Genomic DNA, 72089 nt, shown 5'->3' with positions numbered 1-72089 from the left:
TGGCTTTCCTTAGTTGTAGGCATCCAAGTCATATTGATATGAATATGTATATAAAACTTTTGGAACTCTCTAAGTATGAGTTTTATTTGAAGCATCCTAGGGCTGACTCATGACCTTCTACAGTAAAGCATCTCATTGGGCTTAAAACAAAGTTTGCTACATTTTTGAAAATCATGAATGGGTAATGAGATCACCAGTTAATAAATACTTCTGGAAGGGAGTCATTATTGACACTTCAACTACTAGTTTACATCCTTCTTAAAACCTAAAAATAGGGAGTTCCCATCGTGACTCATTGGTTAACGAACCCTACTAGCATCCATGAGGATGTGGGTTCAACACCTGGCTTTGCTCAAAGAGTTAAGGATCTGACACTGCTGTGAGCCATGTGTAGGTGTGAGATGCGGATCAGATCTGATGTTACTGTGGCTGTGGCCAGAGGCCACAGCTCTGATTGGGCCCCTAGCCTGGGAACCTTCAAATGCCACAGATGCAGCCAAAAGAAGACCAAAAAAAAGTTAAAAATAACACTAATTCTTTTTTTATAGTCGTTTCCCCAATAAAGTAAAGTATTTTTTTTCTACTGTACAGCATAGTGACCCAGTTACACATATATGTATACATTATTTTTTCTCCCATTATCATGCTCCATCAAAGTAAATAGACATAGTTCTTGGTGCTAAAGAGCAGGATCTCCTTGCTAATCCATTCCAAAGGCAAACGTTTACATCCATTAACCCCAAGCTCCCAATCCATCCCAATCCCTCCCCTTTACCCTTGGCAACCACATGTCTATTCTCCAAGACCATGATTTTCTTTTCTGTGGAAAGCTTCCTTTGTGCCATATATTAGATTCCAGATATAAGTGATATCTTATGGTATTTTTCTTTGTCTGATTTACTTCACTCAGGATGAGAGTCTCTATTTCCATCCATGTTGCTGCAAATGACATTGTTTTGTTGTTGTTTATGGCTGAGTAGTATTTCATTGTGTATATATACCACTTCTTCCTAATCCAATCATCTGTCAATGGACATTTGGATTGTTTCCATGTCTTGGCTGTTGTGAATAGTGCTACAATGGACATGATGGAGCATGTGTCTTTTTCAAGGAAGGTTTTGTATGATATATGCCCAAGAGTAGGATTGCTGAGTCATATGGTAGTTCTGTGTATAGCTTTCTAAGGTACCTCCATACTGTTTCTATAGTGGTTGTACCACCCATTCCCACGAAGATTTCAGAAGGTTCGCTTTTATCCACACCCCCAGCAATTGTTATTTGTGGATTATTAATGATGGCCGTTCTGCCTGGTATGAGATAGTATCTCATGGTTATTTTGATTTGCAGCTCTCTAATAATCAGGGACATTGAGCATTGTTTCAAGTGTTTATTGGCCATCTGTATATCTTCTTTAGAGAAATGTTTCTTCATGTCCTTTACCCATATTTCCCTTGGGTTGTTGGCTTTATTGCTGTTGAGTTGTGCAAGTTGTTTGCATATTTTATAGATTAGGCCCTTGTCAGTTGCATTGCTTGAAACTATTTTCTCCCATTCTGTAAGGTGTCTTTGTTTTCTTTTGGGTTGCTTTGCTGTGCAAAACCTTGTAAGTTTTATGAGGTCCTATTGGTTTATTTTTCTTTTATTTCTGTTGTTTTGGGAGACTGACCTGAAAAAACTTTTAAGGTTGATGTTAGAGAATGTTTTGCCTATTTTCTCTTACAGGAGTTTGATAGTATCTTGTCTTATATTTAAATCTTTCAGCCAATTTGTGTTTATTTTGGTGCGTGGTATGAGGGTGTGTTCTAGTTTCATTGATTTGCATGCAGCTGTCCAGGTTTCCCAGCAATGCTTGCTGAAAAGACTGTCTTTTTCCCATTTTATGTTCTTGCCTCCTTTGTCAAAGGTTAATTGACTAAAGGTATCAGGGTTTATTTCTGGGTTCTCTGTTTCATTGGTCTATATGTATATTTTGGTACCAGTACCACACTTGTTTGATAACTGTGGCTTTGTAATATTGCCTGGAGTCTGGGAGAAGCCTCTGCTTAAAAAAAAATCAAGAACAAGGCAATTACCCTAAAGAGTTAAGGGGTCCCAAGAAACTCATCACCCTACCCCTGCTCAGATCCCAAATAAAACATCTTATATACATTAAACTACCAAAATGCAAAGACTTACAAATAATTTTTAATTCACCATGAATGATCTTAATGTCAACATCATACTAACCTTAGTTGACATGGGTGACCTGTTTTAATTGAAGCTTAAATTTATGAATTGGGGGGTGGGTTTGACAGGACATTTCAAGAGATGAAGAAGTTGGGTAATGTTAATACAGTGGGGAGGATTCTGGTTGGATGGGACCCAGTCTCATTTCCTTGTCTGCTTGGGCCTGTGGGAATAGCCTAAGTCTAGCCCAGATAGGGCTCAAACATGTAATTCACAGTTGTGGTTTATGATTTGTTGGGGGTCAGAATGAGTAATGAAGTGAGCTGATTGGGCCAGTTTGAGCAGCAAGTCCAGGATATCAGAGGGGTCATGGATGGCCGGGTAATCTCATACCTTAGCCTCCCTCATGTCCATGAACTCTGTCATCAGGAGCCTGAGACTCTGCCAGGAGACTCCCTCCTGTAAAAGCTGACCATGAGGAGGAGATTATATCGTATAGACATTTCAGAGGACATAAGATAGGTAGAGGTCAATGGCTTTGGGAGACTCTCAGTGGCCCATAATTTGGGACAGTCAATGTCAATTGAATGAGAGTAGTAGATAAGGAGATGAGAGCCCCATCTCTGATTATATGGGAAAGCTCTCCTCACACAAGCAAGGACCCCTAGAGAGACTACATGGAAGGGAGACCTTGGGAGAACACAAGTTCAAGTCCTGTTTCAGATCGTATACAAATGGAATCCTCAATTACTGGGACACAGCAAACAGCTTGAAATTATACACACATGTACTTTCTACTGTTGAAGCCTGGGAGGTTTTGATTCTTTGAAAGATGCTCAGTAATTATTTATGGAGAAATATAGGAATTAAGAAACATTTTAAGATATACTGAGTCTGAGAAACAAACTGCATTTTGGAGGGGTTTGAGGAAGCCAGTGGACTCGTCCATCCAGAGGGATATGAGGAAGTCAAAATGATATGGTCTTTATTTTTAAACAATATTTAAAAAAAATATATATATATAGTTGATTTACAATGTTCCTTCAATTTCTGCTGTACAGCAAAGTGACCCAGTCATACACACACACATTATTTTTTCTCATACTTCTTCCATTATGTTCTATCCCAAGAGATGAGATTGGACGTGGTTACTTGTGCTGTGCAGTAGGACTCCATGCTTACCCATTCCAAATGCAATGGTTTGTATCTACCAACCTCAAACTTCCCACACCCTCCCCACCTCCCATGGCAAACCCAAGTCTGCTCTCCATGACTGTGATCAACAATAACATTTTTTAATGTTTCTAACATTCCTTAGATGCCCATAGATAATTTTTTTCTATCTCTGCAATTAATTTAAGATGCTGGTGTCTCTTTAGCTCTGAAGCCAAACCTGAAGGCAAATAAGGAAAATGGTGCTTTGTTCACACCTACAGGTAACAAAAACTGATCTTTGTATTGAATACTTATGAGCAGTAGGGTGAAGAGGCAACATAAGGAACTCAACCATTCTTATTGACGAGATTGTGGAAAGTCATGGCACTTTGAGTAACCAGCATGGAAATCTGAACTTTGAATTTCAATCTTCTTATGGGAAACTCTTCACCTATTCTACATCTCCTGGAATATGATATCCTGTCTTTCTTTCTTTTGTCTTAACCTCTGCTTATTTCTATAAACAAGAGAGATGACCTCTAATTTTTTAAAACGGACAAATTAACAATATGCAATGAAAGTGTTATGAAAGCTGGGCCCATACCTTGCTCAGTGTTCTATCCCTAGCACTTATAGCAGCTCTCATCACCTAGGAAGCATCAGGTGTTTAGTTATCTAGTAAAGGAATCTCAGAGAAAAAAATAATATTTTTAGGGCTATACATATGGCATATGGAGGTTCCCAGGATAGGGGTCCAATCAGAGTTAGAGCTGCTGGCCTATGCCACAGCTACAGTAATGCCAGATTCAAGCCACATCTGTGACCTGCGCCATAGCTCATGGGAACGCTGGATCCTCAACCCACTGAGAGAGGTCAGGGGTCAAACCCAAATCCTCATGGATCCTAGTTGAGTTCATTAACCACTGAGCCATGACAAGACCTCCTCAGAGAAAATGTTTTATATTTCTGAGCAGAGGAGGTATGCAGAGTAACAACAGTATTGATATAATAGCTCTCATCTATTGAAAATGTACTAGTAGAAGCCACTCTACTAGATGCATTTCATAGTTAATCTCAGTTAATTCTCCAGATCCCCCATTTAGATAGAGGTTATATGCACCATCTTATAGATGAGAAGCTAAGGCTCAGAATGGTTAGGTAACAGGATTATATTTTCATGACTAGTGTGTGGCAGACCCCAATCTGGAGCCAAGTTTGTCTGATTATAAGCCTCTGTCTTTTCAAAGAAAGTTTCTCTCGGTCTATATAAGAAGAAAGAATTCTCCTATGACTAAGGAGCCTCCTAAGGGTGCCCTTCATGTCCTTGTTCCATAGGCTGTAGATAAAGGGGTTCAACATGGGGGTCACCACTGTATACATTACAGCTGCTACAAAGTCTTTCCCTTCAGAAGCAACAGAGGGAAGGCACAAGTAGGCACTGAAGAGGATCCCATAGAACACAGAGATGACACAGAGATGGGAACTGAAGGTGTAAAAGACTGCCCCCACACCAGGAGTTTGGACTCTCAGCATGGCAGATACAATGTGTATGTAGGAGATGACAATGCACAGAAAGTGGACAGTGAGCTCTGTGCTCCTAAGGCAAAAACCATCAATTTGTTGATGTGGGTATCAGAACAGGACAGCCTCAGGACAGGAATTATGTCACAGAAAAAGTGGGATTTTTCCCCAACAACACAGGAGTACAGCTGAGCCATGAGGAGGGTGTGAGTGAGGGCAACAATGTGGGTGAAGACCCAGCATGAGGCAAGCAGCAGGGCATAACTCACAGACTCATTATTGTGGAGTAGCAGATAGAGTGGCAGATGGCCATGTAGCTGTCATATGCCATCACTGCTAGAAAGAAGCTGTCCAGGTCACCAAACATCAGAAAGAAATACATTTTGTGAGATGTTATGACACTGAAATGTGTACAATTACCAGCATCTTGGTTACTGTGGAGGATGTTAAACTCAGGTTGACAAAGGGCAGGTTGGCCAAAAAGAAGTACATGGGCATTGGAGGTGGGAGTCAGAGCCGATGGCCAGGATGATGAGTAGGTTCCCAGTCAAAGTGACAAGATACATGCTCAGGAAGATTTCAAAAAATAACTGCTGTTGCTGGTGACCCATATAAGACTTGAAGAAAAATTCAGAGTTGCTGGATTGGTTTTCTAAGGATCTGCAGCATCGGGGAGGTAGGAAGGACATTTAGAATGTGAGATTTCTTCTAGAATTCTACATGTGCTGCCTCCCAAATCTTCCAACGCTCAAATCTCCCTTTAAATTCATTTTAATCCCCAGTCCTGACTTCACCTCTGAGCTGATGCTATTTCCTTCCTTTCTCTTTATTATGAATATTATAGCTTTTTATTTACTCTCTTTCCATCTGGTCAACCTTTAATATGGAGGCATTCCCCCAAGTTGTCTTTGCATGTTCACCTCTGGTATTACCAAGACATGGACTTGGTCCATAGCCCTAATCAGTCTCATCCTCACAGCACCATGGAGACACAAGTGGACAGAGATGTGTGATACCCTTCATTCTCTCCATAGCCCCCAGTCCATACAAAATTCATTTTAAAACCTTCACCATATCTCATTTTAGAGTGAAGGGCATATGAAGGACTCATATACATTTATTTCCTCATCTTTTCTTCTGAATTAGATGTTCTGAGTCCCCCCCACTTTTGAGTTTTTGTCATGGACATAATCATCTTATACCTAATATTTACTAGCTACTTGTTGTATGATAGGCACTCAACTAAGCATTGCTTACAGGCTGTCTATTTTAATCCTTAAAAGAACTAGGAGTAGAGAGAATTAGGCTTAAGATTGTATATTGAAGTAAATTGAGGCTGAGGTTAATTAAATCACTTGCATCCACAGCTTGTAAATATTTCAGAGAGAATTCAAACTCATAGCATTGGAAGGCAGAAATTGCATCACCAATCAATACAGAGAGAAGGTGATTTTCTATCACCAGATTTACATTTTATTTCTCAATATTCCCATTTTGCATCTTTCATCTCCCTGCCTTCCTCTCTTGGATACTCATCTTTTATAGAAGAACAATGAGGTTCAAGAACTAGATAGAAGCTGTAACTTCATAAGGTCTAGAGATCCCAAAACATTGGTCATAATGATAACAAATTGAAATGCTTTTTAAAAATACAGACTCCTCAGACTTACTCAGGTTTTATGGATTAACCATTCTAGGGTACCCAATTTAAGTATTGAGTATTATTTAAAAGCTAAAATGAAATCATCCCCCAAGTATTTCAATGCTTAGTAGACATTAAGAATAAATTTTAGTTTAACGCTTCCATTTGATTCACAGATGAATAAGCTAAGATTTAGAAGTGAAGTGATTGGAATTCATTTATGCTATGCTTTAGAGGAAGACATGGAACAAGACCCAGTGTATCCAGGCTCTCCAACTAGTGCTTTTTTTTAAAGCCACACTCATGACATATGGAAGTTCCCAGGTTAGAGGTCAAATTGGAGCTACAGCTTCTGGCCTATGCCAAAGCCACAGCAATGTGGATCTGAGCTGCGTCCACAGCTCATGGAAGTGCTGTATCCCAGACCCACTAAGCAAGGCCAGGGATTGAACCCGCATCCTCACAGATATTAGTCAGATTTGTTTCCACTGAACCACAATAGGAGCTCCCAGTTATCTTTTTAAATTATATTTTTGTTATCAGTATCTTGCAGATCTAAATATTTGTCAAATCCTGATTTTTATTTTATTTTATTTTATTTTTTTGTCTTTTTGCCACTTCTTGGGCTGCTCCCATGGCATATGGAGGTTCCCAGGCTAGGGCTCTAATTGGAGCTGTAGCTGCCAGCCTACGCCAGAACCACAGCAATGTGGGATCTGAGCCACGTCTGCAACCTACACCACAGCTCACAACAACACCGGATAGTTAACCCACTGAGCAAGGCCAGGGATCGAACACACAACTCATGGTTCCTAGTCGGATTCGTTAACCACTGCACCATGATGGGAACTCCAAATCCTGATTTTTATTGAAATTCCACAACTAAAGAAAAGTTTGCCTACATAGGATAGAAGATTTACTGAAACATTGAGTTCCTATTTGAAATTAATACTTCAACCGTTAGCAGGAGGAAAATCTCAACACTGTTACATGTTTTTCTACCCTGAACCCTACCATAATTCAGAAACATTTCTCAGAACTATATAATTTCTTCCAAGAGATCATAAAAACGCAAGTTATTTTTCCCTTCATCATTCCATGGAGAATATAATGCCTCACAAATATTAGTCTCTTCTGACTGGGTACATTCTAATAACCATGTCCTACAGGATAATAGACACTTAAGACCAAATGATTGTGTACTTCATCAAGAGAAGAGTGACACAGATCATCAGATGATTCTGTTATTTCCTAAAATAATATCCTGCCATCAGTGACAAAGTCTACTCACTCCCATTGAGCCTCTCGAGGGCACTGTAAGTTATTTTAAGGCAGAGCTGCTTCTCTTTCATTACCTCTGCCAGCATGTGCTGCCTTGATCAGACTATTCCTGTAACAGCCCCTCAGTCTATGGCACCAGTTAACATCAGAAAGTTTCACAGATCCTCAGAAAAAGGTTCAGAATTCTCTATCATAAGCTCAGCTTTTAACCTTTTGTCATTTTTTTTCCACTCAAGGGCCTTGTGTTATTTTTATCTTGCCATATCCATTGTGTTTTTCCTTTCCCTGAGTTTCTCATCCTTATTCCTGACAATAACCTCAGAAAACCCTCATCTTAGAGACAACAATGAGCTGCTCCAGAGACTCAGGGAAACCTCTGCCTGTCAGACCAGGGTAATGAGATGAGATCCCTTTACTTACTACTTTTGCTTCTTCACCTGCTGCATCTGCAAACAGGTAAGAGATGGCCTGGACATGATGGAGAGATTATTCCAAAGGCAGGAGTTGCTAGCTCATAATTTTTGTCTCAAGTTTCTCGTCTTACTGCTGCCCTCGTTGCTGGATAGAAGGTACTGTCTATGTCCTTAACTCAGGAAGAAGGAGGGAAGGGCTCAGGTTCTTCCTGGCAACCATTGTAAAGGGGTTACACGGAATCAGGTTCAGGGTCAAGATTAATGCATACAGATGGCATGTAGGCAGAAGCATAGGTCAGATTGCTAAACTGCTGTTAAATACACATGTAGGGTGTGGAAGGGAGAGTGAGAAGCAGAGGCTAGGGTTCCTGAGGAAGATCCAAGGAGCTCATCAAAGGTCTGCAAAGCCAAGCCATAGCCAGGCCTGAAGGGGAAGTCAGAGTAATCAGAGTTACCTGTATCACCTGGAGCAAAGAAGACCAGAAAGAAGAGTGTTTAAGATTACCTGAGGCACATGGTCCTCTAACGCCACTCAACCTAGGTCTTCAGGAATTTTGAGGTATTTTATGTTCATATTTTGAAACCTGAACAAGAGACTCTGAACAGGGAACAGGATCATCAGGATAATAGCAGGAGGGGCTGATCAGGGCTTTCCTTTGGCCGCATATAGACGGGGCATCATGGAAAGGAGCTCCTGGATCCTTGTTAGAGCCAACAGTCATAATTGCCCAATTTCCTCTCTGCAGTTAATGTAACAGACCATATTAGCCAAGTTCTGGCCTCATTAAAACAAATCAGAAGCTTTACTTATTTCTTTTCTTAAATGGTAGCATTAAGGGTTGATGCTATTTGTACTGATTTGTAACTAAAGTCCATGACCAAAATGCACTATCTTTGTAAATAAATAGTCTCATAGCTGACCCCTTGCAACAAGATTCCTGTTGTTTTCTCCACAACCCCTCCAGCCTGCACTGCTGGTGGGAATGTAAACTGGTACAGCCACTATGGAGAACAGTTTGGAGATACCTTAGAAATCTATACATAGAACTTCCATATGACCACGCAATCCCACTCTTGGTCATCTATCCGGACAAAACTCTACTTAAAAGAGACACGTGCACCCACATGTTCATTGCACCACTATTCACAATAGCCAGGACATGAAGACAACACAAATGTCCATCGACAGATGACTGGATTCGGAAGATGTGGTATATATACACAATGGAATACTACTCAGCCTTCAAAAAGAATGACATAATGCCATTTACAGCAACATGGATGGAACTAGAGAATCTCATCCTGAGTGAAATGAGCCAGAAAGACAAAGACAAATACCATATGATATCACTTATAACTGGAATCTAATATCCAGCACAAATGAACATCTCCTCAGAAAAGAAAATCATGGACTTGGAGAAGAGACTTGTGGCTGCCTGATGGGAGGGGGAGGGAGTGGGAAGGATTGGGAGCTGGGGCTTATCAGACAGAACTTAGAATAGATTTACAAGGAGATCCTGCTGAGTAGCATTGAGAACTATGTCTAGATACTCATGTTGCAACAGAAAAAAGGGTGGGGGAAAATGTAATTGTAATGTATACATGTAAGGATAACTTGATCCCCTTGCTGTACAGTGGAAAAATAAAAAAAAAAGATTCCTGTCCTACGTTCCTCCTTTAAAGAAATTCAGAAACTTCCCATATCCACAGGTATAGTTTAGTGGAATATGACAGAATTTTCTTAAAGAATGCTTGAGCTTCTAGTTAAAAAGTTTATGTTAATGTCATGTATCTAATTTTACTGTCCCCAAAAGTTAACTTTTATCCATATCCCAACCAATCCCCCCTCCCACTCACAGTCTCCTGCAGCCAGAAACTTGTACTCTGCAATTGTAGGTTATGTTTGCCTTTTTCAGAGTCAAATAAATGGCATCTTAGAATATGTTCTCTTGTATCTGACTCCTTTTGTTCAGCACAAACAGTGTTTGAGATTCATCTGTGTTGTGGGATATATCAATAATTTATCCCTTTTTTATTACTGGGTAGTATTCTGTTGTACTAATATACTATAATTTGTTTCTGCTTCTACTAGTGATGGATATTTGGGCTGTAACTAGTTTTTGGCTATTATGCATAATGCAGTTATGAACATCTATGTATGAGTCTCTGGATGGATATATGCTTTACATGATAAATGTATGTTTTACTTTATAAGAAGCTTGCAAGAAGTTTTTTAAGTGGTCATACCATTTTACATCCCAACAGGAATATATGAGTTGCCCGTATTCTTGCTAGTACTTGGTATTGCCAGTTTCTTAAAAAATTAGCCATTCAAGGAGGAATGTATTAATATTACAAATTTGCATTGTCCTGATGATGAACAATGTGGAACATCTGGAACCTTGACTTTGGTATCTGGCCATTACCTTGTGAGAGAGCCTAGACTACTTGGAGAGATGATATATAGGTGTTCTAGCCAACAGGCCCAGATAAATTCCCAGCCAACATTCAGCATCAACCAAAAGATATTTGAGTGAGCATCCTAAAGTTGGTCCAGGCCAGAGTCTCCTATCCACCAAACTGACTAGGAGCAGGAATGAGCTATTCAAACCAAGCCCTACCCAAACTGGAGATGAGCAAAACACATGTAGTTGTTTAGAAGTCATTAATTTTGGGGTGGTTTGTTACACAAAGATAGATAATTGGAAAAGATTTGGGTTATTAAAACGGTAATTTTCTTTTTGTCAATTTTTTCTATCTTCATAAAATGAATTAACTGCTCCTTTTTGTCTATTTTCTATAGACAAAAAGTTAATTTTTTCTTTAAAACATTGAGAAAATTAAACACTGAAACTATATAAGCAAGAATTATATTTCTGGATAGGTGTTGAAATTAATTTAATAGATAAATATAAAGGAGTTCCTATCATGGCATGGCAGAAACAAATTTGACTAAAAATGATGAGGTGTGGGTTCAATCCCTGGCCTCACTCAGTGGGTTAAGGATCTGGCATTGCCATGAGCTGTGATGTAGGTTGCAGATGTAGATTGGATCCTGCACTGCTGTGGCTGTGATATAGGCTGGCAGCTGTATCTCTGGTTGTACACCTCGCCTGGGAACCTCCATATGCTGCAGGTGTGGTCCTAAAAAGCAAAATAAAATAAATACATAAATACTGTTTACCATTGAGGTATTATTGAGGAAAACAGGGGTGATGGAAATGTCCTAGATTTTTATCTGTACAATGACTACATGAATATATACATAATTAAATATTCATTACTTTTTGTTATTTGTGGTTTTCACAGCCCCTCTTTTTAAACATAAATACAAGGTCAAGGCTATTAGTAGCAACTTAAAGCTAATACATTTCAAAATTTTAGTAAAAGGGACAAATGTATCAAAAATAAAACTATATTAAAGCTCACAACTGTAAATATGAATAGCTTGATATCTACTAAAGAAATGGAATCCATTATCAGATATTCCCCCAATGGGACTGTCAACTCACAGAAGATTTCACTGACGTATTCTTCCAAACAGTTAAGGAAGAAATAACTGCAGTCTTATACAAACACTTCACCAGAACAGTAAAAGAGGAAACAGTTTGTAACTCTTTTTATAAGGCAAGCATACTCCTAATACCAAAATCTGAGAGTTATATGACGGGAAAAGAAAATCAAAGTCCAGTCCATAAAGTTTCAAAATTCCAAAGAGAACATTTGAAATTTAGATCAGGAGCAAGACGGCAGAAGAGTAAGAGGTCACACTCATCTTCTCCTACAAACACATCAAAAAACACATCTACGTGTAAAACAACTTACACAGAACATCAGCTGAATGATGGAAGAACTTAAACCTACAAAAAAGGGCAAGAAACTCTTGACATAACTGGATAGAATGAAAGAAGAGAAAGAAAAAAAGGAATCAGGATAGGTCTGGCATTCCCGTGAAGGAGAAAAGGGACCCACATCCTGGGAAGCCACCTAACTGATGAAAAGATCAGCCAAATCAGAGGGACCGCAAAGTCGCTGAGAAAAGTGCATCAGCTGGACTAAGAACAACAAAGCAGAATGAGAGCTTCAAAGATCATCTGTACCACCAGCCTGGACACCACAGCCTGAGATACTGGGGCAGGGGCTGGGCCCTGAGACTTAGGCTCTGGAGGTCAGTACCAGGTAGAGGACTGGGGCTGGCTGTGTGGGGACAGCACGAGGGGCTAAGGAGCAGAGAACCATGGGCAGGGGTATGGTATGCCACAGGCTGAGGAGGGGAATGACAGGGCAGAGGGAACCCAGGGGAAGGTCCCGACCATCAGGAGAGGCAAGTCACCATTGTTGGGGAGGGTGAGAGGAGGAGGGGCAGATGCCATAGGAAACTCCCTGCACCACTGTGTGCACATGCCCATGTGCTCTCAGAGTGCAAAGTGACTTTTGTGCAGGCTATGGGCAGACAGAAGCCTCTTACTCCATTAGGAGAGATTGGGCACTTCTTGTGTAGGTTACTGGAAGCCAAGATACCTCTTGTGTGGGCTAAGCGCATCGGGGGCTAAGTGTGATATAGTGCCTTTTGCACAATGTACAGGTGGCAGGGACAAAATGCTTCAGCATCTCAGAGTAAAGAGAGAGGCAAGAATTGCCACTACTGGGGCCTGTCAGTGGGCTCCACCTGCAAGCCCAGTCACCTCATTCATTGGCAAAAAAAAATAAAAAAGAGGGCGCTGCAATCAAGCATCATACACTATTGCTCTCACTCCCATGGAACATACCCGCCCTGCAGCAGCCACTGTCAAATGCTCTGAGTGGTGCCCAGGCACTTGGGCATTGTCCCTTCCTGAGACCCTACATCCAGGAGCAGATTGTGCAGCACCTTCTGTGTGGGCTAAGTGCACAGGGTGCTTCCTGTGTGGTCTACAGGTGACGGGAGCAAACCACCATAGTTATCTCTGATTATAAAAGTAGACATGGCCCACCACCACTGGGGATACCTAAACAAAAATCACTTGCTAGCCCTGACCACCTCAGAGGGCACCACAGAGGACAATGTGACAGAACACCACCTGTTTTTGCTCTCATTCCCCTGTGAGCATAACCACCTGCATTTGCCACTGCAAATGCTCTGGGCAGTGCCCAGATGCTTAATTACTATCAGTTCCCGGAAACTGCAACTAGGAGCAGCTTGTGCAGCAAATCTGTGGGGGCTAAGCAGAACAAGGTGCTTCTGGCATGGTCTACAGGAGGCAGTGACAAACCACCACAGTGATCTCTGGCTCCAGAGGTGGGAGTGGTTGTCACCACTAGGGATCCATGAACAGACACCACTTGCATACCATTCACCTCAATGGCACCAAAGAGGAGGGCATTGTGACCAAACACCGCCTATGGGTGCTCTCGCACCTTGGAACACACTGGCCCTGCTGCAAATGCTCCAGGAAGTACCCACATGGCTGATGTCCATCGCTTCCCAGGATCCTGAAAATAGGAGCAGCCTATATAGCACCTTCTATGTGGGCTAAGTGAGAAGAGATGCTTCATGACAGGTCTACAGGTGGTAGGGGGAAAGCCACCATATTATCACTGACACCAGAGGTGGTCATGGCCACTACCACCAGGGTCCCTGAACAGGCACCACCTGTGGTTACAGTCACCTCAGAGGGGGCATTGCAATCAAACACAGCTGTTTTTGCTCTCACTTCCCTGGGAACTCAAGCACACTGCTGCTGCTACTGCCAAATATTCTGATCACATTGCAGATCATCCTAGATGGCATTACCACTTCCCAGGGCCCTGCAACTAGGAGTAGCCTGTGCCATCTTATTCCAGCTCCTTGCTGCTGTTGGGAGCCCAACAACCAGGCACTGACTGCTGGCCCTACCCATGCCTCCTTCTCCCTGAAAACACACTGAGCATCCTGGGGATAACAAACTGCTCACATTGAAGAAACAAACAGCGAATGTTCAAACTCCCACACCAAAATAAATAGTAACCCCCCCCAAAATACAAAGGAGTACTCTTACATAGAAGTACCCTTACAATACTACAGTTTTGCTTCCCCAAACACACAAAAAGCAAAACATAAGCAGAAGAAAAAGCTCAGAAACCATTCCAAGTTAAAATAACAGGAGAATTCACCTAAAGCAGTCAAAAATAAAACAGACCTCTGCAGTCTGACAGACTCTGAGTTCAAAAGGAATATAGTAAAACTACTGAAGGAATTAAGAGAGGATATGAACATAATGCAGATTCCTTTGAAAGGAACTAGAAAATATAAGGAGGAGCCAAGAAAAACTAGAAAATTCATTTGCAGAGATGTAAACTGAGGTAAAGTAATAAAGAACAGAATGAATAATGCAGAGGAACGAAATAGTGATGTGGGAGATAAAATATTGGCAATCAACCAATCAGGACAGCAGACAGAAAACCAAACAAAAAAAATGAAAGCAATATGAGACCTATGGGATAATATAATGCAGGCCAATCTCACATAATAGGAATCCCAGAAGGAGAAGAAAAATAAAAGGACATTGAAAATATATTTGAAAAATTATGGTGAAAACTTTTCCACACCAAAGATGCTGATATCAAGATACTGGAAGCACAGAGGGCTCCAAACAAGTTGAACCCAAAGAGGCCCATACCAAGGCATATAATAAAAATGGCAAAAGTTAAAGAGAGGATTCTAAAGGCAGCAAGAGAAAAGCAAAACATTAATTATAAGGGATCTCTCATAAGGCTATGAGCTAATTTCTGTATGGAAACACTACAGGACAGAAGAGAGTGGTAAGATATATTTAAAGTGCTGAAAGGAAAAAAAAATGCAACCTAAACACTCTATCCAACAAGGATATCTTTTGAAACAGAAGGGGAAATAAAGAATTTGTCAACAAACAAAAACTAAAAGAGTACAGCAATACTAAACCCATTCTAATAGAAATACTGAAAGGGCTTCTCTAAATAATTTTTTTAAAAAAGGTAAGAATAAATAGGATGGAGGAAACTACAATTGGAAAGAAATCATTTAAGAAGCCATCATACAGAAGTAAAAATGAAGATGTTAAAATCAAAACCATACAATGTGGGGAGAGAAAGTAAGAAAATATAGATTCATTTTTCATTTTACTGTTGCATTTGAGCCGATTGACTATCAGGCTAAAGCAAGCAGTTATAGGAAGGGGTTAACATAATTAAAAACAGGGCAACCACAAATCAAAACTGAACATTACATTACAAAACTGAAAAGAAATCACTCAAGCAGAAAATAAATGGAAACCAGCCAAACAAAAAAAGCAGAAATCAGAAACATAGAATTAACTGGAAAACAAGGTTTAAAATGGCAGTAAATACATATCTATCAATAATCACCTTAAATGTCAATGGACTGAATGTCCATCAAAATACAGAGTGGCAGATTGGATAAAAGAGCAAAACCCTCAATCTGCTGTCTACAAGAAACTCACCTTAGGGCAAAAGACACATACAAATTGAAAGTAAGGGGATTGGAAAAGATATTTCATACCAATTGACAATACAAGAAAGCAGGAGTTGCAATATCATATCAGACAAAATAGACTTTAAAACAGGCCATACAGAAAGACAAAGAAGGACACTACATAATGGTTAAAGGATCCATTCAAGAAGAGAATATTACAATCATCAATATATATGCCCCTAATATAGGAGCACCCAGATACCTCCAATGGCTACTAACAGACGTAAAAGGAGAAAGTGATGGCAATACAATCATAGCAGGAGACTTTAACACTCCACTCACATCAATGTACAGATCCTCTAGATAGAAAATCAATAAGGCAACAGAGATCCTAAAAGTCACAATAGAAAAATTAGACATTGATATTTTCAAGACATTACATTAAAAAATCAGAATATACATTTTTTCAAGTGCACATAGAACATTCTCAAGAACTGATAACATACTGAGGCAAAAAACTAACCTCAGCAGATTTAAGAGTATAGAAATTATTTCAGGTATCTTCTCTGACCATAATGGCATGAAACTAGAAATCAAACACAGGAAATGAAAGAGAAAAAAATTGACTACATGGAGACTACACAATATGCTACTAAAATAATGAATGGTTCAATGAGTAAATCAAGAAGAAATTTAAAAAATACCTCAAGACAAATGATAATGAAGATGCAGCCACCAAATCTATGGGAAGCCACAAAAGCAGTTCTCAGACAGAAATTCATAGCGATACAGGTCTTTCTCAAAAAAGAAAAATCTCAAATCGACAACTTAACCCAACAAGTAAATGAAATATAAAAAGAAGAACAAACAAAACCTAAAGTCAGCAGAAGGAAGGAAATCATACAGATCAAAGAGGAAAACAATAAAATAGATACAAAAAAAAAACAACAGAAAAATAAAAAAAATGCTGGTTCATTGAAAAGGTAAACAAATTTGACAAACCTCTGGCTAAACACCAAGAAGAGAGAAAAAACCCAAATAAACAAAATAAGAAATGAAATATGAGATGTCACAATGGATACTACGGAAATACACACAAAAAACATGAGAGAATACTATGAACAATTGTATGCCAATGAATTTGACAACCTAAAAGTAATGGACAACTTTCTAGAGACTTAAGGCCTGCCAATACTTAATCAAGAAGAAATAGATCAACTGATCAGACCAATCACTAGAAATGAAATTGAATATGTCATGAAAACACTCTAAGACCACATGGCTTCACATGAATCCCACCAAACATAAAAAGAGGAACTTACACCATCCTCCTTAAACTTTTCCAAAAGGTTGAAGTAACACTCCCAAAGATATTCTACAAGGCCACCATCACCCTAATTCCAAAACCAGACAAAGATATTACCAAAAAATTATAGGCCAATATCTTTCATGAATATAGACTCAAAAATTCTCAGCAAAATTTTAACCAATGAATCCAAAAAAAAAAAATTAAAAAACCATACACCACAACCAGTTTGGGATTCATCCAAGCTTTGCAAGAATGGTTCAACATATGAAAATCAATCAACATCATACATCACATTAAAAAGAAGTCAAAAACCACGTGACCATCTCAATAGACACAGGAAAGGCTTTTGACTAAGTCCAACATCCATTCATGGGTCAAACTCTTACCAAAGTGGGTATAGAGGGAACATAGCTTAACGTAATCAAAGCCATTTATGACAAATGCACAGAAAATATAATACTCAAGTTACAAAAGCTGAAAGTATTCCCACTAGAATCTGGTACAAGTCAAGGATGCCCACACTCACCGCTGCTCTTCAATGTAGTACTGGAAGACCTAGGCACAGCAATCAGACCAACCAAAGAAATAAAAGGCATCCAAATAGGAAGAGAAGAGGTAAAACAGTCACTGTATTCACTGTATACTATATATAGAAAACCATAAGGACTCAACCCAAAAACTACTTGAACTGATGAACAAATTTAGCAAAATAGCAGGATATAAGATTAACATTCAGAAATCAGTCACATTTCTGTATACTAACAAGGGAATATAGAAATGGAATATAGCTATTTTGAGTTTATTTTCATGCATGGTGTGAGGGTGTGTTCTAGTTTCACTGATTTACAATAAGATATAACATATTTGGAATCTAATATATGGGACAAATGAACCATTTCACAGAAAAGAAAATCATCCCTTAGAGAACAGGCTTGTGTTTGCCAGGGTGGGGGGAAGGAATGGAATGGATTGGGAGCTTGGAGTTACAAGATTCAAACTACAGCATTTGAATGGATTATCAATGAGATCCTGCTGTGTCTCACTGAGAACTATGTCTAGCCACTTATCATGGAGCATGATAATGGGAGAAAAAAGGATGTATACATGCATGTGTAACTGGGTCACCATGATGTAGCTTAGGGAAAAAAATTGTATTGGGAAATAACAATACATTTTTATTAAATAATAAAAAAGAATGAATACAAGAAATACAATAACTTTTAAAATTGCACAGCAAAAAATCAAATACCTGGAAATATACCTGACCAAGGAGGTGAATGATTTATGCCGACAACTACAAAACACTAATCTAAGAAAATAAAGAAGATGTAAAGAAATGCAAGGAAATTTCATGCTCCTGGTTTGGAAAAATTAATATTATAAAAATGTTCATACTACTCAATGCAATCATCAGATTCACTGCAATCCCTATCAAATTGCCCATGACATTTTATGCAGAACTAGAACAAACAATCCAAACATTTATATGGAAACATAAAAGACCCAGAATTGCCAAAGCAATTCTGAGGATCAAAAACCAAGCAGGAGGCATAACTCTCCCCAGCTTCCAACACTATTACAAAGCCACAGTTATCAAGACAGTGTGGTACTGGTACCAAAAGAGACATGCAGACAAATGGAACAGAATAGAGAACCCAGAAATAAACCCAGACACCTATGGCCCATCAACCTTTGACAAGAGGCAACAACATAAAATGGGAAAAGACATTCTTTTCAGCAAGTATCTCTGGGAAATGTGGACAGCTAGTTGCAAATCAATGAAACTAGAACACACCTTCATGCCATGCAAACAAAAAATAAACTCTAAATGGCACAAAAATTAATAAATATAAGACAAGACACCATGAAACTCCTGGAAAAGAACATAGGCAAAGCATTCTCTGACATAAAACTTGTGAATATTTCCTCAGGTCAGTCCCCCAAAGCAAAAAAAAAAAATGAACAAAAACAAACAAACAAAAAAACAAAAAACCCAGTGGGACCTAGTCAAACTGACAAGTTTTTCCACAGAAAAGGAAACCATAACGAAAACAAAAAGACAGCTTACAGCATGGGAGAAAATAGTTTAAAGGATGCAATAGACAAGGGCTTAATCTCTACAATATACAAACAAGTTATACAACTCAACAGCATAAAAGCCAACAACCCAATGGAAAAATGGGCAAAAGACGTGAAGAGACATTTCTACAAGGAAGATATACAGATGGCCAATAAGCACATGCAACAATGCTCAAGATCCCTGATTATTAGATAAATGCAAATCAAAACTACCATGAGATACCACCTCACACCAGTCAGAATGGCCATCATGAACAAGTCCACACATAACAAATGCTGGAGGGAGTGTGGAATAAAGGAACCCTTCAGCATTGTTGGTGGGAATGGAAGCTGGTACAACCACTATGGAGAATACTATGGAGGTACCTTTGAAAACTATATATAGGACTACCATATGACCCCACAATCCCACTCTTGGGCATATATCCAGACAAAACTTTCCTTAAAAAAGACACATGCACCCGCATGTTCACTTCAGCACTATTCACAATAACCAGGACATGGAGAAAACCTAAATGTCCATTGACAAATGCTTGGATTAGGAAGACGTGGTATATATACAGCCATAAAAGATGAAAATAGGGAGTTCCCGTCATGGCTCAGTGATTAACGAATCCGACTAGGAACCATGAGATTGCAGGTTCGATCCCTGGACTTGCTCAGTGGGTTAAGGATCTGGCATTGCCCTGACCTGTGGTGTAGGTTACAGACATGGCTCAGATCCTGCACTGCTGTAGCTCTGGCATAGGTCAGTGGCTCTAGCTCCGAATAGACCCCTAGCCTGGGAACCTCCATATGCCACAGAAGCAGCCCCAGAAAAGGCAAAAAGACCAAAAAAAAAAAAAAAAGAAAGAAAATTATGCCATTTGCAGCAGCATGGATGGAACTAGAGCCTCATACTGAGTGAAGTAAGTCAGAAAGAGCAAGACAAATACCATATCTCTCATATCTGGAATCTAATATATGTCACAAATGATCCTTTACACAGAAAAGAAAATAATGGACTTGGAGAATAGACTTGTGGTTGCCAAGAATGAGGGGGAGAGAGTGATTTGATTTGGCAGCTTGGGGTTAATATATGCAGACCATTGCCTTTGGAATGCATTAGCAATGAGTTCCTGCTGTAGCACTGGAGCTATGTCTAGTCACTTATGATAGAGCATGATAATATGAGAAAAAACTATGTTATACATGTAGGTGTAACTGGATCACCATGCTATATAGTAGAAAAATAAATTAATTTAAAAAATAAATAAAATTTCCATATGACAGCCCATCCATCAGAAGATATGGTGCCTTATGCCAGATTCAGAAAGTATTTCCCTGAAGCAGGGGAGTCTTAAAAATATTAACATCTTGTTAATATGACTTCAGCAGTCCACTCATGCCTAGTCCATCCAAAACCAGAAGCCTGGACATAATTATTGCAGAGATACATTGGTGGGTACTATCTCTGTGCCAGCATGGATTTATTTCTATTTCTTTTTCAAGAATGAAAATCACTAAGCACCTGCTAATCAGTGGGAAAGGATTCTGGGTCCTGGAAGCTACAGTTCATGCAAAATCCACATAATTTTTAGTCCATAAATGTATAAACCCATCACTTTGTCAGAAAGAGAAACACAAAAAGATGAGCACACTTGAAATGTATTTTTCATTTTTTCTGTGAGGCCTTTAAAGAAGCTTGGAAATGAGAAGAAAACATGCCCTTTAGGAATAAAATAATGCCATTTACAGCAGCATTGATGGATATAGAGACAATCATACTAAAAGAAATGTCAGAAAGAGAAAATATGCCATATGATATCACTTATATGTGTAAACTAAAACGTGGCACAAAAGAACCTATTTACAAAACTAAGAGGCTCACTGACATAGAGAACATACTAATGGTTGCCCAGGGGGAAGGGAGGGAGGGGGATGGACCAGGAATTTGGGGTTAGTAGATGCAAACAGTTACATTGAGAATGGAAAAGCAATGAGATCTGACTCTACAGCGCAGGCAACTATATCCAATCTCTTGGGATAGAACGTGATGGAAGATTGTATAAGAAAAAGAATATATATATATATACATATAAATTTATATATATACACATACACACACACACACACATACACACACACACACATATATACATATATATACATACATATATATGTGTGTGTGTTTGTGACTGGGTCACTTTGCTGTACAGCACTAATTGGTGCCACAGTGTAAATCAAATGTAATAAAAATTGTTTAAAGTAAAACAAACAATATGTTACTGGTATAAAAACAGAAATATGGATCAATGGAACAGGATAGAAAGCCCATAAATAAGCACCTATGGCAAACTCATATATGTCAAAGGGACAAGAACATACTGTGGAAGAAAGTCTCTTCAAAAAGTAATGGTGGAAAAACTGGAAAGCTACATGTAAAAGAATGAAATTAGAACTCTAATACCATACACAAAAAATGAACTCAAAATGGATTTAAGACCTAAAAATAAGGCCAGATACTGTAAAACTCTAAAGGAAACAGAATGCTCTTTGACGTAAATCACAGGAACATCTTGTTTGATCCACTTCCTAGAATGAGGTTCTTTTTCTTTTCTTTTTTTTTCTTTTTTTAAGGCTGCACCTGTAGTGTATTGAAGTTCTCAGGCTAGAAATCATATCAAAGCTGCAGCTGCTGGCCTATCCTCAGCCACAGCAAGGCGGGATAGGAGCTGTGTCTGTGATCTACACCACAGCTCCTGGCAATGCCAGATACTTAACCCTCAGAATGAGGCAAGGGATTGAACCCACATCCTCATGGATACTAGTTGGGTTTCCTGCTGAGCCACAATGGGAAATCCAGTAGGTTTTTGTTAATCAACTATTTTATAGAGTAGTTTGTGTATAGTATTCCCACCCTCCCAATCCCCTCAGGGGTTTTCCCTATGGTAACTATAAAATTGATTTTAAATCTGAGAGTTTCTTTCTGTTTTATAAATAAGTTCTTTTGTATCATTTTTATTAGATTCCATATATACATGATATCATGACATTTGTCTTTGTATGAATGAACTCATTCACTATGATAATCTCTAGATCCATTCATGTTGCTGCAAATGGCATTATTTCATGCTTTTTAATGGCTGAATTATATTCCATTGAGTATATGTACCACATCTTGTTTATCCATTCCTCTATTAATGGTCATTTAGATTGCTTCCATGTCTTAGCTATTGTAAACAGTGCTGTGATGAACATTGGGGTGCATGTATATTTTCAAACTATGGATTTCTCTGTATAGATGCCCAGGAGTGGGATCGTATGATAGTTTTAGATTTCTTTTTTTAAGGAACATCCATACTATCCTGTATAGTACTTGCACCAATTTTCCCTCCCACCAATAGTGTAGGAGTGTTCCCATTTCTCCACATCCTCTCCAGCATTTATTGTTTGTAGACTTTTTGATGATGGCCATTCTAACTTATGTGAGGTGGTACCTCATTGTAGTTTTGACTTACATTTCTCTAAAAATTAGTGATGTTGAGCATCTTTTCATGTGTTTTTTGGCCACCTGTCTGTCTTCTTTGGAGAAATGTCTATTTCTGCCCATTTTTTGGATTGGATTTTTTTTTGCCATAAAGCTGCATGAATTTTTTTAATATATTTTGGAGATTAATCCTTTGTCAGTTGCATCATTTGCAAAGATTTTTCACCCATTCTGTGTGTTGTATCTTGATTCTATTTATGGTTTCCTTTGCTGTGGAAAAGAATTTAAGTTTACTTAGATCCCATTGGTATATTTATTTTTAAAATTCATTATTCTAATAGGTGTATAAAATAAGATATTTCTATGATTTATGTCAAAAGAGTGTTCTGCCTATATTTTCCTCTGGAGACTTATGGTGTCTTGCCTTATGTTTAGATATTTCATCCATTTTGAGTTTATTTCTGTGCATGATGTTATAGAATGTTCTAATTTCATTTTTAGAATTTCCTGTGGTGGCTCAGCAGTTAACACATGTAACTATCATCCATGAGGATGAGGGTTTGATCCCTGGCCTCACTCAGTGGGTTAACAATCAAACCTCACTGTGAGCTCTGAAGTAGGTCACAGAAGTGGCTCAGATCCCATGTTGCTGTGTCCTTGGTGGAGGCCGGTGTCTAAAGCTCCAATTGGACCCCTAGTTTGGGAACCTGCATATGCTGCAGGTGTGGCCTCAAAAGACAAAAAGACAAAAAAATTCATAATTTCATTTTTTTACATGTAACTGTCCAGTTTTCCCAAAACTATTTATTGAAGAGACTATCTTTCATAATCTGTATGTTCTTGCCTCTTCTATCATAGATTAGTTGACCACAGGTGCTTGGGTTTGTTTATGGCTATTTTGTTCCACTGATCTATATTTCAATTTTTGTGTCAGTACTATAATATTTTGATTACTGTAGTTTTGTAGTATAATCTGAAGTCAGGGACCCTGATTCATCCAGGTCCATTTTTCTTCTCGGAATTGCTTTGGCTATTCAGGGCCTTTGTGTTCCCATACAAATATAATATATATATTTTGTCTTTTTAGGACTACATTCATGGCATATGGAGGTTCCCAGACTAGTGATCAAATCAGACTTCTAGCCACTGGCCTATGCTACAGCCACAGCAACGTGAGATCTGAGCCATGTCTGCAACATACCCCACAGCTCACAGCAATGCTGGATCCTTAGCCCATGAGTGTGGCCAGGGATTGAACCTGTGTCTTCATGGATGCCAGTCAGATTTGTTTCTGCTGAGCCACAATGGGAACTCTTGCAATGCCAGATCCCTAACGCAATGAGCAAGGCCAGGGATAGAACCTGCGTCCTCACGGATGCTAGTCAGATTAGTTTCCACTAATCTACAGTGGTAACTCACAGATATTAAATATTTTGCTCTAGTTTGGTGAAGAATGTCCTTGGTCGCTTGATAGGGATTGCATTGAATCTGTAGATTGCCTTGGGTACTACTGTCATTTTGACAATACTGGTTCTTCCAGTCCAAGACATAGTATATCTTTCCATCTGTTTTTGTCATCTTTGATTTCTTTCATTAGTGTCTTATAGTTTTCAGAGTATAGGTCTTTTGTCTCTTTAGGTAGGTTTCTTCCTAAGTATTTATTCTTTTGATGCTATGGTAAATTTGATTGTTTCCTTAATTTTTCTTTCTGATCTTTCATTACTTGTACATAGAAATACAATAGATTCCTGTGTACTAATTTTGTATCCTGCAACTTTATCAAATTCACTGATGAGCACTAATAGTTTTCTGATAACATCTTTAGGACTTTCTCTGTATAGTATCATATCATCTGCAAACAGTGATAGTTTTACTTTTTCTTTTCCAAATTAGATTCCTTTTATTTCTTGTTTCTTTTCTTATTGTTGTAGCTAGGATTTCCAAACCTATAAATTCTATACATAGTGGCAAGAGAAAAATATGCAAAAATCTCCAAAATATTTTTTTAATTTTGGTTTATGTCCTTTAATATTTATTTCAAACAGGCAAAACATCCTACTGTAAAAAGAAACATATATTAACAGGATATTTCAAGGAATAATTACTGTGTTTAAAAGCCAGATGAACCTAATCTTCAATCTTACTGGTGACCAAAGACATCCATAACAAGGGGGTTATTTTGTACCTGTGAAATTGATAATGATTTAAACCAACATGTACTGGGACAAAATATGATGGTTAAATGCATGGACTCTAGCTGTACTACCCTTTCTTCTTCCTTTCTTCCACTGTGCAGTTCACAGGAAGGAGATCCCTGGAGGCTTACTGGTCAGGCTGAAGTGCACTGTATCATAGCAAGAGGCTTCAGAATTACACTCCTGAGACTCACATCTGAGAGCTTAACCCCATGGAAAGAACTCCCCCCATTCCCCCAGGATCCAGGCAGAGCCACCTGAAGAGCAGGCTGCACAGCAACTCTGAGGTTAGCTGTAATGAGCACTTTGGTGGATGGTGTCCTAGGAATCTTTAAAACCCTAATAAGACTTCTGTATTGCCAGGCCTAATGAAGCTGGGGAAAAAATGTCATGCACTCTGAGTGTTCCATCATCCCTGGACTCAACAGACACCAAATTTACTGAGTCAGAAAATCCAGGGAGTTCCTCACTCTGAGTTTGCCTTCCACTGAAGAGCCCTGGAGAATTTGAAGATGCCCCAAACTGATCCATACTCCAACAAATGAGAATCTGGAAGGGTAGCATACACACACACACACATACAGACACAGAGACACACACAGACACCCACCCACAGACACACACACACACACACACACACACACACACACACACACACACACACACACACACACACACACTGCTCCCTTCCAAGCCCAAGGAATAGACACAATTTTCTGGGGTATATGATCTTAGTGTCTGCCTGTGATCAGAAGTTTCTCTATGATCCAAAGAATAAATATGTACGGTACCAAAATACTCACAAAATCTTCTGAGATCAGAGTCAAAATGAAATGACCTCTCACACCAGCTTGCTCTTAGTACAGGGAGAACAGAAAAGAATGGCTATTTTCAAGCTGAGAGAAACAGAACTTTATTACTTTTCCATTTTTTTTTACTCTGGTGATAAGTAAAATCAAAAAGTTATAGTACAAGTTTAGGTTGAAGCCATAGACTTTGGATCAGACACACCCGCATTTAGATCTCATTCATTAGCTTCTCTTGAATACATGAAATATCTCTAAGGTTCAGTTTCAACACTTGCAGAATTGTGGAGGACAATAATACATACTTCATTGTTCTGGGAAGAACAAAACAGTGCCATCAAGGTATCTAGAATATAGCAAGTGTCTAAGAACCAGTACAGATAATGAGTAGGTCCAGGAGAAAGATGGATTGAACTAGTTCAGTGTGAATGCAGGTAGAGGAGAAAAATGAGAAAGATATAGGGATAAGAGACCAAGCATGATGTAGGGTTATAGATAGCAACTCTGCCCTGTTTGTAGAGGGGAGATTCTAACAGAGGATGGGGAGGAGCAGACATCACAGATACTCCCTGACCTCAGCACACATACCCAATGCCCCCAGTTAGGGAAAAGTACAGGGACTGTCACTTAATGAGTGCAGTGAAGTTCTAGGGATTGGGGAGGCACTTAGAAATGAGAAGGTCTGGTCCTATTGTGTGTAGGGGTGTTTTGGAGGAGAGGCAGTAGGGAGACCATACATCTCCTTTTAAATTGGTAAGCATATAAGAAGTTTTCATACTTGCCTCCAAGGATATGCTCAATTCTCAACTCCACTTACCTACACTGATTTTTCTGGTTGAACTGATATTTTTTTTTTCAGCTTCCTGTTATAGCATAGAAAGCACTGTTCTCATTTGCATGGGTATTGTCTTGCCTGTTCACCAGATGTCCCACAGGTATTTTTTCACATTCCTAATGAGATCTAGGGATTCTCATCAGCAAAGTCCATTCATTCTTTTTTTTTTGTCTGTGGATGCAGAGATGCTATCTATGAATAGATCTAATACTTAAATAGTGACAAACAGAAGGATTTTACTGCACACATAGCGAGAACTACAAGGGATGGGAAAAGCAAATCAGGTGAACGAAACCACTGTTTCAGACTTCCTCCTTCTAGGATTCTCTCAGAACCTAGAAGAGCAACCTTTCCTATTTGTCACCTTCCTGGGCATATACCTGGTCACTATCATGGGGAACTTGCTCATCATCCTGGCCATCATCTCTGACTCCCACCTCCATACACCCATACACTTCTTTCTGGACAACCTATCACTAATGGATGCCTGTTTCACTTCTGCCTCAATCCCCATAATTCTGGCCAACATGCATACTCAGAGTCAGACTATCCCCTATTCTGGATGCTTTGCACAGCTATACTTTCTCCTGATGTTTGGTGGCCTTGACAACTTACTTCTGGCTGTGATGGCTTATGACCGCTATGTGGCCATCTGCCAGCCAGTTCATTACAACACAGCTATGAGTCCCCAAGTCTGTGCACTAATGTTGGGCACATGCTGGGCACTGACCAACTGTCCTGTGCTGTTGCACACACTTCTGCTGACTCATGGCCTTCTGTGCCCACAAGGCCATTGCCCACTTCTATTGTGATCCCAATGCTCTGCTGAAGCTCGCCTGCTCAGAGACCCGCATTAATGAGCTGATGATCATCATTCTGGGCCTGATGTTCCTCACTGCTCCCCTCACACTGATCGTCCTCTCCTATGTCTGCATTTCCTGGGCTGTGTTTGGCATCTCATCTCCTGGAGGGCGGTGGAAGGCTTTCTCCACCTGTGGTTCTCACCTCTCCATGGTACTGCTCTTCTATGGATCTCTTGTGGGTAATATTTACTTGCTCCATCAACTCACTTTGCAGAGAGGGAAAGCAGGGCTTGCCATGCTCTATATGGTGGTTATTTCCATGCTAAACCCATTCATCTACAGCTTAAGGAACAAAGGCATGAAGGAGGCTTTGGATAAACTCTTTGGCAGTTGGCAAGCATTCCTTTAGAGAGATTACTTAACCTGGTATCTTAAGAAACCCCTTCCCTCAATAAATTCAATGATGTATCTACTCTGAGATTGATTTTAAAGGAAGGTTACCAGGTAACACAGATGGGGTGTAGCAAAAAGGGTATTTACATTTCTCTGCTCAGTTGTGAAATGAGATGTTATAACCAAGACTCTCTCCTGATCACAGTGAATTAATCATTACTAAGAACAGGACACCATTCACCACTCCTTATTTCTAATCCAGAATATTAGCCAGAGTGAACTAAGGTATTCCGTGTACACTCCAGAGTTATGTCATTCTTCCTCAGGGGCCATGGGACAAGGTAAAGGATGAGAATATAACACATATTGAGCATCTTTGTTCCTCATTGTTATTCATATCAGTTCTTCAAGATAGGCTTGTGGAAAACTATGACTCAGAATGCAAAATAACTTTCCCAAACCTGGAAAATTCAATTACAATCCCCATTCTATTTCTATTATATCGTATTGTAAAAATCATGAGATGTATTGAATAATCACAATAGGAGAATAGAATTAAAGCAATACATACTTTATGGTAGTTCCTTAATATTTCATTTCTTTAACTTAAAAACACTACTTTTGTTACTGCAATAGGTAGATGAAAAGAATCAATATTTATGTTGGCTGCTGTGTGCCAATTTTGACTAAGTATATGACTCACTCTCTTAATTCTTTTACAAAATATATACAAAATGATAAAGTACGATAGAACTTTTAGGACAATAATTTGATGAAAAGTATTCTGGTAGAAATTGTTGTTCTAAGAGTCACAAAACTTAATAGGGTTTTTTTGGCAGTATTATTACAGGTTATTATTTTATTTTTATCTCTAGCTGTTTCAAAACTTGTAGATATCTTTAGAACCCAAATGATATTTGGGAATTGGCACAGAAAACATTCCAAGGTAGTAAGTCAGCACAGAATGATAATGAGACATTTAAACAGAGCTCTTTGAAGTTTCAAGATCAAATTCATCCTAAACCAAGTTTTCCAAAAAGTAGGGTGTGACACTTTGATGCATTATTGTACAAAAAATCTTGTTGTTAATGGAAGAGGGTTGCACATGCCCACATTTCCCTTTACCATCCTCCCTTTCACCATCTGTCCCTTCTCCTTGTATATAAAGGTTAGGAATAAGAGACAACCAGGGAGCCAGACTAGACCACCTGGACTTGAACTCAGTTACATGACCCTAACCATGGAATCTCCTACTGTGATTTCCAGTCAGAAGCAAAGGGATAAAATATTGTGTTTGTCAGTAATATTATTCTTGTTCTGAATGCATTTTATTCTTATAAGTAGATCCTGCCCTCCAGTCACCCAAGTAGAACATGATAGTCACTGTCTATTCAGTCATTTTTTAATCTTTAACAGTACACTCTTCTAAAGATCCCTATTTAAACACTCATTTCTGGAGAACTTAGATAAAAGTGATTATATCCCTTTTAAGACCTGCACCTGACTTTGTGAATAAGGTTTATTTTCCATTGGACCATTTCCACTTTAAAAGATTAACTTTTATGATTAAATGAATTTCAAATGGATAAGATATTCTGAGTCAAAAAAATTTTAGGTACAGGAATATTGCTGAATATAGTATGGTTATACACTATCCATTTCTCTTTTTATCATATTCTCAACCTCCTCTGCCCCTTTTGAGACTTAGAAAATAAAGGGTATATGGTTTCAGCAGAGGGAATGGATTGGAAGAGAAAATATATGTGTATTCTAAATACAGACTTGATAAATAAAAAAGCCACTGGTGCTTTTCTTTTTTCCCAGAAGTTATATGTGCTTCATTTCACATTTTAAAACCTGTGATCAATGCTTAGCATGTTTTAATTATATAAAGTGTTTCTTTTATAAATGAAAATTTAGAGACTTTATGTCATATCTAAGAATCCCACTATATTCTATGGGATATATACCAATGAATAAATTCTGAGAATGTAAATAGTAATTTACATAGTACAGAATCATAGTGTAAAGACTTTTGGAATAACACTATCTCAAATTTATATTTGAGAATACTGTTAGATATATAATTGCATTGAAACGATAATAGTTGATGCTGTACAGAGGTAGAAAGGGAGGTACTCTCAAATACTACTGGAGATGGGAGATAAATTTACTTCCAGGAAATAAGTTGGTGATTCACTGAACTTATTCATACCCCATGACCTACTCTTTCACTACCTGGAACCTGATCAATGAAAGAGAAAAAAAAAAACATTGTCAAGATTTTATGTATAATGATATTATAGAAACCACCCAAATTTTAGTCACTGGGGGTTGGTTAATTAGATAATGGTATGCTGATACTATGGACTATTGTGTGTGGGCTTTCCAATTGTTTGATAATATTATTTATTTACTTTTCCTGAAGTACATTATTTGACTATGTATTTTTAGCTCACTCTAATGTTAACAGGAAACTCATTATTGCTGAACTCATTATAATTTCATTATTCCTAATACTAGGATTAAAAATAAACTTGAATAAAGTACAACAAAATATAAAGGGTGACTCTCCCAAGATGATGGAATTGTGCATAATCATTGTGTTCTTTCTCCATGATCCATTGTCAACTTGTATTTTTCATAATAAATATTATTTTGATAATCATGGTTTAAGCATATTTAACAGTTTATATCACCTTATTTTAGCCTATAAATATGCTGTCTTTATCTGGAGTTTCCTCTGGAGAGAAAATCAATCTTTCTCTTCTTTCTGAGAGAATTACTAGAAAATTCCAGCTGTCAACAAATAAATGCTAAATGAGGTTATTATATATTCTGCCACAAGGAAGAGAGGCAGATAACTTTTTAAACTTAAGTATTTCAAAATAAAAGTAATTCTTCCTTCAGTACAGTAATCAGTTGTAATATCTTCACTTGGGACTAAAGGATTTTTGCATCAACCCACACAAACATAATGGCCCTGGAATTATAATTATTTCATCAATGAGTCTGTACTTTGTTATCTGTTGTATTAATTAATGATATGGATAGGGAAAATAAACAGCCTTGATATTCTAATCAGAAATGAAGTTAAATCAGGGAATTGGGTACTTACAAAGTCAGTGAAAGTGTTATAGAATCACAACCTCTAGGATGAGTTTCCCAAGGTTACTTTAAGAAAAATAATAATCCTATCTCTTATCCAATTAGCAAGGATGGTGATCAGAAGGCTGCAATTGGAGGAGCTCTCATTGTGGCTCAGTGATAGTGAACCCATGTAATATCCACAAGGATGCGTGTTTGATACCTGACCTTGTTCAATCCCTTACCTTAAGGATCCTGCATTGCTATGGCTGTGGTGTAAACTTGTGGCTGCAGCTCTAATTTGACCCCTTAGACTGAGAACTTCCATATGCCTCAGGTGCAGCCCTAAAAATACAAAAAAGAAGGTTGCCACTGGAACTATCAGATGCAACCCAAGTAACAGGAATCAACATCAAGACTATATTTTGATTCCCACCAAATCTGATTATTGTACACAGAAAAGGTAATTCCAGCTGCTACTTCCAAATCAACTACCAGTCAGTATCTATGTACCTAGTGACTGGACACACTAAATTCTGCTACAGAAAAAAAATGCTCTATGAATAGATCTGACAGACAGTGAAAGACAAACATTGTATGATATCACTTATATGTGGAATATACAAAAAAGTAAGAGATGAACTTATTTGTGGAACAGAATCAGACTCACAGACTTTGAAAGGAAAATTAATGGTTACCAAAGGGGACAGGTGGTGGGGGGAGGGATGGACTGCGGTTGGGATTAGCATATGCACACTGAGATATATGGACTGATTGGTAAATGGGGACCTGTGTATAGCATAGAGAACTCTACTCAATATTTTGTGATAATATATGTGTGAAAAGAATCTGAAAGACAATGGATGTGTGTCTATGTATAACTGAATCACTTTGTTGTACAGCAGAAATTATCACAACATTGTAAACCAATTATACTTCCCTGACCAGTTCTGATCCTATTCATCCTTACGTAAGTACAGCCTGAAGAAAGATAATTATGCATCCCTTCACTTGATGTAGAAGATGAAAAATTACATGACCACAAGCCTGTGGTCACTAAGCTGAGCAGAAATGTCTTTTGGGAGACAGATAATGAATTGATTGAATGATACAGACACCAGATGCAGTGGGGGAAACAGAAGACCTCAGACTTCAAAAGCTTTCTTTGTCTCTCTCATTCCCAGTCAGTACTGAGCCAATGTCTTCACTGAAACTCACACATGCTGACTGAGAACCTCATGTACAACTGGTTTGAGAGTAAACCACTGAGTGAACCACAGGAAGAGTGATCAGTGTTCCTAAAATTAAGAACAAGCTTCAATTTTATTTCTCAGCACTACTTTGGCTATTCATAGTCTTTTGTGTTTCCACACACTTTAAAAAATTTTGTTCTAGTTCTGTGAAAAAATGCCATTTGTACTTTAATAGGGATTGCACTGAATCTGTAGATTGCATTGAGTAGTAAAATATTTTGACAATATAATTCTTCCAATGGATTTCTTTCTTCAATGTCTTTGCGTCAAGGTGTTTTCAAAATGTCAATGTGTTTTCAGCACACAGGTATTTTGCCTCCTTGAGTAGGTTTACTTCTAGGTATCTTATTCTTTTTCAAGTGATGGTAACTGAATTTTTTCCTTAATTTCTCTTTCTTTTTAAAAAAATATTGGGATATAGTTGATTTGTAATGTTGTGCTAGCTTCAGATTTACATAAAAGTCAATAAGTTATACATATATATAAATCCATTCTTTTTTCCCATATGTGTTATTACAAACATTGAGTAGAACTCCTGTGCTATACAATAAATCCCTGCTAGTTACTTTATTTCTCTTTCTGGCCTTTCATTGTTAGTGTATAAGAATGCAAGATATTTCTGATAATTAATTGTTGTATCCTGCAACTTTACCAAATTCATTGATGAGCTCTAGTAGTTTTATGGTAGCATCTTTAGGATTATTTTCTTTCTGTCTGTCTTTTTAGGGCCGCACTAGTGACATATGGAGGTTCCAAGGCTAGGGGTCAAATTGGAGCTGTATCTGCCAGCCTATACCACAGCCACTGCAACACAGGTTCTGAGCTGTGTCTGCAACCTACACCACAGCTCACAACAACATTGGATTCTTAACCCTCTGAGCAAGGCCAGGAATTGAACCTGCCTCCTCATGGATGCTAATCAGATTTGTTCTGCTGAGCCACCAGGGGAACACCACAATATTCTATGTGTAGTATCATGTCATCTGCAAACAGTGATAGTTTTACTTCTTTTCCAATTTGGATTCATTTTATTTACTTGTCTTCTCTGATTGCTGTGACTAGGACTTCCATAACTATGTTGAATAAAAGTGGGGGGAGTAGATATCCTTGTCTTGTTCCTGATTTTAGAGGAAATGCTTTCATTTTTCACTGTTGAGAATGATTTTAGCTCTGGGTTGTCATATATGGCCTTTATTATATTGAGGTTCCCTTCATGCCACTTTCTGGAGAGTTTTTATCAAAAATGATGTTAAGCTTCATCAAAAGATTTTTATGCATCTATTGAAATGACTATCTGGCTTTTATTCTTCAATTTGTTAATGTGGTGTATAAAAAGGATTGATTTGTTGTTGAAGAGTCCTTGCATCACTGGGATAAATCCACTTGATCATGGGTTTGATCCTTTTAATGTATTGTTGGATTTGGTTTGCTACTATTTTGTTGAGGATTTTTTATCTCTGTTCACAGTGGATATTGGCCTGTAATTTTCTTGTGTTGTATCTTTGGTTTTGGTATCAATGTGATGGTGGCCTCATAGAATGAACTTGGGAGTATTCCTTCCACTGCATTTTTTGGAAGAGTTTCAGAAGGATAGGTGTTAACTTGTCTCTAAATTTTTGATAAAATTCACCTGTGAAGCCATCTGGTCCTGACTTTTTTGCTGGAAGTATTTAAATCACAGTTTCTATTTCAATACCAGTCTGTTCATATTTTCTATTCAGTCTTGGAAGGTCATACCTTTCTAAGAATTTGTCCATTTCTCTAAGTTGTCCATTTTATTGGCATATAGTTGTTTGCAGTAGTCTCTTATAATCCTTAGCATTTCTGCGCTGTCAGCTATAACATCTCCTTTTTAACTTTTAATTTTATTGATTTGAGCCCTCTTTTTTTCTTGGTGAATCTGGATAAATGTTTATCAATTTTGTTGATCTTTTCAAAAAACAATTTTTTAGTTTCATTGACCTTTTCTATCATTTTTTCTTCCTCATCTTTATTATTTCTTTCCATCTATTAACTTCAGATTTTGTTTGTTATTCTTTCTCTAGTTGCTTTAAGAATAAGGATACATTTTCTATTTGAGCCTATGCTATAAAACTATAGTCAACAAAACATTATGATGTTGGCATAAAAACAAAAACACAGATCAATTGGACAGGATAGAAAGCCTAGAAATAAAACCATGCGTCTATGGTCAGTCAATCTGTGACAAAGAAGGCAAGAATATACAATGGAGAAAGATAGTCTATTCTATGAAGGTGCTGGGAACACTGGACAGCTACATGTAAAACAATAAAATTAGAAAACTCTCTAACACCATACACAAAAATAAACTCAAAATGGATTAGAGACCTCAAGGTAAGACTGGATACTACAAAACACTTAGAGGAAAACATAGGCAGAACACTCTTTGACATAAATCATAGCAATGTCTTTTTGTATCCACCTCCTAGAGTAATGAAAATAAAAACAAAAATAAATGAATTCGACCTAATTAAACTTAAAATCATTTAAACAGCAAAGGAAACCATAAAGAAAAGAAAACGTCAGTCCATAGAATCAGAGAAAATATTTGCAAACAAAGTGACCAACTGAGATTAATCTCTAAAATATACAAAGGACACATGCAGCTCAATATTAAAAAAAGAACAAAATCAAAGAATGAGTAGAAATTCTAAAGAGACATTTCTCCAAAGAAGATAAATGGATGTCCAAAAAGCACATGGAAATATGATTGATATTGGTAATTGTTATATAAATACAATTTAAAACTACAATGATGTATCACTTAACTCTGGTCAGAATGACCACCATCAAAAAGTCTACAAAGGAGTTCCCATTGTGGCATAGCGGAAATGAATCTGACTAGTATCCATGAGGATGTGGGTTTGATCCCTTCCTCGGTCAGTGGGTTAGGGATCTGGCATTGCTATGATTGTGGTATAGGTCACAGACACAGCTCAGATGCTGCATTGCTGTGACTGTGGTGTAGGTCAGCATGGGCTACAGCTCTTGATTCAACCCCCAGGCTGGGAACTTCCATATGCCACAGATTTGGCCCTTAAAAAAGTCTACCTCCAATAAATGCCAGAGAAGATGTGAAGAAAAGGGAACCCTCCTACACTGTTGTGTAGATGTCCATGGACAGATGTGGTACAAATATACAATGGAATATTACTCAGGTATAAAAACAATGAAATAATGCCATTTGCAGCAACATGGGTAGACCTAGAGATTATCGTACTAAGTCATTCAGACAAAGACAAATATCATATGATATCACTTATATATGCAATCTAAAAATGAAACAAAGGAACTTGTTTACAAAACAGGAAAACTCATAGACTTTGAAAACCACATATGGTTGTCAAAGGAAAAGGTGGGGAGGGAAGGACTGAGAGTTTGGGATTAGCAATATGCACACTATTGTGTTTGAAATGGATGGTCAATGGGAACCTTCTTATAGCACAGAGAACTCTACTCAATATTCTGTCATAACCTATAAAGGAATGAATTTGAAAAAGAATGGATATGTGTATATGTATAACTGAACCACTTTGCTGTACAGCAGAAATTAACACATTGTAAATCAGCTATACTTCAATAGTATTTTTAAATGAAAAAAAAAAGGGAGTAAGAAGCTTGAGTCCTTCTCTATTAAGTTAGGCAGCTAAACTCATATCTGTATATAATTTCCTGGATATATAAAGGCTACTATACAATTTATTCTCCTGATGAACTTCTCTTACTACCAATAACAAAAAATAGGTGAAGAGAACTGAATGAGAAGTGGGAAAGGAAAGGAGACACTTTACAAATTCCCAATTCTGCAGCCTTCTGTGCCAATGGAGCCTTGTTAGCCAAGATTTTCCAACAATTCGTAAGAATTAATTGATTCCCAACATCAGCATATCTCTGCCTCCCAACAGCCCTTGGCAACTGTCATTCTATTTACTTCTCTAATCTTACAGCTTTGTATTCCACCCCTAAGTGGGATCATGCAGTATTTGGCTTTCTGAACCCAACTTCTTTCACCTGGCATAATGTACAAAGTTCAATTAAGCAGGATTTTTTGAGATCTTATGTACAGCAAGATGACTGCAGTTAACAATACTGAATTGTGTACTTGATATTTGATAGGAAGGAGGCCTTAGATAAAATCTCAACACACACACACAAATAAAATAGTAACTATAAAGATGTGGGGAATTCATAAATTAGCATGATTGTGGTGACAATTTCACAATGAATATGTATCAATAATAAATTTACCTTTTAAATATATATAGCATTTATGTGTCAACTAAACCTCAATAAGGCTATAAGAAAAAGAACTAAGATTCTCTCTTGGGAGAGAAGAAGAGAGACCTAAGACCTACTACTAGCAATGTTACTGCTCAATTGAACACACAAGACTTATAATAATATTAACTGAGAATTCACATTTTATACTAAGGAATTCCTAGTAAAAGAGGAAATAATGAAACCAGAATGTATTTCAAGTTATAAAATATTTACTGAGCATTATACCACACTGGGTTCAAGATAAGGATCTGGGGTTATGTGACTACATGTGTCTGTTATAAAGATGAACAAAAATTATTGATACAAGACTTCTACCTTATTGAAGATTTTCTCCAGCCCCCCCCTTCATGTCCCTATTCCTCAGGCTATAAATGAAGGGGTTCAGCAGTTGAATGACGTGTGTACATCACAGAGGAAATTATGACCTTGTCACTGGATGAGGGGACCAAATACAGCCCAATAATTGTTCTGTAATAGAGAGAAACCCCAGAGATGTGGGAGCCACATGTGGACAAGGCTTTGCAGATGAACTTAGTGGATGGAACCTTGAGGTTGGTGATCCCAATGCAGCCATAAGAGAGCAAGATGCAGATTAATGGGAGAATAATGACTGACAATCCTACTGTGACAATGACCAGGTCATTGAGGATGTGTCTGAACAGGACAGCTTGAGCAGGGCACCTAGATCACAGAAGAAATGGGGGATCATGTGAATACAAAAGGGCAGCTGGGTAAGAAGGAGGGTGTGGCATGAGGCATTGGCACAAGACAGAATCCAAGATACAGTTACTAGTAAGGTACATTGTCCCTCTCTCATGAAGGTGGTATAGTGAAGAGGGTGGCAGATGGCATGTACTGATCATATGCCATTGAGGTGAGAATGAAGTTGTCCACGACAGTAAAAAATATGAAAAAACATATCTGTGCTATGCACCTGGCATAGGGGATGGATTCCTTCTCAGTATACATGTCCATCAGCATCTTATGGACAGTGACAGATGAAAAGGAGAGGTCAATGAGGCAAAAGTGGCTGTGGTGTGGAGGAGAGGATCCAGCCTGATGAGCAGGATGATGTGTAGGTTTCCCAGCACTGTGGTCATGTACATGCCCAGGAACAGGGCAAAGAACATGCCCTGATGCTATGGCTGGATGGGGGCCCTGGGAGGAGGAACTTGGACATGCTTCTATGATTCTCCCTCCTCATACTCCCCTCCTGTCTGCTGGCATGAATGAACAGTGAAAGAAGCAGACACCAAAACATTTTGTTTTATAGTAGCCAGACAAACAGGAATCCTTTCCACTGTTGGATATGCTATTATCTGTCTGCATTGCCATGACCCTACAAAAATCCTTTAAAGTGGATGGTATCATTATGTGAAATGAGAAAACTTACTATCAGATAAGAGATTTTGATTTAATAGATAAACTGGCTCAGTGTCCCTTTTCCACCATCTAGGAGAGAGACAGCCTCTAAGTCATGACTTGCAGCTGTGTCTAGTCAGTAAATAGAAAGTGTCACACTATCTTAGCAGAGAGATAGTAAATTAAAATCTCCCTCATTTCTATTCTATCTCTGTATATTTAGAAACAATCATAGGATTTGACCATAAAATTGTAACATGTTGAACTTTTTAAATCAGACTTCAAAATCATTCATTAGTAAATTGTAGGGGAGATGTTTCACAACATATACACAAAGGATAGTGGATCAAAAATAGTCATAGTTTCCAACATGAGTAAAGTTTGAGGAGAAAAGAAACATATCTGTTGACTGAACTCAAGTGTTCATTAGTATACATTATCATTCTCAAATCCCTCCTGATTTAACAAGCTTCATTGACTCCATAAAAATCCACAATTCATAAAGGAAAGAGCTGTTATCAAGACAGGTCAAAGCCATTATATATTCCCTCTGCCATTTTTAGCTTCCTCCTTTGGGCTCCTGGCATCTTGAACTACATCTGCTAACCAGCCCCATAAAATGCCAGGTCCCCTTGGTCCTCAAAATTTTACATCTTACAAATCTCTATGTGTCTTCCTCCAAAAGCCACCATCTACCCTTTAAAATATTATAAAGCCTAAATTACCAAAGCCATCAAGGAAGAAGTCCACAATCTCACTGTATCAATTAAGACGTTGCCTTTAAGCCATAAATAAATGTCAAATGCCTACATATGCCTACATATAGTAAGTAAATGTAGGATGTTAAGATTTCAATTGAGCAGCTCTTAATTGGAATTAAAATTTGTAAGAACTTTCTACAGATTAGTGGTAATTAGAATCCTTTGTTTATTTAATCTGGTGAAATGAGCCCACTCTTACTCCATATGGATATAACCATCCTCATTTTTAAACTTACTTAAAAGCAGCCAACTCAGCAGAGTTATGGATGGGTCAGAAAAGAAAATGCACAAGAAATCCTGGCCTGGGTTCCCAGTATATGTCTCCTCACTCCAGCATTTTGGGGATCCTAGCTGTGACCTGAAGGATAGAGCCCCATATCTGCAGGCTGTTTGGTACATTGCAGAAAGCAATGCAATTACAACTAGATTCAAAGTTGAGCCATACCACTTTATAATTGTGAGTTATATGCAAGTGAACCACCTTTACTGAATCTCAATTTTCTCATCTCCAAACTGGAGATGAGACCATGAGCCTCAGTCACAAGGAAATTGTGACTATTAATAAGGTAACATTAGTGAAACACTACTGTAGAGAGTTGGCACAAATTCATGTTTGTTTCCTGCCATCCATTTAATGAGCTTCTTTTAATTTTCTCTCCTGACAGTCAACTCTCCTTTTATATGTTTTTTTTATTTCCCAAGACATTATTTTTTGTACTGTATGGCATGTTGACCAGTCACATGCACCTACATGTTCATTGCAGCACTATTCACAATAGCCAAGACATGGAAACAACCCAAATGTCCATCAACAGATGATTGGATTAGGAAGATGTGATATATTATATATATATATATACACACACAATGGATATTATATATATATATATAATACACAATGGGATACTACTTATCCATAAAAAGAACAAAATAATGTCATTTGCAGCAACATGGATGGAACTGGAGACTCTCATGCTGAGTGAAGTAAGTCAGAAAGAGAAAGACATATACCACTCCTCTTTTTGGACAGATACTGAGAAGAATCCAGGTGCCACAAATCCACTTCATTGTGGGATTATGACCTATTTCAGGTAGAGGCCATAGAGAGAATGATGCAGTTGAGACTTCTCTGACAGAATCCAATCACATCCTGCCTGGTAGAGAATGAGGATTCCAACATCCCACTGTCCTGGAATATTCTCCGTATTTCTTCATCCTCCCTGGATTCATGAATGCTTCATATGTACAATTATTCTTTCCTAAACTTGTAAATTTATCTAGTCTATGGCATTTTTGATTTTAATATAAATTCCTGAATCCCTTTTTGCAATACCTTTTTCTGCATAAGTTTTTCATAAAGATGATATACAGACACTAACTCCTCCACTTCAGAATTCTGGTCAAAAATACTTCAACTACTGCTTAATGATAACTCTTATTTCCTTGACATTGAGGTGATGGGCTTAAAAGGGACTGCTTAGGCTTTAAATTTAGACAGAATGGATTTAAATCACCTCACTATCATTTGTCAGATCTATGGCTTTTGGCAAGTTTTACACCTCTCGGAGTCTCAGGCTTTCCTCTCTAACATTGGAATCCTGATCCCTGAATCACAGTAAGAATAAATAATAAAATGTGGGTAATGTGCCTCACTTATGTGAGATGTCCTGCATTAGGTTACATTTCTGCCATTAAAAACAAGATACAAAGATATTTAGGGAAGAAACTCAAGTGTTGTATATTCCATCAAGCCTAGGAAATCAAAACTGAGGCCCACGTTTGATGCCCAAGGTTTGATACCTTTGATAAAAGTATGGGACTATACTAAAGACTACATGCAGGAAATCATCAATCAGTTCTAACAAGTAACTCCAATATAGGTGCTACATAAATGAAAAAAAGATGTAACCAAATCTGTCTAGATGGCTTTCAACACAATTTCAGGTGAAAGCAAAGTGCTGCCTAAAGAGAAGGGAATGATCAAGACTTTGGAGAAAAGAATCAGAGAAGGCTGGGATAACACCACATGCACTCAACTAGCCCATGTTATGACATCTAGAATGTGAATGAAAAGATGAGGCCCCAGCCTCATCTGGTTTGGGGATGTGTCCACTAATATACACAGCCAGATGCCTCTATGCTCACCTTCCTCAAGGCTTAAAGGTTTAAGAGTCCGTGGATGATATGCTTGTCTTTAGGAACTAGTAATAAGAAGTCACTTAAGCAAGAGCACAGAGAAGTGATAAACACCTCTACACACACACACACACACACACACACACACACACACATGCAGTAAAAGAGTTCTCTTTTTACTACAAATAGTAGTAATGTTAAATACACATACACACACACACAAACACACCTACTATTTTTGAAGGATACTCACTTCTGCTCTGAAATTTATGCTCAAGTGATACAGTTGCCAGGAGTACAGGAGTATGAACTATTTCCTCAGTTTTTTTTTTTTTTTTTTACTCTAGAACACCTAGAGACCAAATGCAGCCAGAACTGCTGTGGTCCTGAACTTCTAACCAGCATCAGAGAGAAAAATCATGAGCCTGGAGCTTACTCTTGAGTTAGTTAACCCCCTTCAGAAATGGAGAGGTAAAGACTACTCTCTACCCACCAGGGAGAGGACACAAGGAGGCAAGACTCCAAGCTCTTGGTAAGAACATGCTTTAAACCTGTGTTAATTGCTCAGTTTTCCTCCTCATGCCTCCAGGACAGATGCAGTGCCCTAAACTGGGATGTTCTAAGAATCACCTGGGAGCATGTTAAACATGCAGATCCCACCTCCAGATCCAGTGATGAACACTCATGAGACCTGGGGCCAGGTGATTCTCAGGCAGATGGTTCCCAGGGCAGACTGTGAGGCAACACTGTCCTTAGGAAGAATATCAGGGAGATGCCCTGTGCATGGGATCCCAGAAGAGGTGGGAGACCTTCTTCCTGGCCCTTCCTACCAGATGCATGTTTCCCTGACAGGTCATAACTTTGGATGTGAAGAGGGATTTTTTTTTCTCTGAAGTGGGAATTCCTTTTTGAATTGCTGATTTTATTTTTTTATTATTTTTTAATTTCCCCAATACATTATTTTTTTTTTCTGCTGTACAGCATGGTGACCCAATCAATAACAAATGCTGGAGAAAAGGGAACACTCCTGCACTGTTGGTGAGAATGTATCCTGTTGCAACCAATATGGAGAATAGTATGGAAGGACTTTAGAAAACTATACACAGAACTACCATATGACCAATCCATCCCATTTTGGGGCATATATCTGGACAAGACTTTCCTTGATTTGCTGATTTTAAATTTAATTCTGCTTCATAATGGAAATCCAAATAACAGAGACATAAAAACAAAGGATAAATTCAAAGTATTTCACAGCAGGATCTCATTGCTAGTACATTCCAAAGGCAATAGTTTGCATGTATTAACCCCAAGATCCCAATCCACCCCACTCCCTTCACCCCCCCTTTGGAAACCACATGTCTTTTCTCCAAGTCCATGATTTTATTTTCTGTGGAAAGGGTCATTTGTGCCATATGTTAGATTCCAGGTATAAGTGATATCATGTGGTATTTTTCTTTCTTACTTACTTCACTCAGTATGAGATTCTCTAGTCACTTGTGAAGAAGCATGATAATGTGAGAAAATAGAATGTTACTTGTATGTGTAACCATGCTGTATAGTAGAAAAAAAATCATATTGGGGAAATAACAATTTAAAAAATTCAAAGTATTTCACTCTTTGATTATTCATTTTTTTATCCTTCTACAATTGTTTTTATTCAGAAAATTTATATTTACATATATGGAATTTATTTTATATAGTATTTTATAGCTTTCTTTTCCTATGATAATATTTGCATTTCCCTTCTATACATTTAATACACAGAATACATACAACATTAATACATCAATCTACTTAAAATTTTTAATTGATCTCATGTCAAATTAACACAGAGATTCACTATGAAACTTATTAAAGATTGTACCATGCCTCGAAATCTCTTTTGTCAGTTTTCTAATAAGGTTACTTGAGTATCTCCAAAGCATCCATCTAATGGGCTCAATTGTTTAGTTCCCTGGTGCCTGGGGCTTGCTCCTTTGAAAACAGAAGAGCTTAACTTTGAAAAGTCCCAGGAAAGTACATGAAGAATAAAAGTCAGGTTGAACCCTCTGAAGAGAGAGGCAACAAAGCCAGATGTCTTCATTCACCTATGGGACCACCTACGTCAGAGCATATGGAATGAAATAAATGCATAATAAAGGAAGATGCTATCATAATATTCTAGACATGTATTGAGTATCAAACTACTTCAAAATATGTTCATTTCATCTTCACATCCCAAAAAGACTAGAGTTGGGGACATCACTAGTCTTAAATGTAACTCTGGATGCTGGTCACAGAATAATTAGTCTCATATTTGTGTGTAAAATTAGGTAAATGTATTTTGTACAGAGTAGGTACACATACATAAAGAGAAGATAAAAAGACTGAGGTAATGTAGCCTCAGTTCCCATAATAACAATAATATGGTTTGGATTCAAGACAAATGCTAGTTTATGGGCTGTGTCAAGAAACATGGCAAGTTAAATAAGGAGTTTTAGTAAAGAGTAACATTAGAGAACAAAAGTTTTTCAATGTCCTATCAAGAATTCAAGTGTTCTTTTGTAGGTAAAGCTGCTCTGAAATCACCTAGCACTGTATAACAAATGCATGATTTTTTTAGGTCCTTTACCAAATATTTGCATACCTTACTATTTTATTTTTAAAATTTTATTGGAGTATATTTGACTTACAAAATTGTATTAGTTTCAGTGTATAGCAAGGTAAATCACTTATACGTATACATATATCCTTCAATAAATGTACTTTTTAGGCAGCATATATGAAAAAAATATGAGTTGAAAAATATTAAAATAGGTTTTTAGTGACATTAGCAATGTTATAAGTCACGCTGAAATTCTACTTGTCTTAATGTAAAAAAGAAGCCATCGAAGGACTTAAGGTATATTTTTTTCAAAGCTTTGGGAATTTTCTCCATTGAACATATAGTCTGGTGTGATGAAATGAAGCATGATATGTAGTATCTAATATATCTATATTATATACAAAAGAGAAAAGAAAATCTGATAGTTGAGAAATATCCTCTTATATTAGAGTTGCTAAAATGAACTTCCTACAGCCAGAATTAATCTGAAAATATCAACATGAACTTTTGATGCTCTATTATCAAAATAGTTTTAGCATTCTCTTGTTTCATTCTACTCACTACCAGAATTCATAGAAGTATAAATGTGTGTCCTATAGCTTCCATGCTTTAATTATTCATTCCATAATTCACACACCTGCAGCATCAGAATTACATGGGAACTTGTTAGAAATGCAAATTCTTGGGCCTCAATAAGATCTATGGAATTGAAATTCATGGAGGTTATTCCAGGATCTCTGTTTTAACAAACTGTTCCAGAATTCTTATGTAAGTTAAAGTTTAAGAAGCCCTGCATTATTCATTTTCTTCATTTGGGAAGGCAAGAAGTCCATGAAGAATAGTCAGTGCTGAATCTGCAGTGGCATGCGTAGGAAAGCAATCACTTTTTAGATACCATGCACTATAATTTATTATATGTACAAAGGATGCCAGCATGAAGTGAGCTTTCATACTGACTATGCCTGGGGCTAAGTAATGCAACCACACAGAGCTGGCAAAGGGGAAATCCCTGGTGAGTCTTTATCTTCTACAGGGCCTCCATCTTCAGAGTTGTTTTTGCAACATTATATACCATGGGAAAGAGTAAAAAATTTCCTCTTGGAGTTCCTGCTTGTGGTTCAGGAAACAAATGCAACTAGTATGAAGACGAGGGTTTGATCCCTGCCCTGCCCAGAGGGTTAAAATCTGGCATTGCTGTGGTGTGGCTGGCAGCTGCAGCTCATATTCAGCCCCTATCTTGGGAAATTTCATGTGCCACAAGTGTGGCCCTAAAATAAGCAAAAAAAAATTCCTCTTATTCAAGTGACAACTTAATAAGACCATAAAGATGAAAGGAAGCCCTGCATTGTCTGCATAAAAGTATATTATAATAATATAGCTAATTCTTTAGTTTCTGGGGTTAAACCTGAGATACAGGCCTAGAATATTTGGCTTTCCAAATGTTTCCTCAAATAAGAATAACCAAGTGTACATTATTGTATTATCTATATCCCCAATTTGCAAAAATAAGTAAATTAATTTAGGATTTGCTTCAAGGTACAGTAGAAAAAATAATGTATTTGGAAAATAAAAAAAAAAAATTCACTTGCTGATGAAAAGTTATTTATGAAAGAGAAATTGTTAATAAGGAATGAAATTCTGATCAACAAACATTTACGTTCATCATGCCAGCATTTGTCCTAGGGCTTGGAGACACAAAATTTTGAGATATATTCAAATGGAAACTCAAATATATGAGATGAACCAAATGAAGTCCTGATTTAAGTACAAGCTGGATGTCATGGTAAGAAAAATGTTGCTCTACTGAAGAGTTTCTCAAAGGCCTCTTTTATGTCCCTGTTCCTAAGGCTGTAGATAAAGGGGTTCAACATGGGTGTGACCACTGTGTACATGAGAGCCACAATGATGTCCTTGTCAATGAAATTGCCTAACGTTGGGAAGAGGTACTGCCCAAATATTGACCCATAATACAGAGACACTACAGAGAGATGGGAGCCACATGTGGAAAAGGCTTTATAGATACCCTTGGTTGAAGGGATCCTCAGGATGGTGGCCCCAATATACCCATAAGACACAAGGATACATATGAATGGCAGAGTAATGACTACCACTCCTGCAGTGAACATGACCAGCTCATTTAGGAAGATGTCTGAACAGGACAATCTGAGCAGGGCTCCAAGGTCACAGAAGAAATGAGGGATGATGTCAGCACAAAAGGATAACTGGGTCAGGAGAAGGGTGTGGGAAAGGGAGCTGGCCCCAGACAGGAACCAGGATACAGCCACTAGGAAGGCACACAGCTCCTCTCTCATGATTGATGTGTAGTGAAGGGGGTGACATATGGCAACATAGCGGTCATATGCCATTGATGCAATAAGGAAGCTGTCCAGATCCGTAAAAAATATGAAAAAATACATCTGTGTTACACACCCTGCATAGGGAATGGATCGATTCTGAGTTTGCATGTTCACCAGCATCTTAGGGACAGTGACCGATGAAAAGGATACATCCGTTAGGGCCAAGTGGGTGAGGAAGAAGTACATGGGGGTGTGAAGGTGAGGGTCCAGCCTGATGAGCAGGATGATGAGTAGGTTCCCAGCACTGTGGTCAGATACATTCCCAGGAACAGAGCAAAAAAAATGCCTTGCTGCTCCGGCTGGATTGGGATCCCCAGGAGGAGGAACTTGGACACGCTGCTCTGGTTTCCCTCCTCATGCTGCTGTTTTTTGCTCAGATGAAGAATGCTTGAGAATATTAAGGTCTGAATTAATTGATTTTAGCAGTCAGATGAAAAATATATATGTTCTATTTGTAAGTGGGAAGCAACATTTGTCTCATATATTCCTTTTACAGTGACATATAAAGGAATTAGAAAAATTATCAATGAGGGAATGTTTGAGAGAGCCACCTTCTCTTGGTTCATTGACAAAATAGAACTTATGAATTTGTGTTTCTGAGGCCTAGTGCATGGAAAATGATGTCTCAGCCATGTTATTGGCCCAAGAATATTTTGTGGTAACTATTCCAAATATCAACCATTGCACAGAAACCTGTAGAAGATTTGACTTCAACAGTCACTGTTAAAGATCAGAAGCAGACTTTTTGAATAACAGGATGCAAAGAATGGTATTGTATTTGTTAAAGAACACTCATCAATATGCATACATTATATTGTTTACTGTTCAGAGAGGGTCCTTCAGATATGGTAGTGTCCTTCTCCCTTGAAGCCAAAGGATTTTTAAAATATTCCTTTTTAAAAACCTTAACAAATCCCCCTGTTTAAAAACTCGCAAAGGATTCCCACTGATCTTACAATGAAGTGTAACAGCCTTAATATGGCTTAAAGACACTGAGCAGTCTGTGTCTCTGCTACATTTCCAATCGTTTCCTCTGCATTCCCACCACACTGCCTCTGGCTGATGTCTCCATTCCAACTTCCCTGGAAAAGTATGTTTCCATTTGATGACATTTAGACTCCCTCTCCTTTGGCAGCTGTGGGTTCCCTGAGGTCTCAGGTCATGTTGGGAAAGCAAAGACCAATCTGACTCCCAGTGAATGTTTATGTGATTTTGGTTTTGGGTTATTTTCTATTTTCAACACAGAAAAGGTTAAATGATACAACATCTTTATCTACACAAAGTATATAATTTTTAGTACATTTTCCTTCCTCCCTATGCAACATAATAATACCCTGTAACAAAAATGAAGACTATGATCAAAATTGACAAAATAAGTGAGATTTTAGTTTTATCTCAAGTTTTTATCTCCCCATCAGGTGGTCCTGCCCTTTAACACAACACTTGCTGGTAGTTATGGTAAGAACAAGTAATAAGCACCAATGTTATGTCCAGATACCCAAAGTCCAGAACTTGTGGATCCCTTCTAGTACCTGGGAGGGAGAATTAAGGTGCAGGTGGAATTAAGGCTGCTTTATTAAGGCTGGCTTCAATATGAGATTATCCTAGATTATCTGGTTGGGTGTAATGTAATCACAGGTGTCCTTAAATGTAGAAGAAGGAAGCAGAAGAATCAGTCAGAGAGAGATTTTAAGATGTTATGCTTCTGACACAGAAGATGGAGAAAAGAACACAAACAATGAATGAAGGTGGGCTCAGGTGGCCTCTAGAAGCTGGAAAGGTACAGACATTTCTCCCTGAGAGCTCTCAGAGGAAATGCCAACAATTAAACTTTTGACCTCTAGAAGAGTAAACTAATAAATTGTGGGTTTTAAAGCCATTACATTTGTGCCAATTTGTTAGAGTATCAATAAGAAACTTATATGCTAGTAATGGGAAGATTTCATTTATAGTAAAATACTCTGATTATCTTGGCAAGTATGCAACAAAATCCTTGTTTCCTTCATCAACTTCCGCCTTGTATACAATAAAACATCAGTAGCTCACAGAGCTAACGCCTACCTAACATGGAAGGAAACAAGATTCCTATCTCATTAGAAGTGTTTGCCATTGGTCAGAAAGGAGACTCAAAACCACCCTCTCTCCTATATTCAGTAAGTGGACTATTCAGAATCTAAAGCAAGTTAAATTACTCCTGAAAAAAATCTGCTTCCCTGTATCTGTGTTTTATTGTTGGTTCACTTTAATCTCTTTTTTTCTTTTCCTGTTTATTCCTTCACTTTGTTATTCCTTCTCCATTTTCTCCTTCCTCCTCTCTCAGTTCTCATTCTCCCTGCCACTGAACTTCATTCTTTGTCACTCCATGTCTTTAAATCTGCTCTGCATACTCTCTCATTTTTTTCTCTTTTACTTTCTCTTCTCTTCCATGTCAAATTCAGCTTTCTTATATTTCCACTTCTAGACTAACATATAAGCCCAAATGCTGCCGAGAAAACAATATCCATTTCATCCCCAATACTGACCTTGCTTGCATTTGTAATCCAGTGTGTGGTGGGTAAATGTGCCCTGAGAGTCTGTTTAAGGGACCTGAATAATATTGTCCAAGATCCTCGATACCATTGAGCGTCAAAAAGAAAAGCAAAAAGCTCAGACTCTCACTCCTGTCTACCAGCCCAGACCTATGAATTTTGGGGTATACATAGCCAAGGAGAAAGCCCAGGTGGGCAAAGAGATGAAGTTGTTATTTCCAGTTAAAGACATCCATCAGACCTGGGTTAATTGCCCCATTTCCCCCTCGATTCCTCTAGGAAAAGTGTCCCATGGGAGAGAGGTATGTGCTGGGGACCTTAGAGAAGGAGCCCATGGAGGAAGGACCAGAGCCATCATCAGTTTTCCTTCTTTTTCAGATTATGTTTCCCACCCTTAAGCACCCTTTCACATATGATAAGCTCCAGAGAGTTTAAAAAATAATTACTAGCTCTAATGAGATCCAAATAGCCAAAGGACCAAATGGCTTCTTAGAACTAGATAGAACAGTGTCCCACTCAAAAAGTTCTTATTGGGCCATACCCACCAGGTGACCTAAAGAACATTGTCTTGTGTTTATTCCCTTTAGAGATCATTATGAAATGCAAAGTGAAAAGAGACAGAGATAATTACTTTTTTCCTTTTTCTTTAGACAAACATGTTTGGTTACATCAAATAAAATAACAAATAATCAAAATATATCAAATAAAAATAGTTTCAAGGAAGGAAGAATAAAGGAGGAAGGAAAAATAGAAAAACATAAAGCACAAAGAAACAAACTTGCACATAGGGAAAAAAATTGTTGAAACACACAATCCAGGAAAGTTGACCCCAAATTTAAAAGCTTCAGTTTCTTTAAAACTGACCTTTTGAAAAAATGATCGTTAATGCAGAACTAGTGATTCTTAGGATTGAGATATACAGGACAAAGAAAGAAATATGTATAGCTTCAGATAATTTTAAGGATTTATTTTGCCCTTTTTGAAATCTGAGGTTAAAAGACAGTAGACACAGCAAAGCTTTATCTAGGCAGCTTATTTCTAGCTGTGATAACCTTGCATTTCTGCCACAATTTCATGTATATCAGAGGAGAAGGACTGGGAGACTCTCAACTCAGACCTGTTGAAGTCCAACAACATTTTAGATACAAGCCAGAGAAGAAAGTCACCTGAATAGTGACCAATGGCAGCTTTGCAAAATCAAAGTGGACAAATCTGAGGTGTGCTGGATGCTAGTGTTTCCTCTGTGGAATTAGCTTAATTTCCCCAAGCGATGGTTGTGCTAATATTTGTCTTTTGGCTATAGCTTTCCTCTCCCTATCTTCCTTTCCCACCCTCCTATTGGTATTTACTTTGACCCCCAAATAAAATACTTATCCTTCATTCTTGGTTCAGGATTGGCTTCTGGAGGAATGCAAGTTAATCAATTTCTATGACTTAGTGATTTTTATAATTGACTCTTTGGTAGGAAACAGCATTCCTATCTTCAGTATGATTCAGAGAGACTTTGAAAAGTGTATCTCTATGTTCCTGATACTAGTGGATAACAATTCAGAATAAATCAAAGATCTTGATTTCTTATCTCTCTGCTCATGTATTTAGAAAGGCTGAGGACCCCTATGATGGTAGAATACAAGTTGTTTGCTAGAGGAAATAAGCATTTGCTAATTGGCTACAAGATATTTTTAGAAGAGACTGCTTCCCGAGACTCAAGAACTTTTCTTTGATGGTTTCATGCCTTGATGTTCAGGTTCCAATGTGAGTGGATGGGTGAGAAGCAGGATTGGCAGGTGAGCAATCAGACACAGCAATTGCGCCTGTTGGGGTCAGCCACCTTCCTCTTCTTGCAGTTTGTCAACCCATGGACTTCTCTTCCTGGACCATCACTTTCCTATGAAATTCAGCCTTTGTTCACAAAGCTACATAATATTTTCATTCCTCATGAAAGAAAGACATGATTATATAAATATTATGGTTGGGAAATTTTGATATATAAATGTCTCCACTCTGAGCAACAGAATACCTTCTTTAACATTTTGGAGCACATCTTTCCAGGTTTTAAGAAAACAATTGGCATTTTTGAAAATAGATATAAACATGCCTTTATACCCATTTTCTATTATGTCCTACAAAGATTACATCAAGGAATTCCCATCATGGTGCAGTGGAAATGAATCTGACTAGGAATCATGAGGTTGCGGGTTCAATCCCTGGCCTCACTCAGTGGTTTAAGGATCCAGAATTGCCATTAGCTGTGATGTAGTTAACAGAAATGGGTCAGATCTGGTGTTGCAGTGGGTGTGGCATAGGCCAACAGCTATAGGTCCGAACATACCCATAGACTGGGAAACTCCATACGCCATGGGTGCAGAATTAATAAGACAAAGAGCAAAAAAAAAATACATCATAAGCTTCTCATAAATATCAATTTAAGAGTGGTGTAATATTCCAAAGGCTGTGTACCACAATTAAGTTAACCCTTCTTTCATTAATGGAAAATAGGCTATAATTATTTATCCTTTTTAAAATTATACCACAGTGATACCATCAAATTCTGGAAGAGAACATAAGCAGAACATTCTCTGACATCATCCTTAAAAACGTTTTCTCAGATCAGTCTCCCAAGCAACAGATAAAAGCAAAAATAAACCAATGGGACCTAATCAAACTGATAAGTTTTGCACAGCAAAGGAAATCATAAAGAAAACAAAGAGCACTTACAGAATGGGAGAAAACAGTTTCAAATGATGCAAATGACAAGGGCTTAATCTCTACAATATACAAACAACTTAAACAACTCAACAGCAAAAAAAAAAAAAAAAAAAAAGGAAAAATGGTAAATGACCTGAATAGACACATCTCCAAGGAAGATATTCAGAGGGCTAATAAGCACATGAAATGATGTTCAACACCTCTGATTATTAGAGAAATGCAAGTCAAAACTTCCATGAGGTACCACCTCACACCAGTCAGAATGGCCATCATTAATAAGTCCACAAACAACAAATGCTGGAAGGAGTATTGAGAAAAAGGAACCCATCTGCATTTTTGGTGGGAAAGAAAGCTTGTACAACCACTATGGAGAACAGTATGGAGGTACCTTAGAAATTCTATGTAGAATGACCATATGACCAAGCAATCCCACTCTTGGGCATATATCCAGACAAAACTCACCTTAAAAAAGAGACATGCACATGCATGTTTATTGCAGCACTATTCACAATAGCCAAGACATATAAACAACCCTAATGTCTACTGACAGATGATTGGGTTAGGAAGATGTGGTATATATATACAATGGCATAATACTTGGCCATATGAAAAACGACATAATCCTATTTGCAGTAAAATGGATGGTACTAGAGACTCTCAAACTGAGTGAAATAAGTCAGAAAGAAAAAAGAAAAATACCATATGATATCACTTATATCTGGAATCTAATATATGGCACAAATGAACCTTTCCACAGAAAAGAAAATGATGAAATTGGAGAACAGACTTGGGGTTGTCAAGGGGGAGGGGGAGGGTATGCGTTGGATGGGTGCTTGGGCTTAACAGATGCAGACTATTGCCTTTGGAATGGACTATCAATGAGATTCACAGTGTAGTACTGGGAACTGTTTCTGGTCACATACGATGGAGCATGATAATGTGAGAAAAAGAATGTATACATGTATGTGTAACTGGGTACCATGCTGTATAGTAGAAAACTGACAGAATGCTGCAAACCAGCTACAATGGAAAAAATCATTACATAAAAAATAAAATGAAATTATACCACAATGAAACAATTCAAATTCTAGAGAAAGTTTTTTTCAGTACTGGGCAAACAGTAGAAACTGTCCTAGATCCTGTAGCCTCACCTCCAAACTCTAGTGGCTCTTATTTTGTTACAGTTGTTGGCACCTAGATCAGTTTACTTCTCTACAATTTAACTATCATCTGGGGTTTGCATCTGCGTGATTGAACCATTCAACATGTGGCATATTTATCCTTTCATCTCATCTTCAGTCATTTCAACCTCCATTGCACTTTAGCCATCTATTCCCTTGGTTATATTAGGAAGACTGAGATTGATTTAGCTATCAAATTAAACTTTCCATAACTTTTCTGGCTTTCCCCTCTACTCGTTCATTACACAGAATCTTTGGCCTCATAAATCTATCCAGTCTCTGATCCTGTCCATTTTCCCCCAAATTCATTTTCCTCTCCCCTACAGATCTCATGGTTTCTCACTCTCTTACTTACTGCCAGTGACTTTACTCCAGTGACCTTCCACCCCATCCGTCTAGCAAAGCTTCCATGTTGGATCAATCCAATTATTCACCTTCTATGCTTCCTTACTTTCCATTTAGTCTCTGTCCACCATGGTCTAGAGTCTGTTCCCACCACTCACTGACAGTGCTCCTGGTTACATCACCAAAATTCTCCTTATTACCAAATTCAGTGCATCATTTTCATCACTTAACTTTCCCTTCCTTTGCTCCCATGGTCCCATCTTTTTCATTTTCTATGTCTCTCAGTCTTTGATGCCCTTTGGGGAAATCTCTTTCTGTCATTTCCTTAATTGTCAATGTTCTCTCTGGTCTGTGTTCAGATCTGTTCACCTCCCTTTCTCTTTGTTCTTTCTTTCCTCCGTTCTTCCCCTCTTTTACTTCTCTCCAGTCTTGCCTTCTTTTCTCAGTATTTCTTATTCTTTTCATTTCTTTTTACAATCTCACCCTCTGCTATATTGAAGGCCATAAATATCTATCTGGATCCAAAATATATTCACTTGCCTCCTCAATGTCTTCTTGTGAATAACCCACAGGTACTTCATACTTGGCATATTAAAATCTTCTCAAATCTATTTCTCCTTCTAGGTCCCCTATCTCAGTAAATGGCACAAATATACACTCAGCTGTTCAAGCCATAAATTTAGAGTTTTTAATGCCTTTGTTTTTCAGAATCTCATCAAACTCCCAAATTACTGCATCCTTTATTTTTTTTTTTTTTTTTTAAATTGTTATTTCCCAATACAATTTTTCTCTACTGTACACCATGGTGACCCAGTTACATGTACATGTATACAATCTTTAGATTCTGATTCTGAAGGAGACCTAAATCCATAGCGTTCTCTCTAACTCCACTGCCTCAGACAGACTTCCATAACCTCTTACCCGAGCATCTCTGATTACTTCCAAACTTGACTCCCAGCTGCTGGTCTTACATCCCATAACTCCATCCTTGCCCTGCCAACATTATCTCCATCTACTGCAAACACCTGCTCATTATCCATTCTTCACTTATAACATAAGTTTTAACAAGACACTATCAGTCTTTGAGCAAATACTTCCAGAGTTTTCTCTTTCCTTTGGGAAAAAGTGCAAATTGTTCAACATGGTCTTCATGGTTCTGCACTGTTCATTCCTGATAGTTTCTCTGGCCTCATCCTGAACCTCTTCCCCTGATGAAGTGTATATTTCAGCCTCTCTAATTTTCTGATAATTGTTTTCTGAATTTGTCACCTTTTCTCTTCTCCATGTGTTTTCCTGTTCCTCTGTTTTTCTCCCTTCCATATGTCTCTACACAGCCCACATCAACTTTTACTTCTTTGGATTACTTGAGTCTCTGCTTACTTGTAACTTCCTTCAGCCATAACCCCTTAAATTTGGGTTTAACACTCCTCTGTTCTCACAGGACTCAGGCCTCACCTTTAGTACATTATTTGACACATCCTATTTTGTCTATTCCACTCACTAGGTTGGGAGCCCTTTTAGAGGAACAAAACCCTTTTCAAATCTTTATAAAAGTTTTATTGAAATAAATTGATTCACAAAGTTGTGATAATTTCTGCTATACAACAATGTGATTCAGTTATACATATACACACATCCATTCTCTTTCAGATTCTTTCCCACCATTGATTAGCACAGAATACTGGGTAGATTTCTCCATGCCATACAGCAGGTCCTGTTAGGCCAGTCATTCCATATACCTCAGTGTGCATATGGGAGTCCCAAGACTCCAGTCCATCTCTCCTCCCACCCTCAACTTGTTTCTTTTGGTAATCTAAGCTTTTCAAATCTGTGATCTGTTTCTGTTCCAAAAATAAGTTCATTTGCATCCTTTTTTTTGTCTTTTGTCTTTTGAGAGCAGCAACCGTGGCATATGGAGGTTCCCAGGCTAGAGGTCTAGTCAGAACTACAGCTGCTGGCCAACCCTACAGCTACAGCAATGACAGATCCAAGCCATGTCTGTGACCTACACCACAGCTCATGGCAACACCAGATCCTTAACCCACTGAGTGAGGCCAGGGATCAAACCTGCAACCTCATGCTTCCTAGTCAAATTCATCTGCTGTGCCACAACAGGAACTCCAATATCCTTTTTTAGATTCCACATATAAATGATATGTTGTTTCTTGCAAAAACTTATTTAGTATGATAATTTCTAAATCCATCAATGTTGCTGCAAATGCATTATTACATACTGTTAAAAATGTGTTTTCAAATCTATACAGAGGAACCTCACAAAAGGCACATAGATATTATAAAATAATTTTATGAAAGAGTAAATAAACAATTTATTGGAAAAGATAAAATGCTATATTCCACTTGATTCCATGTCTTTACTTTTGCCAATCTGAACTGAAGGCTTCTCACACCCATTTTAGGATTAAAGAATATATTTTGAGCCCTGACTATGTGCCAACTATTATTATGTGCATTAACCAAGAAAAAAAAAAATCCCTTTAGGCATTTGTGTATTTCTATAAGAAGAAGAAAAATCTCTATGTCTGAGAAACAGATGCCCAATTATTCATGGATAAATGTTTTTATTCCCCAGGGATGAGTAGCAATTATCCACCCATGTCTGGACTGAATGTAGAAGGAAGGTTCCACAGGATACAGAGCCCACTGCTGCAGGAGAGCCATGTGATGCAACAGAACACAGCTTTAGATTTGAAGTTAATGGGTTTGAAACCCCCTCCTTTGCCCATTTTCTTTTGAGCCACCCTCTTTGCAATGAAATAGGAAAAGGACTATCTACTGCTGGAATGATTGGGAGATTAAATGAGTTATGGACATGAACTTTCTTTAAATGAATGTGCAAATAATGAATCCTATGTATATTCCAAAGGAGTTGAATATCTTCAGTATCTGATAAAGGCACAACTCTATGGGGAATAGTTAAGAGAAGTGCATTTATCACTCCCAAATTGTCCCCTCAACAGAAATTATTGGCCTTGGTCCCCTGGGTCCCATTCTGCTGGTAAAAATAGATACTTTGTTGTTGCCCTGGATTGGTTAAAAAGAGAGTGTACCACCTCCCCACTTCCGGTTGAGCTTATGGCTTCTCCCCATTCTATAACTAAGACTTCTGGAGATAAAATGTAAAATTTGCTCACATTATGGAGCTGACAGAATTTGAAATGATCACTCCTGAGCTAGGTAATGGCAGAGCTTTTATACTTCACTCAGTAGTGTGTGTGTGTTTGTGTGTTTGTGTGTGGTGTGTGAATGGTCTGTTGTGAAATCTTGCAGATAATTATACTTGTGCCTCATACTTTTATAATTTTTATGTATAATCTCAAATAAATTAGGGAGGCATAGTAAATTACAATTCCTTGGGTTTTGTTCTTTCCCTGTAAGAAGCTGTTCTCTCACAATTTTCTAAATGTCTGGCATGTGTGTGAGCTGTAAGCAAAGACTTCTAGGTTTAATAATGATAAGGATGATGATGTGATGCAATGGCATCTGGACTGTTTTTGCACACAGTTAAAAACATGCCCTATATGCAATTTTCTATTATGTTTCTCCATAAATGAATTCATAAGGTTTAAGAATTCATTTTTTTTTCTTTTGCGTTATTTTATTTTCCCACTGTATAGCAAGGGGATCAAGTTATCCTTACATGTATACATTACATTACATTTTCCCCACCCTTTGTTCTGTTGCAACATGAGTATCTAGACAGTTCTCAATGCTACTCAGCAGGATCTCCTTGTAAATCTATTCTAAGTTGTGTCTGATAAGCCCAAGCTCCTGATCCCTCCCACTCCCTCCCCCTCCCATCAGGCAGCCACAAGTCTCTTCTCCAAGTCCATGATTTTCTTTTCAGTGGAGATGTTCATTTGTGCTGGATATTAGATTCCAGTTATAAGTAATATCATATGGTATTTGTCTTTTTCTGGCTCACTTCACTCAGTATATGATTCTCTAGTTCCATCCATGTTGCTACAAATGGCATGATGCCATTCTTTTTGATGGCTGAGTAGTATTCCATTGTGTATATATACCACCTATTCCTAATCCAATCATCTGTCGATGGACATTTGGGTTGTTTCCATGTCCTGGCTATTGTGAATAGTGCTGCAATGAATATGCGGGGGCATATGTCTCTTTTAATTAGAGTTTTGTCCGGATATATGCCCAAGAGTGGGATTGTGGGGTCATATGGAAGTTCTATGTATAGATTTCTAAGGTATCCCCAAACTCAGTCTCCAAAGCATTATAAATAAGAGCAAAAATAAACCCATGGGACCTCATCAATCTGAAAAGCTTTTGCACAGCAAAGGAAACCCAAAAGAAAACAAAAACACAACTTTCAGAATGGGAGAAAATAGTTTCAAATGATGCAATTGACAGCAACTTATACAACCCAACAGCAAAAAAGCCAATCAATCAATGGAAAAATTGGCAAAAGACCTGAATAGACTGTTCTCCAAGGATGATATATAGATGGCCAGCAAACACATGAAAACATGCTCAACATCGCTGATTATAAGGGAAATGAAAATCAAAACTACCATGAGATACCACTTCACACCAGTCAGAATGGCCATCATTAAGAAATCCACAAATAACAAGTGCTGGAGGGGGTGTGGAGAAAAGGGAACCCTCCTGCTCTGCTGGTGGGAATGTAAACTTGTACAGCCACTATGAAGAATTCATCTTATTATGTATATGATATTACTTCCAATGGATATGTACCATACTTGTCTTAACTTTCCAACTATTTTTTTTCCTTTGAAAAACGTTATCTAGGCTTTTTGTCCTGGAGACCTGAGAAATTATTTTATGAGTAGCTGTCTTGTAAATCCAGTAGCTGTTCTCCTAGTCTCTCTATTCATGTCTGCATCATCTGATTAAGGACAGAGGCAACACATCCACCAAAGGCTTTGTGGAAATGACAGACCCATCTTCTCTTGAATGAGGAGCATAAATGCAGATGTATATTTTCCGTCAAATCATATACTACAGGAGTCAATATAGCATGGTGGTTAGAAACATGGGTTGAAAATCAGATAAATATGGGATTGGATGACTTGTCCATCATTTTCATAAGTGATCTATGGCAAATTTCTTACACTCTTAAGTCCTGGTATCCAACAAGTTAAGCCTTTATTGTGGGGCTGTTAGGTTGATATAAAGTACATGTCACAGCAACTGGCCTACAGTAGTCACACAATAAACACATGATTAGTGAATGATTGTTATCATATTGTTGTTGTTATTACTGATATTACCATCTATGCACATATCTTGAAATCATAGGTTTTTCACTCATCATCAAATTTCCCAGTTTACTTCCTGAAATTCTTGAATGCTCTCAGGCAGCATAGTTAATTAAGGCATGCAATATAGTGGGAAGAATGTGGTCTCTGAAGCCAGAGACATGTGGGATCAAATCCCAGGGCCACTACATACTAGTGCTATAAAACATTAGCCAAGTTTTATCACTGCCTCCCAATGCTTTCATCTCTAAAATGAGGAGCGGAATGTCTATGTTGCAATATTTGGGGAAGATGTGAGTAGTATATGAAAAGCACCTTTTGCAAACTAGGTAGGTACTCAGATTTTATTAACAATGTGACTATTTTTAGCCATATACCATTCATTCAGCCAAATTGGAAAGACAGTGCATCTATTTTCAGTGTGTCTATAGCCTCTGTGCTTATTCTGCCTGTAATCCCCAATCTGCTTTCATCCTCACTTTGACTGGAGTGGTCAATGCCCTTGTTTGGCCATTCAAAACTGGCCCCTAAATACTGAACTCTTCCCAGCTATTCTACCTCCATGACTTGGCCATAGTGCTCTTTCTCCCAGGAATATTTACTTTTAAACATAATCTATAGTTGGGACCTCAGGGTTTTTTTCTCTTGCTGAAAGAATCCAGCAGCCTTTTGAGAGTGATGTTTGTGTAGAGATATGGAAGACTCTATGCTGATCTGAAAATCAAACTACACAAACATAATTCTGCAAGTTCTCTCCCAAGAAAAATTGACCCAAATTATCTTAAAAAATCTTAAGAAAATTAGAGACAGTATTCTGGTTCTCATTTTGTACAATCCATGAAGATTGTGGTGTCAGCCTTGGGTCCAAAGTACTAGACTCTGCCCATAAAGGCTTCTTCCTTAAGGACTAAGTAGCAAACTATCTTTCACCTCTTTCTGGGAGGTGGCATGGTAAAGAATTCATAGATGTTGTAGTCTGTTACCTGGTTCTGATGTTATCAGGAGACAGATGGTTTTTTTGCTCTAGTCACTGAAAGTCACCCTTTGACATGAATGTTCATATACTGCATTAATTCTATTGATAATACATTCATCCCTTCACTCTGATCAGAGTTGGGGGGAAAAAGACTGATGATTCATGGCCTTCTGAATCTAGTTGACACAGTGATGGTGAGGTCAAGTCCTCATTACAACCAGACTGTTTCTAGGCTATTTTCTTTGACTGTTGTAGTTGTTTATGTTTCTGACAGTACACTATTTGTTGTAAAGAATTCAGTTTTATAATAAGGTTGGATAGGCTATGGTGTATCCCTACCTTCTCCTTTAAAAACTTATAGAAATTTTTAGAAATATTGATTTGGATTAGTAAATAAATTTCTCCTAGGTTGTACTAGAGACCCTGAAAATATTAGAATTCCTTTTAAAAATTGCATTTGGCTTTTAGGCTGTACTTCTCTGAATGTGTTGTCATGGAGCAAGTAACATGGAGCCTTGGGATTATTAGGGTTAAACTTGGGTGTTGAACAAGACATGATGTAAGTCTCAAAGAGGCTGTCTTTGGAGTAAGTAGTTCATTACCTCTAAGCCACAATGGGAATGCCTTTCTTATCTTTGTAATCAATCATGTTTCTGGCACTAAGGTACTAACTGGACATACAAGAATAAAACAACATACAGAATGCCTTCCCTCAGGATACTGTCCCTCAAGAGCACAACAGACCAAGGACTAACTAAAGGTGTGAACCTAAAACCAGGTTCCCTGTGTTATGATTTTGGTCCCACCAATTTCTCACTGTAGCACTTGGGATATTAAATCTCTCTTGGCTCATGTTGTCTCTCTATAGCATGAAGATCATGATAGAGTTAATAAAGAGGATTCTATTTCATCATGCATGTATACCAAGGACACAGTCCTGCATCGAATAAACACCAAAATTCCATATTTTTTTTATGAGAGGACCTGTATCACCCAAAAACCAATATCATATTCAGGAGTTTAATAAACCAATACTATGAGGTGGTTTATAAAGGACAAGAGGCTAACCTAAAATTTATGTTGTTAACCTACCTGAGCTTTCAAACAGTTAAAGTGAGTTTCTTAGCTTATATGCTATCACTGGGGTAAGTTTCCTGGTAGAATTTCTCTTTATACAAATTTATCCTCTTGACAAGAAAAAACTTATTTACAACACTGTAAATCAACTCTAATGTAAAAAAATAAAAATTATACATAAAAAATAAACCTTACTTCAGTGCATGTATCTCCATCTCCATCTGACCCTCCAGTTGCCTGAGATGTGGTTATTCATCTGTAGGAAGACACCTGAGATCTGAGATGGGGTCTAAGACCTGAGACATCCTAAAGGATTGGGGTGTCTCTTAGAATTTAGTGCCTGATTGATCAGCACTATTTCCCAATACTGATCTTCGACTAATAATTGATAGTTAATGAACACTATGTCAGACAAATATATTTTTGCACGATTGCCTCACTAAATTTTCCATAGTCCTAGGAGAGGGGCATTCCCATTGTTGCTCTGTGGGTTAAGGATCCAACATTGTCTCTGGGAGGATGTTGGTTAATCCCTGCCCTTGCTCATTGCTTTAAGGATCTGGCATTGCCACAAGCAATAGGACACAAATACAGCTCGGATTTGAACCCTAGCCCAGGAACTTAGATATGCCAATGCAGCAGCCATAAAAAAATAAAAATAAAAAACACTTCATTTTCAATATACTCAAAGGAGTTGAAAACTAGCATGATCATAGAGTTATTAACTGCTATAGTCACAACTCTCTCCATGTCATTAAGAAAAATGTATGGAAATATTTATTCCTATGACACTACTCTTCCTCATTCTCTTTAGTTAGACAATCAGGCAGGAACTTAAGAAGAACTATTTCAGGAGTTGAGTCCACCCACTCAGATAATGGTCCACACTCATATTTCTGAAACCCTTTAGTTTCCAAATCGCTTTCATATGCCTTCAATTTCTTTCAATCCATCTATATTTGTGTCTGGGAAGTAGCAAATGTGATTTTTTTCTTTCATTTTACTAACAGGAGTATTGAAATGGCTTAAACAATCTCAAATGGAAATTGCATAGTGGAACCTGGTCTCAAACACTGATATTCTGATCATCTTTAGGCTAAAGATAGAAACAACCCATTTCATGTTATGGGGGTAGAGAGGCTAACATCAAATGTCAAATGTGAAAATTTAAAGTTAAATATTTAAATAAGCTTGGGAGAGGAACTTGACATTGTGAAAGAATCTGTCAGTAGATGGGTGCCTCAGACCATGGAGTTGCTTGGGGTTATTAACTGACTCAGTTCACGGGGGATAAGGAGGTACCAGGCACTTGACCCTCTTGCCGAGCACAGGCCTTTCATTAAAAGCTGCTAGGTCAGACATAGCCCAGGATCTCACATATCTCCTCCAGGAGAACCAGAGCTCCTAATTACACCCAGGAGCTACAGTGTGAACCAAAGGAAAAAATACAGATGTGGTTATTTGATTCCATTACCACCATGTGCAAAGAGGTAGCTGTGAAATTTCTTCCTAGTGAGGAAGGGAAGATGTGTGTGACCTGGGGGGTGGGACATTCAGAGAGACAGAGCCTATGGATGGGCCTGATTTTCCTATCTTCATACCAAATAGTGTCCCCTGCACAATCAGGACATAGAAAATCAGGTGTTTGGGTCTCCATGACACAATTTACTACAATTTGCTAAGTGCTAACAATGTGCCTAGCTTCGTAAGCACCTTACAGACAAGATCTGTCAGAAATTAGCATGACCCCATTGAACAGTAATGGATACTGAGATTCACCACGGCCAAACCCAAGGCCGCCAAGATATAAAGTGGGGAAAAGACAAAGATCTGAGTGCCAAAGTATGTGATTCCAGAAATGAGTATTTCATTTCTAAAACGTTTTACTAAAAGTGAAGCAGGGTGTCAAAAACCTTGAGCTTCCAGGGCCCATGCTGGAGTAGTCAAATCATAGAAAAATGGATGCCAATAGCTAGGCAAAGTTGGTTTCCTGCAGAGGTGCCTGTGTGGACTCTGGTCTCAGACAAGTTGGGACTAAAAAATGTGAGAAGGTCTCTGACACAAACACACATGCACATTTATTTCTTCTGTGTGAAATAAGTCAAGGTGTGGGTTTGTTACACAAAAGTACTCACACACTATCATGGAAACACACTTGCCAAATGGAGATTTATAGACTTCCTTGGTTTATACTTTCACTAGATAAATACAGTCAGGGTGTGAGTAAGCCTCACACAAATCTATGCAAAACTCACAAACAAAATACACATGTACAACACAGCTACACACACAGAACTATCAATAATCCTAGAACAGAGGCATGATTGACACAAGAACTCATGTATATTTGCATCACAAGCAGTGAACAAGGTCTTATACATACCACACAAGCAGCAGGTGCAAGTAGAATAAGCACACACAGAGGAAATGTCCAGGCTTCCGTGACCTCTGCATATCCTAGTGTGGGTCATTCAGTGTGTTTTTCAGTTACACATACACACATTGACTTGAACAACACAACACACACACAAATAGATGTAACTTCTCTGATAATCATATATACACACACAGACACACATGCATGACTAGGGAGGTTCCTGGGCTCCTTCTGAGCTATACCTGTGCTCTGAGTTCAAATACCTTCTGCTTCATTCTCTAACCTGAATCCTCTCTTTCTGTCAAGAAGACAGATCCAAAGAAAAAGAGCAAACCTCAGTGGCCTGAGAACCTTACAGACTCTCATGTCAGTTCTACAGCTTCAAAAAATGCACAAGGAGATCTGCTTTTCTCCATCCTAAATGGACCCTGGAGGGAATCCACCCCCAGTCCCCTACTAGAGAATCAGTCCATTGACAATTTCTCCACTTCCTCCTAGACCCTTGGGAAACAGGATTATGGTCCATAGGAGCTGATCTCTACCTGGTTTCACAGGAGAAAGTATCCCTGATATGAATGGTACCTTGCACTTTTGGTCCAATGAGAAGCAGGAGTTCCCCCATTGCCCATGGCCTCTTTGTCATGACTACAACATTCTCACAACAGCAGTGTGTGGCACAGACAGTGTAAGGACCTTTGCAAGTATCTATAGCCTCCTTAACACTGACACAGAATTTCATTAGAACACAAAGCCCATTAAATTGCACAGGTCTCAGAGTTCCCATTGTGGCTTAGCAGGTTAATAGTATATTTGAGGATGAAGGTTCAATCCCTGGCCTTTCTCAGTGACTTAAGGATCCCAAGTTGCTGCAACCTGCAGCATAGTTGGCAGATTTGGCCCAGATCCAGTGTTGCTGTGGCTGTGGCATATGCCTTCCACTGCAGCTCCAATTCAACCCCTAGCCCAAGAACTCCCTTATTTATGCCACAGGTGTGGCCGTAAAAATATATGCATGTCTCCCTACTCCCCAGAAAGATTTTGTAGGGTACAGTCTGTGCCTGATTCAGGAGAGTGTTGAATGAATCTATAACTCTGGAAAAAAGACTCTGGGTTCTTCCCCTACTAAGAAAGCATACCTGAGCAAATTTATCAAAGACCACTGAGAGTCAGTTTCCTCAAAGTGGAAATAATAATCATTATCTTCAAGTGAATATGAAGGATGGGTCAATGGACACCTAATGAAAGTTTACTAAATGTTAATGCTTATTATCAATATCTTTGTATCACTAGAGATCAGCTATGGCTCAAACAGGCAATTGTAACTGGTAACTGTTGAGCAAATTCATCTGTTTATTCAAACATTGATTAACTTAAGTAATAACTAAGGCTCCCACTAAAGTAATACTGATATACTGTAGAGACATAATAGAGAACAATGTAAAGAGAAATCTCTCTCCTGGAACACACATCCAATTGGAGGTTGCTGCAGACAAAAAAAACTTAAGGCAAAACGAGTGGTAGGTAAATGGTGAAAAGTGCTGTGGTATGATAAAAATAAGGCATGGAGCTAAGGAGACTCAAGAAGTTCAGGGAGATCTCTGGTGCCCTAGTGGTTATGGATCACTGCTGTGTTGCAGGTTGCATCCCTGGCCTGAGAATTTCTGCATGCCTTGGGTGTAGGCAATTTTTTTTTCAAAAAATATCCAGTGTTACAGGATTCTTAAACAAGAAAGCCAGGGTCTGCAAACTGGTTTACACTACTACACACTTATTAGACTGGCAAAAATTGAAAGGACTCCTGCTCTCCAGTATTAATGAAGATATGGTAGAACTGGAACTCCCATACCATATACCTAGCATATGACTAGGTATTTGTACAAAGGGAAAGAAAGTATATAGTTATACATAGACTTACACAAGAATGTTCATAACAGCCTTATTTAAGATGCAAAAACTGGAAATAGCCTAGATGTTCCTCAATGGACTTACTCTATAGTGCAAGGAACTACACTCAGTATTTTCTAAAAATCAATCAGGGAAAAGAACCTGAGAATATATAGGTATGTGTGTGTGTGTGTGTATGTGTGTGTGTTTGTAACTGAATCACTTTGCTGTACACTTGAAACTAACGTAACATTGTAAATTAACTACACTTCAATAAAAATAAAATCCAATGAAAGCATAAAAATAAAAATAGGAAAATTTTAAAAGTGAAAATAAAATTAATATTGTAAATATGGCCATACTACACAAACAAATCCACAGATTCAATACAATCCCTATCAAATTACCAATGACATTTTTCACAGTATAAGAGCAAAAAATCCAAAAATTTGCATAACTCCCTCAGATTTCAAGCAATATTAAAAGCCACAGTCATCAAGAAAGTGTGGTACTGGTAGCAAAACAGACAGACAAATGGAACAGAATAGAGAACCCAGAAATAAACCCAGACACCTATGGTCAATTAAACATTGACAAAGGCAGCAAGAACATAAAATGGGAAAAAGACAGTCTTTTCAGCAAGAATTGCTGGGAAGCCTAGACAGCTGCATGCAAAACAACGAAACTAGAACACACCATCATACCATGCACAAAAATAAACTCTAAATGGCTGAAAGACCTAAATATAAGACAAGACACCATCAAACTCCTAGAAGAGAACATAGGCAAAACATTCTCTGACATTAACCTTAACAATGCTTTCTCAGGTCATTCTCCCAATGCAACAGAAATAAAGGCAAAAATAAACCAATGGAACATAATCAAACTGACAAGTTTTGCAGCAAAGGAAACCAAAAAGAAAACAATAAGACAACTTACAGAATGGGAGAAAGTAGTTCCAAATGATGCAATGGACAAGGGCTTAACCTCTACAATATACAAACAATTTAAACAACTCAACAGCAAAAAAAAAAAAAAACCAACAACCCAATGGAAAAAATGGACAAAAGACCTAAATAGATATTTTTCCAAAGAAGATGTACAGATGCCCAACAAGAACCTGAAAGAATGTTCAACATCCATGATTTTTAGAGAAAAGCAAATAAAAACTAGCATGATCTACCATCTCACACAAGTCAGAATGGGCACCGCTCATAAGTGCACAAATAACAAATGCTGGAGGGGCTGTGGAGTAAAGAGAACCCTCCTGCACTGTTGGTGGGAATGGAAGCTGGTACAACAGCTTTGGAGAATAGTATGGAGGTAACTTAGAAAGGTATACACAGAACTATCATATGACCCAGCAATCCCACTCTTGGGCATATATCCAGACAAAACTTCCCTTATAAAACACACCTGCACCTGCATGTTCATTGAAGAACTATTCACAATAGCCAAGACATGAGAACAACCCAATGTCCATTAACAGACAATTGGATTAGGAAGATGTGTTAGATATACACAATGAAATACTACTCAACCATAACAAATAACAAAGTAATGACATTTGCAGGAACATGGATGGAACTAGAGACTCTCATTCTGAGTGAAGTAAGCCAGAAAGTAAAAGACATATACCATATGATATCACTCATATATGGTATCTAATATACAGCAAAAATGAAATTTTCCACAGAAAAGAAAATCATAGACTTGGCGAATAGATTTTGGTTGCCCAAGGTGAGGGGGAGGAAGTAGGATGGATTTGAGCCTTGGGTTAATGGATGCAAACTATTGCTTTTGGCTGTGTAAATAATTTTATATTTTAAAATAATCTAAAAAATGTATTGGGGAAATAACAATTAAAAAAATTAACCTCACACTAACAAAGGGGGTGTGGAGCAGAAAAGGGATTCACCAGGGGAGGGTGTTATAACAATCTACTACATACACCTGATAAATTCCACTACTAACTTATATAATAAAAAACCTACTTAAATAAAAAATAAAAACTTTAGATTATTATAACCAATAGCAGTGGTATATCCACACAATGGAATACTACTCAGCAATGAAAGAATGAACTACTGATACACACTATAACATGAGTGAAGCTCAAAATGCTTCTTCTGAGTAAAAGAAGGCAGCATGAAAATGATAGAGACTGTATAGTTACACTGAAATAAGATTCTAGGAGATGCAAACTAATCCATGAGACACAGGAGATGCAAACCAATCCATGAGACACAAACATATTAATGTTTCTACTGAGGACAAATGGGAGGAGCAAAGAGAGGCCAGGATTGTAGACATCAGGGAAATTCACAATCTTGATGGCTGTGGTGAGTGCTTTATTGGTGTATACTTACGTCAAAAGAAGTTATATGGTATAATTTAGTCATTTGAAGTTGATTGTATGTCATGTACACCTCAAAAAATCTGAGTATTTTTAGAGAACAATAGCAAAATCAAGTATGGCCATGTTATTCCTCTACTGAATCCCTTCCAGTGGGTTCCCAAATGAGAAAGAAAACTAGAAATTCAATTATAATGGTTAATTTTATGTGTCAACTTGGCTAAGCTACAGTCTCCAGATATTTGGTAAAAAAAAAATTCTAGATGTTTCCATGAAGGTATTTCTATGGATGAGAATAACACTGCAATCACCAGAATGTGAATAAAGCAGATTATTCTCCATAATGTTGGTAGGCTTCATCTAATCAGTTGAAGGTCTTAAGAAAATGAATGGTCTCCCACAAAGAAGTACTTCTGTCACCAGCCTGAATTCAGAGTCAAATGCTGCAAGGTCACATTTACCTTGTGCTTCCACCTGCCAACCTACCCTACAGACTATAGTTGCCAGCCTCCACAATTATATTAGCCAATTCTTTAAAATATCTCTCTCTCAATCTATCTTTTCCTTCTTTTTGTCCACCTGTGGCTTAAGGAAGTTCCCAGGTCAGGGGTCAGATCCAAGCCACATTTTCAAACTATACCTCAGGTGCGGCAATGCTGGAACCCTTAAACAACTGCAGAAATACCACCAATCCGTTTGTGTCACAGCAGTAACTCCATAATCTCTCTCTTTTATTCCCCCCCACACACACATCCTATTAGTTCTATTTCTCTGGAGAACCTTGATTAATACACCTTCTATGACCTTGAGTGATCTACAAATCTGCTCCTCTGACATTTCTAAAACTTATTACCTACCATCCATCTCCTACTCAGCCCTGTCCAGCTACTGAGGCCCCCTTAATGTCCCTGAAATAACCAGGCACCGTCTCACCTCAGAGTACTTCTAGGTGCCAATCTCCAAGCTTCTGCCCAGGTATCACCATGACTTGCTTACCTGTCCTCACTAATGTCTTTGGATGTTCCTTCCCAGTAGGCCCTAACTGGATCACATGATTTTTAAATTATGAATATAATCCCAGCATACTTGCTCCCCCTTTTTATGCCTCCTTTACTCATAATGGTTTTTACCTGCAAAAATCTTACAATTATTTATGTCCAGCATAGAAACCCACCTTCCATAAAACTTTCATCCCAGTAAAGAAATAATGACATTTTAAAAATAAGTAAAGTTTATGATGTGTTAGAATGTTAAAACCTGCTATGAAAAAAAAATGAGCATGATGAGCTGGATCAGGACTGCTGGAGTGTAAATTCTACAGATGATACTTTTTTTTTAACTTGTGTTCCCAGAATGTGGAAAACTGCCTGGCACATAATAGTCATGCAATAAATATTTTTGTGTGCATAAATTCTACATTCACATATTTAGACTCTTCATATTAGAAGTGATTTCTCTGGGGGAGGATAACACTCATTTTCCAAGATTAAAATTAATCTGATAGCTATAGACTCTTCTCAACACCAAAATACAATTTAGGGGGATACATCAGTCTTTCTAGAATAGGGAAACTTTGTAATTGGACTGACTGCTCTCTGCTCCCCTACTGTCTCAGGCACAATCACATTAAAGTTTATTTAGGTTTCAGCAAACTATCCAAAGTAGATTAATAATGAGATACTGCATTGATAAGATAAGCATTCTGAACTTTGCTAAAACTAAAAATTAGAAATTAATGTTTGTAGCTCTGGAAGGCAAGAAACCACAACTTGGAAGCCACCTAAATGTTCATCGATAGAGGACTGAATAAAGAAGATTTGGTACATATGTAATGTAATACTACTCAATATAAAAAAAGAATAAAATAATGTCATTTGCAGAAACCTGGATGGACACAGAGATTATCATATTAAGTAAAGTAAGCAAGACAAAGATCATATAATATCACTCACATGTGTGATCTAAAAAACATGATAGAAATGAACTTATGTACAAATCAGAAACAGACCTGCAGACATGGAAAACAAATATGCCTACAAAAGGGGAAAGGGAGTGGGATAAATTAGGAGTTTGGGTTTAACATGTACACAGTGCTATATATAAAGTAGATAACTAACAAGTACCAATTGTATAGCACAGGGAAATATATTCAATATTTTGTAATAACATACAAGGAGATAGAATCTGAAAAGTACATAAATACATACATACATACATATATATGTATAATTGAATATCTTTTCTATACACTTTGACTAACACAACATTCTAGGTCAAATATACTTCAAATAAATAAATAAATAATGTTTTAAAATTTTTTTTAGATGGAGTTCCCGTCATGGTGCAGCAGAAATGAATCTGACTAAGAACCATGAGGTTTCAGGTTTGATCCTGGCCTTTTTCAGTGTGTTAAGGACCCAGCATAGCTGTGAGCTGTGGTGTAGGTCTCAGACAAGGCTCAGATACGGAATTGCTGTAGCTGTGGTGTAGGTCAGCAGCTATACCTCTCATTCGACCCCTAGCCTGGTAACCTCCCTATGCCACAAGTGCAGCCCTAAAAAGAAAAAAAAACACACCAATGCCCAAGAATATATGTACACAAGAAAATATTACATATATATATATATATATATTTCAAAAATGTAAAAATCCAAATATAATAATAATATAAAACATTGCAAAAAATGCAAAATTTAAACAAACGCATGCACACAAAGGAGTTTGGTGCTTGAAAACTTGCTGCGGGTAATGTCACATTTAGGGTTATGGAGGAATAAATGAACAAGAAATATGACTAAAGGGAGCCAATAACAATGACCAAATAAGGCACACTTAGGAAAATGCTAGAGAAATGGGTGACCAACACAAAATTTTAAGGCATTTCTGAAAAAGTCAGTGAGTGAAATGAGAACATGGTTAGGTGATTCTCACTTGGCTACAAGGTTACTGCTTCTGGAAAGAATCCCCAGAGCCATTGTCATGTCCCTGTTTCTCAGGCTGTAGATGAAAGGGTTCAGCATGGGGGTGACCACTGTGTATATCACAGAAGCAATTATATCTTTGTCATGGGACTGGCCCACTGAGGAGGAAAGGTACAGTGCCATAATTGTCCCATAGAACAGAGACACAACAGAGAGGTGTGAGCCACAGGTGGACAAGGCTTTGCAGATCTCTATAGCAGAGGGGACCCTCAGGATGGAGAGCCCAATGTGGCCATAAGAGACCAGGATGCCACTCAATGGAAAAATGACAATGGCAGCCCCTGCAGTGATTATCACCAGGTCACTGAGAGAGGTGTCTGAGTAAGAGAGCTTGAGTAGGTTTGGAAGGCTACAGAAAAATTGGGGATGATGTTGTCAGCACAGAAGGATCCTTGGGCCAGCAGGAGGGTGTGAATAAGGTCACCAGCACAGGAGAGAATCCAGAATCCAGCTTCAAGCAGAGCATACAGTCCTTCTCTCGTGACAGTGGTGTAGTACAGAGGGTGACAGATTGCCATATACCTGTCATAGGCCATCACCGTGAGGAGAAGATTAGCAACACAACCAAAAATCATATAAAAATACACCTGTGAAAGGCACCCTGGATAGGAGATTGACAGGTTCTGGGTCTGCATGTTTATCAGCATCGTAGGGACAGTGACAGTTGAAAAGGAGATGTCTGTGAAGGTAAAGTGACTGGGGAAGAAGTACATGGGGATGTGGAGGTGAGGGTCCAGCCTGATAAGCAGGATGATGAGCAGATTCCCCAGCACCATGCTCAGGTACATGCCCAGGAACAGGGCAAAGAGCATGCCCTGATGCTCTAGCCAGTTGGGGAGCCCCAGGAGGAGGAACTCGGATATGCTGCTCTGGTTTTCCCTCCTCATGCTCATTTTCTCTCTATGGGGAATGAAGAGAAATGGGAAGTGCCAGGAATTTAGAAGTACTGAGCATCACAGTTACCCCATGCTCACATGGTTTCTCACAGTGACTGTCTCAGTGTAGACAGATCTAACTGAACTGCACTCACACACTGATGCCTTATCCAGTCTGGAGAGAGCAGAGCAACTTGATTTGTCTGAACACTGACATTCACATGGAGAAAGTATATGATTTCAATCAAGCCCTTCTGAGGAAATAAGGAACAGCTCATTCTTTGTTTGACATAGTGGAGTCACTATGATAGACAGTAGGGAGAGAGTAATAAATAAGACACTGTCCCTTCAGGGATCTACTGTCAGGCTGCTTGTGTGTTTGAGTCTGTCTTACACAACAATTCATGCATGTACAAACACACACACACACACACACACACACACACACCATTTAAAGCATTATTGGGAAAATTAGTATACCACGTACAAAATAAATTGATCAACACATATCTCACTTATCTTTAGAGAGACTACAAGAAAGGAAGGAAGGAAGGAAGGAAGGAAGGAAGGAAGGAAGGAAGGAAGAAAGAAAGAAAGAAAGAAAGAAAGAAAGAAAGAAAGAAAGAAAGAGAAAGAAAGAAAGAAAGAAAGAAAGAAAGAAAGAAAGAAAGAAAGAAAGAAAGAAAGAAAGAAAGAAAGAAAGAAAGAAAAGAACGAGAAAGGAAGGAAGGAAGGGTCAAACATTATGACACTCCCCCAAAAAATTAAACAGAGAATTACCATATGATTCAGAAATTTTACTTCTGGTTATATAACCAAAGTAGTTGAAAGGAGGGGCCAAAGTGTTATTTATACAGCCATGTTCAAAAAATGGCATTATTTACAATAGCAAAGAGATGGAAACAACACATGTCCTTTAACAAATGGATAAATGAGGTCTAGACATACAATGGAATATTATCAACCTTAAAAAGGAAATAAATCCCGAGAAAGCCACAACGTGAATGAACCTTGAAGACATTATGCTAAGTAAAATCATGTAATCACAAAAGTGTAAATATCATAAGAATCCATTTATATGAGATGGATTAATAGTCAAATTAATAGAGATTAAAAAATGGAATAATGACTGCCATGGGCTCTGGGGGAAGGAAAATGGATATCTAATATTCAGTGGGTACAGATATTCCATTTGGGAAGATTAAAAAATTCTGGCAATTTCTGTTCTGGCTCAGTGGCAATGAACCCAACTATCATCCATAAGGATATGGGTTCAATCCCTGGCCCTGCTCAGGGATTAAGGATCCAGCATTGTTTTGAGGTTCAGTGTAGGTAGCAGACATGGTTGAGATCCCATATTGCTGCAGCTGTAGTGTAGGCCAGCAGCTGCAACTCTGAATCAACCACTACCCTAGGAATTTCCATGTGCCATGGATGAAGTCCTTAAAAAAAAAAAAGTTCTGAAATTGGGGTTAATAGATGCAGACTATTGCCTTTGGAGTGGATTAGCAATGAGATCCTGCTCTGTAGCACTGGGAACTATGTCTAGTCACTTATGATGGAGCAGGTTAATGTGAGAAAAAAAAATGTATACATGTATGTATAACCGGAACACCATCCTGTACAGTAGAAAATTGAGAGAACACTGTAAACCAGCTATAATGGAAACAAATTAAAATCATTATATAAAAAAATAAAAATTAAAAACAAAACAAAAATAAAATATTCTGGAGTTGGATGGTGGTGATGGTTGTACAAAAATATGAATTACTTGTGCCCCAGAAATGTACACAAAAACTATTGAAATAACTTTTGTTATATATATTTTACCACAATTAAAAATTTTTAATTTAAAAACTATGTCACGAGTTAATAAACCATTGACTAAAAACAGCAATCAAAAGGAGTGTGACCACAAAAATAAAGAAGTAACTCATTATTTAGGCAGGATGAGTAAGCAGACATCAGGAACTAAAGATGACAAAGAAACAGGAGCCCATCAAGCAAGATCAAGTAGCTTCCTGGAAATGTGTCTTTACTTCTGAGGTCTCGCTCTCACATCCAGAAAATGGTAAAGGTCCAAACCATGAACTGCCCTTGAAGATTAGTAGGTCCACAGAGCTTGACTCATTGCATTTTTAATAATTTTGTCTATAAAAATCTTCCTTCACATCTGCCATTCTCTATGTCTCCCCTTC

General features: G+C 38.0%; 1 protein-coding gene and 3 pseudogenes across 1 annotated transcript; 1 reads left to right on the top strand and 3 right to left on the bottom strand.

Annotated features, from left to right (window-relative positions):
- Nucleotides 1–4488: 4488 nt before the first annotated feature.
- On the bottom strand, nucleotides 4489–5532 carry LOC110258941 (annotated as a pseudogene).
- Nucleotides 5533–26560: 21028 nt separating this feature from the next.
- Nucleotides 26561–27833, top strand: LOC100155698 (annotated as a pseudogene).
- An 8670-nt stretch (nucleotides 27834–36503) lies between these two features.
- LOC110258940 lies at nucleotides 36504–44647 on the bottom strand (annotated as a pseudogene).
- A 115-nt stretch (nucleotides 44648–44762) lies between these two features.
- On the bottom strand, nucleotides 44763–69903 carry LOC100739679 (olfactory receptor 1J2-like). The gene is given in 4 exon segments (XM_021082231.1): nucleotides 44763–45583; nucleotides 45586–45691; nucleotides 62348–62361; nucleotides 69399–69903. Coding segments are annotated over 4 exon segments (1446 nt in total).
- Between the last annotated feature and the right edge of the window lie 2186 nt (nucleotides 69904–72089).

Source organism: Sus scrofa, unplaced genomic scaffold, assembly GCF_000003025.6.
Source record: "Sus scrofa isolate TJ Tabasco breed Duroc unplaced genomic scaffold, Sscrofa11.1 Contig59, whole genome shotgun sequence".
NCBI classification, from domain to species: domain Eukaryota; kingdom Metazoa; phylum Chordata; class Mammalia; order Artiodactyla; family Suidae; genus Sus; species Sus scrofa.
The sequence above is the reverse complement of the archived record's forward strand: the minus strand, read 5'-3'. Positions and strand labels throughout refer to the sequence as shown.